The following is a 72,089-nucleotide window of genomic DNA, read 5'->3' as shown; positions in this document are numbered from 1 at the left end:
TAACAGTCCCACAAATAATACAGTTACTTTCGTAAGTAAACATCTCTTCCATTACAGACGGAAGAAAAGTTGGTTTGATGTGCTTGTTATAAAAACATATGGAATACTCATATAAATTTAGGTTAATGCATACTGTTTTGTTATGCGTATTATATTACTGTTAAAATGTTATAGTATTGCATTATATATGATAAGCAAAGTATCATAAAAAACAAAACAAATCAATAAATGAAAGAAGAGTAAAAATACCTTATAATTTTTATATGTTTCGAGTAAATTTATTGTTATCTTCCATGGAGTCATATCCGCAACAAAATGGTTTCAACGATTTGGTTTTTTTGGTTAAATCTAATTATTATCATAAATTTAATTTAATGTTTTATTATAAGAATAATTATGTTAGTTATGTTTTATTAAATTTTAATGGTATAAAACTAAAAGCTAAAGTTCACAATTTAGCTATGACATAAATTCTTACAAGAATTTCCTTAACTTTGTATTGGTGATATCAGGTTATAAGCAATGTTATAGTTTGTATTGAATTAAAACATAACAATAAATAAATACGTATTGAAAACAGCAATTAGAATGTACAGTTTAAATCCATGTTAAGCCTACTGATAAGATAGTATATTCGACGATTTTACGATTTATGTATTATCTGGATGTGGACTTAATGGTATTAATAATTTTATACGTTAGAATTAGTTTAAAGTATATCGCAGCTGTTATATGTAAGCTATTAAGTGCATAGTAATATTTCAATTTTATTAACACAGCTATAAATACAGGGTGTCAATTAAGTCTGGAAAATCTTTTCTAATTTTTAAACCACAATAGGAAGAAATACCAAAGTTCACACGTGCTTACTGGTGATAGTACCGCACACATCTGCCCAATTACCGACCGGATAATCCCTTTGGGGGACGGTCCACCAGGAGTCAGACAAAATTCTTAAATAGCAGCATAGGTCAAGTTTGGTATTAAATTAAAGGTCTTACTTAGCAGAGTACAATGCCGCAAACCGGACTTCAAAAGGTGGATTCATTCAGTAGTTATAGCTATTTGAACTTTAAAACAATTGAACAATGTAAATTATCAAGTATTACAAGTAAACACCAATTTTTAAGTACCTGTGATCAAAGTAAGTGTTCAAAATGTTCCCCTCCCATCAACGGGCTTAGTTGGCAATCATGCAGAGTATTAAGTCTATTGTTCTCTTCATTAGGCCGCATGTGTTTCTATGTAACTTATTAAAATGTCAGGCGATGTTAATCCCTATATAAAACTTTTATAAACAATTCCCTCGTTATTATCACAATTACCCATTATATCAATGTAATAATATTCTCTAACGCTTAGGAAAATCTCTGGATGGTGCATTTAAGATTGGTCAAATGGAAGTCTACAGATAAATTCGTTTTAGACGTTTCTTGCCACAGGCAGTAATATATTAGTGAAACATTCCAATACATGTGATTCAAACATTTAATTTGCTTATAATCCATCTTTGGAGCAAATTATATTTGTTATCAACACACCGTGTTTCAATATAAATACCATACCAATTCTCAAAATTCTATACCAGATTTCCGAATTCATAAAGTAAATATTTGAATATAGCATTATCAAAAATATATAACAACAGTTGCATATGATGGTATAGAGAAAAAAGTATTTCAAGTTTAGATTTCATTTTTAGTAACTAATTTTAAAAAAAGATGTAAATAGCTGTATTAACAATAAGAGCTGAATATAAGTAAGACTATCGGGCCATTGTCATGTTATGTACGTTGATAAATGAAGCAGAGTAGAGATTTCCATCACATTAATGTTTCACAACCCTACATCTATGTCCAGGTTGTATGATCATACGGTTAATATATACAAAATCTATGTAAAAGACTGTTATACATAATTGTGCCCATAAAGTATGTTAAATGTCTAACTATTTTAGTAGCTATGTTATATTTTATACAAATTTTCGTTCTCGGTGCGAATTAAATAACATTATCCGTGACATTGCAAATTCTGACATTATTTATACTTTAGACATGTGCTAAATACAAATCTCCGTTCTTATATATAAATTGTAAGGGCTATCGAATAATCATACATTATTATAGTCATTTAGAGATTTGGTTGGTGGTTATGGTTGATAAAATCTCATTTCTGTCTATCTAATTGTATAGAAGATATTTGAAATAAACTGGAATCTAGTTTTGAAATTGTGCATGATTCTTCATTTCTATGATAAATCTGTTTTCAATTATGGTGTATATTCATAATGGCATAAAAGAAAAAAGCAAAATAGTTACTTTTTAAGCCAATTTAATGCGCCCATAAATGATTTGTACACTGACATTTATTGCCTAATTATCCCAACACATACAATATCATTTAATAGTAGTTTAGTGCGTAGATTATTATTAATGAAACACTTAGATGAAAAAATAATAATAAAAATTAAATTTACTTCAGTAAAAAAGCGTTTACTTCCGGTCTAAGATATTCAGTCTCTTGTAGAATATATTAAACAGAAGCCTACTTCTGTCAAATGTGTCTACTTACGTCCACTGCAATCTTCATTGGGACTAAGATATATGCAGTGGCATAGTTAAGTTCGCCTTGTCGACAAGATAAAGAAAGAAAATACTTACATAGTTAGGCCTGAGAAACCCACTATTGTTATTAGAAGTATATCCTTAGAAAGTTTATGCAAGATTTCAGGAATTATTTCTTTATGGTGTTGTTTTTGGGACTGTAGAAAATGTCAAGAAAGTCAGCTTTAAGCATCTAGACGATTGTTCAATGTAGATTTTATGTAGATCATTTTTTGCAAAGACATTATGTCAAATACTGTCTGTTACACGATACCTCACTTGGAAAATGTTCTATAGACTTCAAATATTTAGGAGACGTTTTAACTCTAGAGATTTGGCTGAATATCCTTATATTTATCTAATGGGAAAACACAATAGAAGCTGTAATATCGAACAGTAAACCATTTTTAAATATAATGAGTATAATTACATAAAAGCTAATACGTGACTAAATCAACATGTGTAATCTAATAAAATAAACAATATATTTTATAGTTCGCAACTTCATGCAACCCTCTCATGGAAAACGTTCTATGGTGTATCTATGCCCAATTTTTTTATAAATTATTTTGTTTAAAAGAAAAATTTAATCCATATTCAAAACAAAGGCATTTAATTTTTTGCAACATATACATATTATTTGTTTAGTTCATATAGGAATACATTTTTAAAGTTAAGCACATTTTTAAGTTTATGAAAAATAATACACACAACTATATTAAACGAATCAAAATACTGAAAATCTTAAATATAAATGTTTTGTTGAGTTTATTTTTAAGGCATAACTAAATAGAATGTTACTGAACAAAGAAATATATCTCGTAAGAGATGGAGTTTTTAAATAGCAGTTTTAAATTATTTAATAAGACTTAATGAATTACATATATTAATAATATTATTGTTATGCTTTTTGAATATATTATAATGTTCTAGGTACAAGAGACATACTAAAAATATATTAAAATATAACTTGAGCACTATTACAGTTCCCAATCTCCAAAACGATCAAGAAAAGATTATTAAATCTAATTTTCTCCCCTAAAATGCATTATCATGCTGTTTTGTGCTGTCAATTAATTAAACTAAGGTGTAATATAGTGCTGAATATTACCCACCCATTGTACTATCTATCAGGGTCATCCTTTGACAATACTAGTTAATAGATAATATGTTGCATAATAATACTTGAAATTCATTATTATATGGCACAATATTTATCTATTATGTTAAAAATGCGATTTTTTTAATTACATTTAAAATATTCTAAAATACCAATATCATTCCTTTATTTTCTATCAGCTTAGATGTTGTATTGAAGAGACTGATTTTTTACCTCATGACTGAACAATATTTTCCTTTTTCTTTAACTCTATATTTATAATTTGCACCAAACATTTAAATAAATGTGTATGCCACTCAAATGAGCATAATCCATAAAATTTCTATTAATAACTTGTTTTTCTATTTTTAATTTCCTTACAAGATTTTATAATCGGGACTTTCACAGTTATATGTCAATTCTAGTGTCCATCTCAAGCTAATCTGATAAGATCCATAAATTTATTCCAACAATTTAATTGATTTTCATATGCTCAATTGCATATTTTTCATCTGAAGCATACATTGACAAAAACCCCCAATAAACTATTTAACAAAAAACTTGCTGAAGTATGCACAAATCGGCTGCATTTATAGGATGATTCGTCTTTGATATGACAAAATTGAGTAACTTTCCTTGACAAAAACACGCCTAAAGCAGCGGTAACAGCGTCCCGTCTCCTTACACGCATTATTGCTTCACAACAATAACTCCCCGTGCAACTTCACCCTCACTAACAACGGAAGTGAAGGAAACATATTTTGAAACACTTTCAGTTGAATATTTTACGAAATATTGAAAATCCGTATTGTAATTGTGCCAGATTAGAGTATTAATTTAGGTTTCTAATAACATTGCAGATTAGAAGAGAGGTACAATAAAACTTTAAGTTGTTATGGAAATTGCACAGATAAGGTCAAGGAGTTTGAGTGTTCAGTGATGGCTTTAAATGCTGCACTCAAATAGCAAGGCATTCGTGTATTCAGGTTTGAAGATCAAAGTAGGGTATTCAGCTGCTTGGAGTAGGATTTCAGTCTATTACCTCTCTTGTAACAAGCTAAGTCTGCTCTCGTTACGATGTACATTTTACTCCAGTAATTTCTGGGTATTTATCTTTGACATAATAATTATGTCACATAACGTGAATATAATAACTTACACAATTTAGACAAAATGATCGTAGCTTTGCTTACCATAGATGGCTTTTTATTATCGTTGCTATAGTACTTCTTATAGCGTTAAGTTCAACCTCTTCGACTACATACAATACTAAATCATTTATTTTAATGCAATTATTTAAAACAATAGCAAACAATGTAGCCAGATAATTATAAGATGCAATGAATTCTATAACTCTATACATACATTTCAGTATGTGGCCTAATTTATATAATTATACTGTAGTTAATTTATATAATTATACTGTAGTTAATTTTATGGTAGTACATTTTAAAAATTTGACACAGAGTTAAGATAACTTTAAAATAAAAATGCATATTAGAAGCAAATTATTCTTAAACAAAGATTTATTCTAGATACATTTGTTTTCCTTTAGTGTCCTTTAAACCTACTACATAACAGCCCAGTTATCTCACATTACAAATTAATGTTTATTGTCTCATATATAAACAGTTTATGTGTTAAATTTTGACACTTGATTATTATGTTGTTGATAAAGTTTGGTGGATTACTCGAGTAAAACTTACTTCATAACGAGAGCAGACAAGCTTTAATAAGCTCACTGTAATAACCGGCAACGTAATGGACCTAACTCATACTCCAAGCAGGTGAATAACTACTTTGGTCTTAAGACTTGAATACACTGAACGTCTTGCTATTTAAGTATGAAATTCAAAACAATTACAAATTGCTCAACCACTTGATCTCATCTATGCAATTGTCATTAGAACTCAATTTTTCATTGTAAGTATGTTCTAATCAACGCTGTTAGGATAAAATTAAATAATTTAATCTAGTTTATTATACTTTATTTATTTTAAACTGTCAATATTTATTTGGTTATACCAATAGTTTACCAATAAGAAAAGTGTCCTTTAATATTTTGAATAATAATAAATATATCATTAGGCAATTTGACTGACAAAAAAATCATTTGAATCATAATTGAAAAATTCACTTTTAAATTACGAGCAACCATTATTTTTTTCCATTTATAAAAATAGCAAGAGTGATTTTTTTTTAGAAAAATGGGACTTTAAAATTTTAAACAAAATCTTGTCTGTGTATGAATTTCCCAAACATGCATAGAGAAATTCTACTTCAACTCATGCCAAAACTAAAATCAGATATAAGTTAACACCAGTGTACTAACTCTATAATTCTCAAAATGGATATTTTATATATCGGTCGGTTCAAATTATATTGTTTGCAGGATATAATCTAAATATAAATAATTTTGCTCACGTTGTTATATGGATTTCTTCAGACTTAAATGACAGTTCTGTTCGTAATGAATATTTAAGACTTGCTTCAACATAATAATTTCGTACAGTAATATTAGTAAATCTTGACATGCCTATATTTAGAAGCGATGCTCATTTTTAAATGATATACTAATGAAGTTGGGATATTCTACACATAACTCAGAAAGAGAGCATTTTCGAAATTGCAATATTTACGAGACATCCACCAAATATTGCATTCACGTTCATCGCTCAACACATACCAGATTACTGTAAATAATTGTGTTATTGATTATTGTAAAAAAATTAAGAAGTTATAATTTATTTAACGCAAGTTTCTGTAACATGTTATTTTGTATTAGTCTGTAAATAATGGTTTTAAAATAATGACAGACGGTTAATATTTACTATTCCGATCCTCTTTTGATAATCATTTTTACTCGATGGAATCTATGATTCGACTTGCTTGCATGAAGGGTGCTGTAAATGTTTTTAATTCCTTTCTAACAAGACTATTTATATCGAGCGTCTTTAAAAGCTTTTTTAGTGTTTATTTTTATTGTACTTTTCAGTAGCTTCTTATATTATGGACGATATATATATATTGGTCCGTCATTAAACATTGAGCATCTACTAAATGACGAAGGCCGCTACGATGGTGAAGTATTGTGAGTCTAATTATGTTGCCTCAGTTTCTGTGTGAATAGAAAAATGTGTTGTTTAAGAATCCAACCTGAGCAAAACATTAGTTAAAAATGTTGGCTCAACCAGTCAAATAGGCCTTCCGTTAAATTTACAGTAGTTTGTCTGATATGCTGTTTATAAGTGAATGATAAGTTTAGCTCCAGTTCACCTTCCTCTAAGGGCATCGTCTGAAATCAGACGCCAACACAGACTAGATTCCTATATCTGGACTTACATTCGTCTGAAGAGAACAAAAGAAATCAGTGAAAAGAAACACAAAATAAACTATTTACATGGTTTCTAAATCAGAGAAATTCAGCCTATATAATACAGTGTAATATAGCTGAATATGTTCTCATTGCCTCATCAGTTGCACATTGATTTGACTTGTGAGGCACCCTCACTAGAGATATACTGTAAACTAGCTGAAGTAATCTCATTGTTTTAATGCTTCCCACTAGGTACCTTAATTAATTTATAACAATAAATAACATGTGTATACTATTTTTTTTATAAATAAAGAACATACCTTTTAATTTGTGCTGCCGTAATAAGAGAATGCCGTTCCGCTATTTGATTGTACTTAGGCTAGATATACTTCAAAGTTTTATCCACAGAGTAAAAAACCATCGCAATTCTGAAAGTACCACTATTCTTTGTTTGAAGGTTATTTTGTAGGTCGTAGGTGGTTAGTAGACGAGTGAAGACGTATTGTGACCTGTAGTCCATAGTTAAGTTTTAATGATTAGTGTTTTGTATAGTTGTTTATTAAGTGCATGTTTATAGAGTTAGTGAAGTTGACAAAAAACATGTAGGTTGTGATTCCTGACTTAGGCGTGCCACAACGCTTTGGTAAGATTTGTTTATTTTAACCTAGTTTGTAATTATTTATTAGGTTAGTTCTTTACCTGTAGAAGAGATCAGATTGCAGATCTCGAAACTTAGTGTTACTGATTTCTTGTTTCAATGAACGATGGAAAATGTCCGGAAAAATCCTGTTTCCTTCACAGTACCACTATGATTTGGTTTTTTTTAGATTTAATGAAGCCAGGGAATGGAAAAGTTTGTTTTATATATGTATTTTAACAGTCTCTCTGGCAGATTTTCCTCGTGATATCTCGAAACCGAAGTGAGGTATAGGCTTGAAATATTTAATTAAGCTTTATTTAGATATTAGCAACACTAAGTTCGATGATGGTTTATGTCACTACAGGGAATTTGGTTGAGCGTGATAAAATATATTTATATAGGGGTGATTGGAAACCATCGTTGTAACGAGAAAAAATCTAATTAAATAGTTTAGTAAACATGCTTAGTACCAACGCATGCGGTTTTAAAACGTGACTTTTATACATAAAACAAAAAAATTATAATAACATTCAATGTTACACGTTGGACACCAAGCCTGATTTCAGCGCACTCTTGCGTAAAATTATTAGTTTTGACTAATATAAAATTTTATTATTTGGAAACCGCTACTACACGTAATGAAAAATAATGTGAATGTATCATGTAGCAGTATAACCAAAGAAAGATTTTATACATATACTTAAAATGTACGTGAAATGTAATTTCTACACAGTCAAAACCTGTTATATGATAGTGCACAACCATTCTTGGAATTTAGTTGATGATTATTTTTGTTCCAATATCTTTTCTGTATGAGTTTATGTCTTGCTATCCTCACGCTAGATACATTGATAATGAATTTATTGATTTAACATTTTACCCGTAACTCCATTTGTCAGTGACGCTTCACTCTCTGTTACGCGACGCATGATGTGACCTACTCCTATGCTGCAATATAAAGTACTCGTATTATACGAGTTAAACTATGTTAATTTTCACTTATGTAGCCCACCAGAAATCAGGAGTAAGAACATTGTGTGATGTAGAATATAGTGAAGAATAAATCCAGACAAAGTACGTTCGGTCAGACTCCAGACTCGGTAAGAACTTAAGATCTATTGATTTGTAGAAAAGACAAGAGGTTTACCTCAATTGGCTTCTATATTTCTCTTAAGTGTAATTTCTTTAACTCAAACTTAACTTGCTTACAAATCAGCATATAAGGGCATTAAATACATAATATAACTACACAATACAGTCAATTAGTTTGTTGTGTAACTCAATCTTTTCTGTAATTTTTCAACCAATAACAGGCATTCTCAAATAAATGTATAAACAATTTTTATTTTAATCGTATCCTTACCTCAGTTCTAACACTGTATAACATTATAAGTTTGGAAATATATAACTTATATCTGACTAAACATAATCTTGAAAATTAAGATCGACGTATGAGTAGTATACATTTACATATATAATATATTTTTAAGAAGAAGTGCTGAAACCATGTGAAAGGTTTTCTGTACAATATTTCTGTTAAATGCAGCATTACTAAGTCGTATTAAAAATATCATTCAATCATACTAAGTTTGTTTACAAATGTATGCATTATGCAATTTTATCACTGCCACCATAAGAGCAATGTAAAGTTATTCGGTTACATTTAGACCAGATATTATAAAGTTGCAAACACCATCATGGAACTCTGTCACTAAATTATATATAAAATTTATGCTACTATTTGTATTATGAGAAAATAACTATAAGCACTTACAATGAAATCCCAGCGAAACCCGTCATCTGAATAGTTGTGTGGGATAATCCAATTATATCGAAGACGAGGATTCATATTGTTTTGAAAATCAAATTTAAATAATTATTACTATTAGTATCTGAAAAATCAGTTATAAGGCTCTAGTTATACACAATCTGTGAACGTACTTATAACGAAAGGTATTTTCTTAATAATTTTCTAACTTAAAGAATGCATTTGTACCTCCTCAAAAATACACAAATAAAGTTATATATAGTACCAAAAGTTTTTTTGTACTTATAAAATTACTTATAAAAAAATAATTATTCATTTGTCATATGTATTCTTAGTAACTTCTATGTTTATAAGTTGTAAATGAAAAATATATAAGTAATATAATAGTAATTATGAGTCAACTTAGCATACATTTTTTAAATTAGATCATAATTAGGGTCTTTCCAAGAAAATAGTTCATAAGCTAATGTTATATCGTAATACAAAAGTTATAGAGACCTGCATGGTAATAGAGTTTCTTAAAAGTATATTTCTTGTCTATCGCCTGGAATTTTAATTGCTGTTTTAGCCTTACTCAGTCTGCATCTACATCTATCAAGTGAAATTGAAATATTTCCAAAAGCCACTTTAAATTAGTTACTATACTATATTTGTATTCTTTATAAGTATTATTGGTCATTATCATATTTTTAAAAGGTTAACTATTTGTATTGTATGATATAATTTCTACTATTGATAATATTTAACAAATAAAAAGGTTATTGGTATATAATAAAGTACGGTACCTGTAATAGAATGCGATCAAGTCCATATTGCTGCACCAACGTATTTGTTTAAAAAGCCATACGCCGCTTGTATTTATATGATTTTGTAGCAAATCCGTAACTCACAAACACCGCAAAATCATTTCGTTTAGGGTTAATTTGTTTACTTCAAAAAGCAATATTGAATTTTACTTTTAAAAACTAATGTTGTCATTTTTAACATATTAATCAGAAAAGTTTTGTAAATAATATGTATATGTTATGTATGATACATTTTTTTATTGATAAAGTAATTGATCTTATCAGCTGTTTATGTAACCTTCGAACAATGATGTAGTAATGATAAATTCGTAACAAAGAATGTGCACTAATAATTAATGGAGTGCTAATAACTTCACAGTTGTGTGAAACAAATGTACCCGTTGTATTATTCCTTACTCATGCTATAAGTGTGCGAAATAATAATTATTATTATATAATTATAAAACCTATATATCTAATTGTGTGTGAGCTAATAACGTAAGATATTCTATTTACACTCACAGTTACGTAAAAGACAGGAAAATCTCACTTATGAGACATTATCCACCTGCTAAAGACATTTAGCCCGTAATGGCTTTTAAATTATTTGTCTAGTCTGACACTTGGCGAAAGTGTCTAGTAAGTCTCACGATAGCGAAATACTTGGAATTTGGAATCGCCACTGTTTGAGCTGGTCGCTTTTATAACACTTTTAATACGATCAGGAGCAATCTACATATCTGGAATCTTGCAAGCCACGCCTAGTAGATAAACCTGGAAAATTCACCCAGGAGTCACGATTACCCAGGTACTGATTTGGAACTATCATTATAATCCTGTTCTTTAGATGTTAATTGTGTAATTATTTTGTGTTCAATAAATTATAGAACTTTAAAATATGAAACGTTGCTTATATTCGGATTTTTCCGCAAAAAATGGTTCAGAGATAACCTGACGTAATAGAAACCTGGATAATATATTTGAATTAAGCACTAAAAAGAGCATAGCATACGTCAAAATACACAAACATTGCAATGAGTAATATATTTTAGATTTTTTTTAACAGAAATTAACTAATTACTGTTTATTAAATATTAAATGCAAAAGTGATATTTCCTGCGAAAGAATCAAACTAACGTACAGGAAGTTTATACTTGCAGTTTAAAAGCAATTTGAATTACTTGACTAAAAGCAAAGTGGAGGGATAAAACTAAACCTAGGTTCTACTTAATCTTTTAAGGAAAAGAAAGTGTTTACAAACAGATAAGAAGTAACTTTTATAGTGACAATATCAAACTTTTAAAGATTATATAAAAATATATTCCTCGTTGCACCGTAAAAGACAATAGTGTTTGACTCAATGTAAAATATTCTAGGCTAAATCAATCGAATTGACTGAAAGCTTGTTGCTGCAGCAAACGTCAATTTGCTTTCCTGAACTGAAAGTAAAGTGGAGTGTGGAGCCAACAAAAAGAATACAACTCTTGTTACGACATCAGTGCCGGTCTGCATTCCTCAACATTTTCTTCTCTTTATTCCTCTCAAAGTTATCACTTTATAACCCCTGAATCTTGGAAGATCAGAATTAAATTTAAGTGATCTGAAATCTTTTAATCCTAACTTACACCATAGTAAATTTGCTGTACAGACATTGTGCTAATAATCAATAATAATAATAATAAGTTTAAGAAAAATAGTAATACTACATGTTTAGACTTACAAAAACTAATTTCTTTTAATATTATATGTTAGTAATTTATAGCTAATATATCATGAATGATAATAAAGTATTCCAAATTCTTATATAATTAATGCATATATCAGGTATACGCAAATTAAAAATATTGCTATTTAAATAATGCACTGGGATTTTGAAGCTGTAAATATTTTTCTGTCCGGAAGAACTGCTTAGCATTGTAAATAGAATGTTGAAAAACAGGAACACAAAGTTCTGCAGCTGAGGGAACTAATAATATATATAGTTAGAGAAAAATTACTTAAAACCTCAGGCCGCCCTGTTGTATTTTTCACAAAAATGTTTTCTACAGAGCTAGTAAAGATGCAGATACCTAATTAAACATTAGTTTTAACAAATAAAACATGCACAGTATAATTGCTTGCTTGGTGTTTATTAAGAACGAAGCGCATGTAAAATAATTGTTTAGCAAATGCAACAAGTAGACTACAGTAAAAAATGTACAAGATACCATCTATTTTCAAATTTGATTTATATTCCAATGGTTCTTTTTTTCAACAAATTCCGTCAAATAATAAGCGAATACGAGTACTTAAACTAAATACACGCTCAAGCCGTGAGTTGTTTAACCACAATAATGAAGACTGAAAAAGAACCTGCAACACGTAAAATTGATCTAACAACAAAGGCTGGGAGGGGAAGCTGTGTAGCAATGTAAATTACCTCTCACACTCCTCCTAACACTTATCCCCTAAAGCAGTATTTCCAAGTGGCTAAATAACTATATGGTGTAACATACATTTTATACGTTTTATATATAACTAAAACTTTCAGTAGCAGTATTATGTAAGTACAAATACAAAATAATGCATTTGGTTAGTTTTGTTAACCTTTTCAGATTTATATATAAATTAAATCAAGATAATCCTGGAAGCACTCAACTATTTCCAAATGTTGTTGAATATCGATATTTTCTCGTAAATTGCATTAAAAATACAGTTTATAAACTTCTATTCCCATCATCCCCATTTTATAAGATGACTTTTCTTTGTTATTTATTTATCTCTATTACGTATACTTCTATTATGTATGACTTTTTACGTAACAAAGTTGTCTACCAATGTCGTACCCTGATATCTAAAGCGGTAGGCTACGGATATAAAGTGCCTACATATATTCGCGAATTTGCACTCCCTTAATTCAAATTGCATCTATGAATTTACCTCAACTGGACTAATCTCAACAAGGCCTCCACCCAAGTATATTCAAAAATAACTTTACCAGTAATCATTGGAGTGTTGCAATTTTATCTGTAAACAGTACAGATATAAGAGAGACTCTTTAAATTTTTAAGTTTCATATGAATGCTTTTACAAGTTAAAAGTTTGGAATTGTCCAGGGAACATGAAAAAGGCCAAAAAGAAACATGACTTTAAAACTTTAGAAACTAAGAGGGCTAAACGTAAACACAGCATATATCATAATTATATCAATATTAATACACGATTGAAATTTATAATATAAGAGTTTTGTCATTACACGGTAACTTTATGATGCCAGAATTGACTCCCTAGGTTATAGAGGACCAAAATATGTGGGGTTAAATAGAGTCGATTAAACTCTAAGCTTGTAAGCGCAATTATTTAACGTCGTGGAGATGCCATGCATCTCAACTAACTTAAAATTTGATTCGTTTCCACCAAATATCCTAATATAGGGCACGTAATAGGTTAATAACATGTAAGTTTTCCTTAACTCATAAAAATGAATATGCGGCGTGATTTAAATTAAAAATAGTCCATGCATTGTTTGCATAAAATTATTATTATTACTTTTAAAAAGACCTGAATGTGTAATCACACTGTCAATCTGGTAACATCATTCTGTATTGATTTGGAGATTTGAATGATGATGCAACTGTAATAATACGAGCTATAAGTTAATAATGTATTGAAAGTAATTCTTATACGTTACAATAATCAAATTGTGGTAGGATAAGATTAATATAAAAAATTCAGTTAATTTATTTTGATGCAAGGAACTCAGAAATGTCACTTAGCTCTAAAAAGGCCTTCTTTGAGCCTCATTATGAGTTACATAATATTCTGGGTGGGTAGGTTTGGGGACTTGACCCATTCTGTCAAGAACCATGAAAAGCTCTGTTGAGCATTAATTTTAGTCACGTCTCCTTCGAAGAAGGATTGGTCGGCTCTGTACCAGCATCTTCAGTCAAAGCGAGCGGAGTGGCACGGCGTTGCGTAGGCTAAAAACTGCTTTTAATACTAGGAGAGCCCCGCCAACTCCAAGAGTCATTCCCCGCTTTAGACACGGCCTATCGGGCTACCCGATATCTCGACTCTAGCTGTTAGTGATAGGCCGTCCTGGATATCCATAAGATTTTCCAGATTTATCAAAAAAATATATTTTGCTGTAACAAGTGCAGTTACAACTGGGATGTATTAAATAGCCAAAATTAACCCTCCAAACCATTACCTAGACGAATCTCATACAAGATAATGAATTTCAGTTGTCGCTTATAACCGCGTATCACTGACGTTGTCAAAGGATAATAATCTATATTACCATGATATTACTCCTTTACATAATCAGTGAGCTTTAATTACTTATCTGTGTTAATTTACAAGTTCCTTATCCCGCCCAGTGCAGTGATATTGGGAGTTTAACTTTGAATATAGCTTCTATCTAATAGTGCTCCATGCTAATAAAGTATAAACATTTACTGAGTATCTAATGTCCCACGGTCAAATGTAGGTATGTCAAGTAAATTACATCCATTCCAAATCTGTCTTCTCAATGAAATTATGAAAGTCTACAGGATCTTACGTACAATTTAGAGGTTTAAAGGGCTGAGAATGCATTACAATAATAATTGACGCGTTATAAATAGTAGACTTTACGAATCATCTTAATTAATAGCACAAACTTAAACACACCATTTGGGATACACATGAAAAGGTAATACTTATATCAGTAAAATTTGATTTTCACCTTCCTGAAAGCAAGGTAAATTTACAAGTGTGGCAGCTGTGAGAAACGTCAAACCAAACATGCATAATTTATGAAAAATACATTGAGTAAAATTAATTTTCTTCAAAAATAATGTGTAATAAAAAATTATTGGACGCAAATTAACGTAACTATTCTACATTATACAGTCATTATACTGTATACTATATACAGTCATCGTACTACATATATACGGTTTCCATTTAGAAAGCTTTCGTAGGAGAGGACATTTTTTCAAACTGTTTAGTTGCTTATAAATCCTAAGAATAGTATATGTATTTCACCCAATTGCATAAGAGACGAGGCATTTGATTCCTAAATAAACAATCACCAATCTGGTATGTGAGGCTGGTTATCCGACTTTCAATAAATGAGTAAGTTTTACACTCATACAAAGTTTGGCTAGCATCAGTAATAAAACGTCATAAATTTTTATTTTTACAGCCCGATTGTAATTGCATGCATAAATACCTATCTGTGTTGTGTTTAAATTTGCGAGTAAAAAAATTATATACTGATATTAGAACAATAATTAAAAATATATTTCTACCTGACTGGCTTACACCAGAAGTTTGATAGAAAAGAAAAATCTTTCCCAACATAGGTAATAATAATGCTACATCACTGCGGAATAATAATTTCATGAGATAAAACGTGTAAAATATAATTAGCGTTTTATTAGGGAGAGTTTTTGTGATACTGATATTTAGGGCATCTAGTCAGGGTAACATTCTCAGAACGCAAGATATTTTATTTTAATAATGACACTTTATTACATTATGGTTTTTAAATTTTAGTTCATACCCTAAAAAGCTTAATTATTGTTATATCTCAAATAGTTTTATTTATCGTAAGTAAAAATTGCTTAGTTTTTGCTAAAAAGATAACTAGTGGTTTAAACAATCATGGGATTTTGTACAATATTCTCGATACAATACGAAACAAAACGTATACTCCAACACATCCACCCTTTAAGCAGAAATTAGCTCGAGTCTGTGAAAGCAATTACCACTTCTGTTACTATTCCTCGCTTCCGCATCGCTTTTATGGCCACCTAACCCTTCCCTGATCCTCTACAAATTACCCTTACCAAGTTTATGTAGTGTCCTATCATTAGAGCTTTTTAACTTCATGCAGATTTGATGGGTTAACCAACATAAGAAGAAGTTAAGTGCTAAGATATTGTATATTATATGGTGGTTAAGAAATTTAAACGTCGTTTATAATAATAAATTCTGCCAAAAGAAAAAAAAAATTTTCATATTGTTTATTATACCCATTATTTAACGTAAGGCATTTGTGCGTCCTCAAAAACTGCTAACTAACTATGTAAAATACTTATACTAATAATATTAAGAAGCCGTCAGAAATACAACCACCCATTTTAATCACTGATGAGCTCACAGTGAAGATTATGCACATTAGAGCATCAAAAGCACAATGACGTGCAGTAAACGTCCGCTATGCCTGCATCCACTTACTGTGTTGGACGTATCATCATAACACATCCGGACGCAATGCTTTGCTTGCTGACTAGTTTTCTATTTATGATTAGTTAGTGCAAGCAATGTACGTGTGGTGTTGTATTACAGCTTGTATTATATTAAATTTATAAACTTTTGTGGTTTGGTTAAATTATGGAGAGTGATATACGTTCTTCTGAGTTCATTATTAGATAGGTAGTAAGGCTAATGGAGGTAATTATGACATAACTATTTGTAATGTATTTTTCAAAACACCGTATAATACTTTTAATGGTTTTGAAACGTGTCCATCACGCCTTTGATGAGGAATGGCTTAGTGGTGAGAATTATAATTTATACCTGCTAATGCCATAAACATTATATATATATATATATCATTAAGGGATTCATGTTGGGTTTTGGAAGATCTGGAAAAAGGTTTTGCAGGTAAAATTAACGGTAACTAGTAATTGAAAAGGTTAAACTTTTGCTTTCAGTGTAGTCTAGTCAACAACCTTATATCAATTAGTGTAAAAGTGTAAATTATATTAGGTGACTTGGGTTTTGGAAGATCTGGAAAAAAGTTTTGCAGGTAAAATTAAATTAGTAATTTAAAAGGTTAAACTTTTGCTTTCAGTGTAGTCTAGTCAACAACCTTATATCAATTAGTGTACAAGTGTAAATTATATTGGGTGACTTGGGTTTTGGAAGATCTGGAAAAAAGTTTTGCAGGTAAAATTTAATTAGTAATTTAAAAGGTTTAAACTTTTGCTTTCAGTGTAGTGTAGTCAACAACCTTATATCAATTAGTGTACAAGTGTAAATTATATTGGGTGACTTGGGTTTTGGAAGATCTGGAAAAAAGTTTTGCAGGTAAAATTAACGGTAACTAGTAATTTAAAAGGTTAAACTTTTGCTTTCAGTGTAGTGTAGTCAACAACCATATATTAATTAGTGTACTAGTGTAAATTATATTGGGTGACTTGGGTTTTGGAAGATCTGGAAAAAAGTTTTGCAGGTAAAATTAACGGTAACTAGTAATTTAAAAGGTTAAACTTTTGCTTTCAGTGTAGTCTAGTCAACAACCTTATATCAATTAGTGTACAAATGTTAATTATACTGGGTGACTTAAAATATTATTTTGTGGTATTCTGATTGCCATCGTTTCTTTGATCAGCGATCAAGTAATTTTCAATCATACTAAGCCAAGTCCAATGACTAAAATACTCAACAATTAAAATCAATGTTCCCTATATAGAAGTAAAGTTTTATGTACAATTTGTTTACAAACAGACGGAATATTTTTAATCCACTAAAATGATTTCCTTGGTTATTGTTCAGTCAGAACAGAGTGTTAAAATTGTGAATTGAAATATTTGATAAATAATTGGATAATATGAGTAAAATACGTCTATCTTGTGGTGGTTAAAGTACATTGTTTTATTTCTAGATGTAAATTGTAAGCTTTCATATAAATATAAAAGTCAATTTATTTATTTCAAAACATTTTGTACCATTTATTATTTTCCTAAATATTACTGAGCTAATTTAAACAAAAATAGCTTAAATTATAAACTTTATAAAGTAAATTAAAAGTACCGAATCAACGAATTGGGGTCACGTTCATCCATATAGTCATATTAACTGTATGATTTTATATATTTAATTTGGGTTTATATCTAGACAGTATTTAAATTTAAAATTTTAATGGTATCAAAAGTGGACTATCAGTGCCATTATATTATGATCTTAGATAGATATGTGAACCTCTCTGATTACATACTTATTTTTACCGCTGTTAGTTCGCATGTTTGAGTAATTTAAAACGATTTTCCAGTGAGCTATTTTTAGTTGCAATGGTCACAGGGTCCGGCAGCAACCGATTCGTATATTAAAGTAGGCAAAACATGCTCAACATCAACTTTGTCTTTAATATTTAATATTGCATGTTGAACCTAAAAATCTCGATCTTTATTGCGAATCAAGAATATTTGTGTAAATTTTCTTGATTAAAGGCCTTACAGTTTTTAAGAAAATGTCATCGGTCAGTCCATTGTGTTTGGCTTTGATTAGTAACTGACCAAAAACGTAATAATTTTTAAGTCACCCAGAGATAACTGTTTTATTTAACACTGCCTAGGCTGAAAGTAGAGGTTTATCAGTGCAAATGTTAGTGTTGTAAATAAATGCGCAACAATGATAAACAAACTGGGAGCCCAAGGTATGAAGTATCGCTGTCAGAGCGGGTAACCCACGGTCGTTGTGGAGATCATGTATTCCACATCAGAGTCACCTCAAATATATGGCAGTGGTATATACTATATTTGTTCAAAAAATCAAAAAATCTTCTCTTCTCTCCTATAGACTTATGTGACTTCCTTTTTTATTTATAAACTGTTTTAGTAAATCTTGTTAAAAATTAATGCCATCTTTATTTTATTACTGTGTAACTATTAAAATGCTTACCAGGGTTTAATGAGATAATAAGTACAACTTCAATTCTATAGCACATTTAATTTTCAATGAGTCCTGTGGATAATATAGAGATGGAATTTGTACAGATCCCCCTCTCCCTAGAAAAAACAGAAACTTTGTCAGGTAACTGAGTTATGCCCAGCAAATCTCGTAGTTATACAGTATCTATCATATAGCTCATTCTTGTCTGTTTATGAACAATGATGCACGCAAAAGTTAAAACCTATAGATAAAATGAAGAGATATCTAGCCACATGGTTCATTCAAAAGGGTGAGTCTAAAAGGATTTTACAACTTTGAAATTATGTAGATATTTATTGACTTTACTTACAGACTTGATATATGTGTCATTTTGTAGCAAATTACTTCAAGTTTGACTCCCATAGTGCTGTAGTACCAAGTTCCGCCACTGCGAGCGCCAGCTTTGTCCGTACTAAAATGGCTACTTTCACTGGTGCGGAGCGTGCTTGCTGTGTGTTATTTTTTCATGAAACAAACTCTGCTACAAGTGTTCAGCGTAGATTTCGCACAGAATACGGAAGAGTCCTTCCAAGCAGGCCTTCTATTTACAGTTGGCACAAGAATTTTGTCGAGACAGGTTGTTGTGTTCGTCATGAGAAATCGCCATGTCGCCCACAGGTTATTGATGCTACTGTCGAACAGGTCAGGGAAACCTTTGCCCGTAGTCCTAAAAAATCAACGCGGCTTGCAGCTTTGGAGACTGGAATTCCACAAAAGACAGTTTGGCGAGTGCTACGGAGACGTTTGCAGTTTAAAACCATACAGACTTACAATTGTACAACATATCAGTGATTTAGATAAAGCTGCTCGTGGTGAATTCTGTGCTGTAATGTTGTATCGAATTGGGGAAGATGAGACATTCCTAAACTCAATAATCTTCAGTGATGAGAGTACCTTTCATATCAGTGGTAAAGTGAACACCCATAACTGCAGAATCTGAGGGAAACGAAAACCCAAGAGAACCCCTTGAACGAGTTCGGGACAGTCCAAAAGTGAAAGTGTTTTGTGCGATGAGTAAATGAAAAGTGTACGGAATATTTTTCTTCATAGAGAGAACTGTTACTGGTATCATTTACCTTGATATGTTGCAGAATTTTTTGATTCCTCAAATTGATGAAGATGAACAACAGGATGCTCCTTTCTGCTACCAGCAAGACGGAGCACCACCTCACTACCTAACAGATGTTAGGGATTTCCTAAACGGTCGTTTTCCAGGTAGCTGGATGGGCGTTCAGGACCAATTGCATGGCCACCTCGTTCCCCCGATTTGACTCCTATAGATTTTTTTCTACGGGGTTTCATTAAAGATAAAGTGTATGTTCCACCTCTACCCGCACATCTAAGAAGAATCACAGCTGCGGTTGGTGAAGTTAGACCAGATTTGCTAGAACGGGTGTAGCGAGAAACTGATTAGCGGTGGGATGTTTGCCGTATCACTAATGGAAGTCACATCGAACCGAAATAAGAATATGACGGTAAACTTGAATTAATTTGCTACAAAATGACACATATATCAAGTCTGTAAGTAAAGTCAATAAATATCTATATAATTTCAAAGTTGTAAAGTCCTTTTAGACTCACCCTGTTTACATTAAGTTATGTTTAACAGCTTGTTTTCAATAATAAAAGTTACTATGTTCCAGGAAGGTCACTAAAACGCGAGAATTCACTGTATAATTTACTGAAATTGTGGTAATAGTTTAATCTATAAAGTAATATGTTTAGAATAATTAACCAAATTAAAACTCTGTTTCATGTGACCGTCCCAGCTTGGTGAGCTATTTCCTACTTTCCTATTTCGTTGTTGGGTAAGCCAAGTAAGATTTTTTAACTAACCGTTGTCTTCAATTTTAGATCCCTTTGTTATAAATCCTTTTGAATGTTTCATTTGAAGGTATCCTGGCAAATTTGTATTTTATCAGAATCGTAGCACTGATGTGTGCTATAGCAGTAACAGTGAACTAATATTCCACGCCCATAAGAATTCCATTTTCTAATGTGGTTATTGATCTTAATAATTTAAACTAGTGTTATTTATGGATAATGGTAGTACATATCATTTATAGAATGATATAGATTACAGTCCATTGTTTTTTTTCAAGGTGTATATTGTAAACTTTCAAATAAAAAATAAAAATTAACTTATTAATTTTCAAATCTTTTATTATTTTCCTCAAATTTACTGAGGCGATTTAAATATATATAGATTAATTTTTAAAGGTTATAAAGTACATTCAAAGTACCGTACCGATCTAATGGTGTTTTCTAACATATACTAATTATACAGTAATTTAAGTTATCTAAAAATATTATTCCTATATAGCTCAAATACTTGGTGTAAAATCGAAGGTTCTTACACCCAAGATGTGCTTTTTTAGTTTTAAATACAATAGGGATAAGCCTCAATTACTCATATATTCGCTAATGTTATCTAACTGGGTTATTTTTGCCATTTTAAAAGAGCTGATCAACAAAATTTAGGCTACATGTGCTGTCTTTAATTTTATTGTCAACACACTGCCCAATATCAACTGTTTATTTATAACTATAATATTATTTGAAAATGCTACAACTTCGATTTTCTGTCATCCTTGATGGTTGGTGTACTAATAACATTGGGTTTTACCACAGTATTTAAATGTGACGTAAGCTAAAATAAAAACTCTGATTAATACGTTAGAGTTATTGTGATTGTCTTTATTACGTTAAAAAGTCTTATATAATCTTAAATAAATAATTAATATTTACATGATAGATAAATCATAGTCTAGTAAGATTTTGAAACAACGATTTTTATTAAACCTATTTAGAATGGATTAGCATAAAATTTCAAAGCATATTATAAAAAATTTATATTGCATAAAAAATGAATAAGCTTCAGTAAATTTCGGAAGCCATCCAGACAAAGTTAACGGTTATTGTTTAATATACACAGGAATAAACATCATTATGTAATATATAATACCCATGAGAAAGGAAAAGAAATACCTGCTCTGGGTATAGAATAGTATTAGATAAACCCTGATTTAGCTTTCCGTGCAAATTTGTTATATTTTTATTACTTATACACGTATTATCATGATACCACTGATACCAAGCTGTGTTGTAATTTTATGCTGACCTATTACAATCATAGTTTTATATATATATATATATATATATATATATTATTTAGGATATAGATGATGTTTACAACACGTGAGACGTAATGGTGTGGACACAGATGTTTGTGTTGTGAGGACATTAATGTTGATCTGTTCTTGTCTGTGTTGACAACAGTACAGTTACCCGAAGGCCTAGCTTAAATCCATCTGTGGCAGTCAGTGGAACTGTGTGATTGAGTTCAAAACTAATCTCCGATAACGATATAGTTTTTATTTGCATATTGTTTTTTAAATATATAAAATACATTTTGATGTGTTAATGTTGACATATATATTCTATAACAGTCATGATATTTGTATACAACTAATAAGAACACGTCATAGAATAATTTCACAATCAAGTAAAAAATAAATGTTTAAAGAAGTAGTTTTTTAGTTATATGATTTAATTATAATGTAGTACCCAGATTAATTATATGTCAAGAACTATATTTAATGTGTTCTAGGTACAAAAAGAATGTAATAAATAAATTCTCAAATAAGTTGGTTACTATTTCAGAACAAGTATGTACATCAGGAACACTAAATGATTATGTAAAACTTTTTCCAATCCAAAGCACGTGAATAATTGTCCATATACATTATGCTCACTGTCATAATTTATTATAAAATTTTATTTGAATTAAACACACATAAAATAAAATTTGTTAAAGTTTTATTACATAAAGTTAAGTTTAATTACATTATTCCAAGGACATTTAGCATTACATGAATAATTAGAATATTTTACAAGTAACGCAATAACACTGCATAATTATTTTGTATATAATTGTATATAATATTTTGTCTGAAGAATGTTCAACAGTAAAATGTATTCCATAACGAGAGCAGACTAAGCTTGTAAGGGAGAGGTAATGGACTGAAATCCCACTCCAAGCAGTTGTATAACCTACTTATGTTTTTAAACCTGAATACACAGAATGCCCTATTTGGAGTTTAGAATTTCAAACCATTACTAAACACTTAAAATCAATTGAGGCCGTAAAATTGCCATTAGAACTGAAAATTCTCTTTATGTCTATCATATTTTGCGATTTTTAGAGAAAACAAAAATTGGTCTTATCGTCTTATCTACTACGTAACATTGAATGAGTATACCACATCAGGTGTCTTGTTAAAAATCACATCAGGTGGTGTGCTAAAATATTTTCGCATAATTTCAGTTCTATAACATAGTTCAATGTAGAAAATCATAGAAATGAGAAATGTCTAAGACAGACAAAATGGAGCTGTGTGGCCTACTTAGTGATGGGTTTTATTACCGCTGAACAACGTTCTTTAAGTTAGATACATAAGCACCATCACAGAAATGAAGTTTAATGCAAAGTTTAAAGTCTATAGAGTAATGGTTTTCTATATTAATTTACACGTTTGTTCTTTGCATTATGTTTTATATCCAATTATTTTAATTTTGACTGTTAAGGTGACCTAGGGAGGGTACTAACACTTAACAGTGCTCCAAAATCAAATTATGTCCTTGAATTTTAAATTTCACTTTCAATTATTCGTATTATTTATTCCATTTTTCTCCTGAATAAGTTTAATATGTCCAAATTTCATTTCATTAAAATGTAATATTATTTGTTATGTTATTTGATCATTGCAATCGTGGTTACCTATAAGACTAATTAGAAATTATTTCGTAAAGTTTAGCGAAATCTTATGCACCGACGTGCACCATTATTGAATTTAGTTTCGACTATAACGAAAAGCTACATACAAACTTTCAATGTCACCTATAAAAGATCACTTCATTTCTGAAATATCCTACGGAGAGACACCCATAGAAAAATGGAATTTGTCTAACTCCTCTAGTGATAAGCTGAGCGTTAGCAATATTCATGTGTCCTTTTATATTTAAAAAAATTATAAACCTCTCTTCCTTTTCGTTTTCACAATGTCTTGGACAAATTGTCAAAGAAATTCTCTCTCCTCCACGAAATAAATAGAAAAATATTATTCAAATTAAGTACTATATTGCTAGTTTGACTGACATCAATGAAAAATCAAGTATAGTCTATCACAATGTCTACAAAAAGAAAAGTTTCCAAAGTATTTTTAGTTCTAAACTATTAAACATATGTAATTTTTCAGGAAGAAATGCAAGGTGCGGTTGTTTCTTTGTATCGGATTTCTTATAAAACCTTGTTTGAGACATTTTAGATTTCTAATGAATATCTAGGATAATAATAAATATTACCTTTGTACAGCAATTTTGATGACGATGAGCGAAATAGTTTACTTACGTGAAAATAAGTAAAAGTGAAATCTTCGTACAGGACTAAAACTTTTTAATCAAACAATGCTCACATGCAACGTTAGTTTGTTCTTAATATACACTCTAAAATATAATACACTAGGTTTTATCCGTGATATTGCATGCGATGCATAGAATCAAAATATGTAGTCTACTTATATATAATGTAATATTTTTCAGTGATATATTTCAAACGTAAGTAGTGACATAGAGATCCTGGCGCTATATCAAGACATTATCTTCAATTGGTAAAGTTTCGACATAGTTTTATGTTAGGTTAGTTATAATATAGGTAATCTTTTATGTTATCTCATGTGACGACAATGTTAAAATCATACCAAACTATACCGACCATGATCCATGATAAACGTATATATGGCGTGTAGCCTATAATTATTTATATCGAGTGTGTCCATATGTAAGTTTTAAAAATAGAAACAAGGAATTGTTTAAGAAACGTAATGTTCTTTGAACGTTAATCACATTTATGTTTATGTTCCCTATGTTTTAAATATTTTTACTCAACTAACATAAACACCTCAGAAGAATATTTTACATGATATGAAAACATCAATCTGCAAAAGTTTAATTTTCAATTTATATTTACATTTTACTGAATTACTATATAGTTCCATTTCAAAAGTATTAAAAGAAACAACTAACACCTGAAATCGATATAGATAAAAATAAATGGTTAGAAAATGCATTAAATACAATTATTACGATGTAATGCTTGATACTAAAACGTCTTCTTCAATTCGGTTGTGAAGTCATTGTGGCACGCGGGGTGCACATATAAAAACAAATTGCAAATATACTTTAAAATATAAAGTTAACAAACACTAATGAGTATCTGGTTGAATAAAATATAAGTGAAATTCGTTATAAAACAATAATATGGGTAGTATATACTGGAAAACATTTTTTGATTATAATAGCAAGAATAATAATATTCAAATTAAAGTAAAATAAAACCCTGTCTTCTCAATAAAACATCTCTAGAAATATAAAAGAATTTAAAATTAAAATTAAACTTAAAATAAAACAAGCAATAAAATTCAGATTATATTAATTGTTAAAGTTCTATTTTGCACCTCGTGCTTAAACTGACACTATGGGGTATTGTCCAGTTCCCGTGATGTTTCAGTAAACATTTTATTTCATTCATATGCAACTTGCTACAAAGGGAAATATTATCAACGACTCCAAATGTTCACAATTAGAAATCAAAATTTCTAATCTTTACAATCATAAAGATTAAAATTAGTTATTAGTCCAAACAGGAAAACACAGGTGTTCCTCATGAAAATGATCTTTCTTCTTACGGCTTTCGTTTTATTTGTTTAATTTTAATAAAAGTATATCTAATCTAATATACTGTGTGAAATTACAAAGGAAAACATTTCGCTTTCTTTACCTACCGTCCGATAATCTACTTAATACTAATACAACTTTTTTATTTTATTATCAAATTAAATCCACAATATTTTAAAACTAAAACCAAATGTAGCCTAAAAAAACTACTACACTGAAGAAGAGTTTGTGTATTTATGTCATTATTTACATTTATCTTAATTATTTTCTAAACTAAATTATATTTTAGTGACATCCACATAAGTATACAAATTAACATATCAAGAATTATATAACAAAATTTATATTTTTAACCAATTGTTTTGGCTTGATTTATAGAAATAAATTGTAGTACTGAATAAGATTTTTTAAGGTATTGAACCTGTGCGTTGTTTTTATGTGGCAACTATGCATAGACATTTTTAAAAGAGAAAATAATAAGATATTACCAATAAAGTCTTGTATAAATATTAATTACAACGCCATCGAAAAGTTACAATACACACCTGTAGAGGGAAGGGCGACTTAACCTTATCTTCTTTATTAATCACTTTAGCTCTTAATTGCTGTGCTTTCCTTTCTCAGACCGAGTTTCCTTCTCAAGATAAACTAAACATTTTCCCGCAGCGAGCGTAGATTTTTTTGTGCTAACTAAAGAAGAGAACACTTTTAGACTTTATAGTTACAAAGACACGCACAGTATTTTCAAGTACACTTTATTATGCATTAAAAAATATATAGAAATAAATTACGACACTTGTATCAACTAGACATTAAAATTAAATTTGAACCTGATAGATTGGAATAGGTGAACCACCTATATAAAGTAATAATATTTTATATAAATTACTACTATAAATTAAGTTATAATTTTAATATCTAGGGTGGAATATATTTTCTTTTAGTTGGATTTCAAAAGTAATTTTTATGGTTTTTTAATTCAACTTAAACCTTATATAACGTTTCTAACTCATTTATACTCTTTGTTACAATAAATTGTTTTCTGAAGGCTGGATTGACCCGGTAAAAGGATAATATTAGTAATGTAATTGTTACGTTAATATTAGAAGTATTGAATTATATTACTTAAAATGTTGTGCAAAGAGTCAACTAGTATTAAAAATTACATTTAAACCTATATTATGACTTTCTATGTAAAGTAGTATTTAAATATTATTGTAGTTTAATATTTAAATTGAGTACCTAGGATTCAGAAATTTTATTTGTTGTGCCAGAAAGAAAGGTTTTAGTCGAAATTCAACTTTTATATGTTTGATTTGTAAAATTAACTTCAAACCATAATATGTATTATGTAGTAATCTATTCCTAAAATGAGTATTTGTGAAACGTTAAAGAATTGTTCACTATAAATACAAGGAAAGATATTATATCAAAAGTAATGTCATATAAACAAAACTGTTCTCAACGCCAAAAAATTACTATATTTATAAAATTGTGTTATGGGGTGTACATACAAGTTTTATATATATATATATATATATATATATATATATATATATATATATATATATATATACAAGTGAGAGATCCAGGTTCGACTCCCGGCGGAGCAAGTACTTTTTGTGATTCAATATTTATTGAAATTATATATAACGTGTGTCTAAACGTGTTTCGAATGGCTATACATTCAGAGTTTAACATAATTTCAACTTTATTTTAACATTTCATAATAACTCTACAAGTATACCGGCAATTATATCACTTTAGAATTGTGTTGACATGTTTAAAAAGGTAACAGGTTTTAAATTGAGCTTTTCCCACTAAAGGTTTTCAAAGATAGTGTAGGTTCACATTCCATTATTTTGCTTAGCAAACAAGTAATTTACTTAATTATTTGAAACGTCTAATATTCTAACCATCATTATTGTGTATTTTTATAATTAGTTTATAAAACCACTGTGTAATCGATATTTGTAAGGGCTTCAGACTGTAAGTTTAAGGCTAAAGAGAAAGGCTTCCGTTTAAAATATTTGTTAGTTTTGAATAAATTGTATTTTTTATAACTTTAGTATTGTATTGAGTTTTAGTAATCAAGCTTGACACCTAAAGACATATAAATACAATGAAATAAGCAGCTTTGGATTATAAACATAGAAACAATAATTTTCTATAATTGTGCTTCTGTGATTTTTAATGAGTTTCATAAGTTTTCTGCGCGTCGGGTGTAAAGTTGTAGAGGAATTCATTGTTATGAAGCGCTAACGCGTGAAGGAGACGGGACGTTGTTACCGCTGCTTTATGCCTGTGGTTTTTAAGACAACTTTACTCCATTGATCCTTTGCACTTGTGAATGATCAAATATTTGTAGCCTAATTATTCATATATAGGCAAGTTTTTTTTTGTTTTTAATCATGTACAGTATTTAATAATCTATTCAATATTTACGCTGCACTTGAAACAACTTTAATTGAGCATTTGGTAGTTAATGAAATTATTATTTTAAATTAAAGTATTTCTACTAAGTAGCTTTGTATGGGTACTAGAATTTACAAAATAATAAGAACTTACAATAATTAAAAATGGAAAGAGAGTAATAATATGAAAATTAAGTTATTCGAGTATATTATATATGGTATTTTACTTGCAAGCTAAAAAGTTTACAGGAACCTTTTCTTGCAATTATTATTTTTAGTGATGAATAAAAGATAAACCATTGCTTTCGCCGGGTAGTAAAGACAATTTCATCTGATCTGGCAATGAAAAAGGAAAAGGAAATGTTAAATTAAAATGTCAGAAACAAACTGAAAAACTTTAAACGTTACTAAACCAATAACTAGACAAATACTGTACGAGATAATAATTAGTTTCAAGTTTCCGTTGCAGCTCATAAAACCTTTGACTAATGTTTAAATGACGACCCTGACAGACAGCACAAAGAGAGGTTAGTAAATGTATATTGGCAAGATATTACAACTAAGTGTAATTAAAGCTGTAATTAACTATCGTCTCTAATTATCTTGGATCCCATCTCTGATAGAACACTTATCGAAAGCTCATTGTGAACAGACCTTGCTTCCAATACAATCGGTCTATTAAAGCAACAGTTTCACTACAACTTATGATATAATGGCCTAATTTAACTATAAAAAGTTAACTAAATCCAATATGAATTGTCTCCTTAAGGGAATCGTTGAACTCAAAAAGAATTTTCTGTTCTAGGAGGTAAAAATATGTAGAGAAAGGATTCCTTTAATATTGGTATGGTTAGTCTGTGGTAGGCATTAAAATAACTGTAGTATTAGCTTTAAAGAATTCGAATTTACTGATATATTTCCAGAATGGTAATATTTCAGACAGTAAAACATCATTCCCTTTCTCACTCAAAATAAACATAGAGAACATCTGTGGCTGTTAAGTTAAATATCAAATTAAAGATTCATTAATAAAAAGTAAAAAAAAAAAGTAAAGTAAAGAATGTCTTATTTTACCAGGCGAAGTTAGGGCTAAGAAGCCCTCTCTAACACTTAACCTGGAACCTCTTCATTATACAACGAACTCCAGACTCTTTAAAGTTGTTTTGTTATTGTACTACTATGAAATATGTGGAGGCCTCTCCTCTTTGACCGTTACAAGATATTTAAATTGTTATAAGAAATTATACCGAGCCTTTAAATGTTGTTTCCATTATTAATTAATTTTTAAAGCAGTCAATAACAAGATAAAGATGAGTTTATAATGTAAGACCAATACAAAAAAACTATTTATTAATTATGATTAACGGTGTATGGAATATAAATTTATTTAGTTTCTTAAATAAGATTAACTGAAAATAATGAACCTTAGTAATAACAACAATCTTACAATATTTTCATAATTTGTTCAACGCACTAAAAAACTGTTGATTATTGAATTATACTGTACAATAGATGAGACACACTTTTTGTAACAAATTAAGAATACACTGTTCTTTTTCGTGAAGAGACGAATCAATCCATGTTTACGAAACATGAGTAAGTCTTACTAAAATTGGTTTAAGGTATTTATCCTTTATGTCCGTTAATTATGTATCAGGCTTAGTTTCATTTCATTAGATCATAAATAAAATATAAATATATTGGTGTTTTGTTTAAGATCAATGAGTTAAAAAGTAAAATATGTATATTTCCATTAGCCAGACGCAACCCTAATGTTGCATTTTTAAACTTTTTTACTTTTTTTATTTTAGTACAAAAGTGATGTAGTTTTGATTGTACTTTTTTGAAAATCTAGTAATAACATTGTTTGTTTTATCAAAAATTCAATTTCCAATATTGATATAGGTACTATATTTGAATCAATTCTAAAAGTCCAAGTAATTCAAATTAGGTATATAACTCTATACTGAACAATTAATGTTTGAACCAGCTTCCACAAAAAATATTTTTTTATTTATTTATAACATCATATTATTTTTTTATCTTGAAAACATTAAATCCAAAACATATTTTATTGAGACTGAGAAAAATTTAAAATGAGAAAAGGATTAAAGCAGCTCATTACCTCAAGGTATCCCGATCGTATGAAACACCATCGTTACAGTTATATTGAGCAGCTATACGTCATCAAGGCAAACAGTATCCACCAACACCCATGGTGGTGAAATGCCAAGAGTACAAACTCGTGAAAGTTTACCTCACGTCACGTCTTTTAATTCTACATACTTATCTGCAGACTTTTTACACTTTACTCAAAATTAGACTAATCTTATAGTACATCTTTTAACTATCATATCGTAATAATTATATTTAAAAAGCTGCTATATGGAAAAAACTAATCTATTAGTTGTAACAGATATAATGATTTTTGAGGAACTATTGAGATTTTTATTGTAAGAACACGTAAATTAGGAAGTAGAGATTAACCGGTGTTACATTCAATATAATGTACAGTTATGTATTTAACTGTTCCTTGCACGTTAAAAAAAAAAATAATTTTCTAAAATGAAAATATAAACTATTCGTAACGTCTCCTGTGACATAAATAAAGAATGATCATTTAAAAGCTTCATGTGTTCCAGTTGTTGGACGCTGACGCTCTGCCCTATGTGTACTCAAATACATATTCATCTTTTCTTTATTGTGGTCTTTATGGTTCATATTCGACCAAGATAAGGCATACATACATTGTATTACTATGTATAAATATGTAATGCAAAATAATGCTCTCGACTTTATGAATTGTTCATTGAATGTTTATTTGAAGAAAGATATAGTTATGCAGGAGAAACCTTTTCAATGGAGTGACCTAAGAGCCCATTCATCTAAATATACTGAAATGTCACAGCACACAGTGCTGAAACTAGTTTTTAAATGAAACATAGAAATTATATGACCAAGTAAATAGAAAAAAATATTATTAAAGGCATTTTTGTGACTGATTAATACAGTAGCATATACGATTCAAATTGTATCATATACTATATTTTGGTGTACCCTTGCCTTGTAATAGTTTATATACTGTCTTAAATGTGACCGTTATCGTTAGGTTTATGAAGTATAAAAAGTGTGTTTAGAATAATATGGACGATGTTTTAAATAAAAACACATTTATAAGTAATATGTTTTGCTTTTCAGCAGAAATATTTAATGATGGTGTACACCTTACAATAAAAATCCAATGTTTCACTAAATCTAGTGAAAAATACGTGTGTTCTTATTCGGAGGAGTGACATTCACTCTTAGAAACTAGAGGCAAGGAGAGTTACCGTGCAGAACAGCATAGGACGGTGGCTTTCGAACGCTTGCCGTCACAGGCTGGAGTCAAATTTCTCAATCGGCTCCCTGAGGGTCTTATACAATCGAATAATTTAAACCAGTTTAAAGCTCTTCTGAAGCGCCTACTAGTGTCGAATGCGTATTATTCTGTCAAAGGCTGGCTATTCATGGCTGGCTGCTGGGAGAATTAAAATCAAAATTCACATAAAAATGTATTAGTAGAGCCCCGAGTCTCATGTTGAATGAATGTTGGCGTGAATAGACAAGAGATGTATGTTTGAATGAGTATTGTAAGTATGAATGTGTATAGTAGGGATTTTTTACAAATAACTTAAACCTGACTTTTGCAATGCAATGTCTTATTGGCAAAATGCAATAAAAGAATTATTATTATTATTATCAAGTAATGATTCGTATTTACATACTTATTATCGGGTATATGTCGTTGCTAAAAGTTTTAACTTCAAAATGCAGCTATTCGCTTTACTGTCAAAACATCAATAGTTTGGCGCAATGGAATTTAACCTGGTAGTGAATCCCTGAGATGGAAGGAACTCCACATATTGAAACTTTCTAGAGATTATGGATACAAATATGGTGTAGGGAAAATTGATTTGATTTATATATATATATATATATATATATATATATATATATATATATATATATATATATAATGTTGTAGAAGCTAACAAAACATTCAAACACTTAAATGTCTATAAAGTAGCAATAATAAAAGTGATATTATTTTTTTAATGGTACAAGACTTCTGACATGTTTGTAGAATATCAAGGTAGTAATAATCTTAAGCTTGAAACGTCTTAACTTTACTTGGCCCGTTATACCACATAGTCCAGGTAACCAAATTCCTCTGTAGAAACACTCAAAGTTTTTTTTTTTATAATTGATAGATAAAACTTTTCTTAAAAAAGAAATCGGTCATCAATTATGCTAATTTTGTTGAGGATTGATACGTGTGGCTTTAAAAATGTGAGTAATCAATTATTCAGATATTAATATTTATATCCTCACACACTTAAAATTTACCATCGGACACGACACGTAAATAAATGGTAAATCAGCATTAGCTAACCATTCATAACCTCTAAAAGTGGAGACTTTTACTGTTTTGCCTGCTTTTCAAACTGTGAAAGTCGCTTTCACTGTAACAGGCAGTGAAAAAATAATCAAAGAAAATACGTCGATGTTTTAACGCATTCTGTACACTCTCGTTATAGAGTCTAACCATATAAAAGCCGTTTACAATAGTTTACCTTCGTAAGAAACATTATGTTATAAAACTGAAGAAATTAATGTTAATTACTTAAACAGTGGAAATATGTTCTATATTTCTAACCATCAGCCTCACCAAGAATACTGGCCGCCTTTGTCAGTTTTGAATTTTGAACATCTTTCTCGCCCGCTATGTTGAAGTGACGAGTCTCTAGGACTATATATTCTCTTCATAAGGCCACTATTATTTGCCTGATAATATTTTAAGCTCCTATAGTAACAGTATAAAATGACAAATAATATACTATTGTTTAAAGCTTCTTAAATCTTTAAACACCTTTTATATAAAAGCAATTGTAAAACGAAAATGTTTGACAACGTGTATAGAAAATTTATTTATATATATAGTTAACCAATACTGTGCATTAACAGGAATATTAATCTGTATTTCCTGTCTAGGAAAAAGCATTATTTATTTCACAACAGTGTTTAATTTTTATTCTTTTTCTGTAATAATATAAATATGGAGATAAAACAACACGCACAAATTTTAAAATCTATAAAATTGTTTATATGACTAAGCTTTGATACGTAAAAATATTACTTTAAACAGCATATTGTGGATATTAAATTGTTTAATCAAAATAAAGCCTATTAAGAGTTATTTTAGATAAATTATGATTCAATTGTACCTTAATGTTTTCAGACAAAATATTTATCTAAGAAAACTATCCCCTTAAGTACGATCGTTTGAAGCAATAAACCACGGGCTAATGAACCTCAAAACTGTAGTAGTTTCAAACTAATTAAAACCAAAGTTGGTGTGGAAACAGAACTTACACAATCCTGGGGTAAATGCATTAGTCAGCCTTAATCAATATCTCTGATGGTGGCCTTTTACTTTATCCATAAATGTTTGGTTTCCATATTCTGCAATATTGAGTAGTAAAGAACATTTATATAACTTACTTTATTTTTGCAGTATAGTTTATTGTCTGGACATAGCGGCCGTATAAAGGTTTAGAAATGTATTAAATACTAGCAATTTTATTGAATAATGTGACAATAGTAGCATAATGTGTAATGGGCTCTAACCTAATGCCTCTTAGTAACCTATTTACACAATTATACAAATATGCTAACTTGCCTCAATTGAGAAGAGTAAAAGAACTTGTAATGAATAAGCCCCTATACAGTAATTTGTAAGCCATGCCACTAAATTGTTGTATACATTTTAGTGCGGCGATACGTTTTATTACTTTGTGAAACTTTTTTCCAGATATTTTAAATTCTAGGCTACTTGTCAAGGGTATAAAAAAAATATTCAAAAAGTTGTATCTATAATTAATCCTCTATAAGAACAATATATTTCATACTTACTAAATATTAGAAACTGGCATTAATGTAATAAAATGTTTAATTAATTTTATTTATTTAAAGTTTTTGAACAAATTCGAAAAATTCTCTTTTGCTTACGATATTATGAGTCTTAATGAATAGTCATCATGAGTGCAGGGTTTTCTTACTTAACATAAAAAATTTTTATGATCTAAAACGCTTTACCATCTTCTTAAATTGTATATATTATAGATCATTGTTGAAATTCACTTTTTGTTCAAAACCATGTTTGCATCGTCTCGACACTAGAAACGCATTGGCTAAAAATATGTAATTTAGGTGAACAGGTCTAATAATTGGCTCATCAGGTGCATAATTTAAACTTCGGGCGCGGCATTGAGAGGAAAGTGACCTGGAGGAAAACTCATGATTAACAATAAATCAACCCTTCCTACTGTAATTAAGTTATAAAAGAAAACTGTGTTACTCCATTGTGCTTATAACACTGCGCTCTCAGATACAGTTATATAGACGTCTGTATGAATATAATCATTTTATTACTGAAATTTCTTTACAAACGTTTTAAAGACACATCCCTCTAAATAGTTGACAGGATTTCTAATTTACGAATAACTTGTCTGTAGGGATGTGCCTGAATTATTTATTGCACAAATGTACGGGAAATTTCATACACTGATGTTCGAGACCAGTACTAAAATACACTCATTGGAGAGGCCCATTTCATTATAGTGATGTACTCATGCCTCTTCATTCAATGTCTTATAATTTTTTCTCTCTTTCAGTTACTTTTTGTTTATTTGTAGATACGTGAGTACATACAGACCTATTTTCCTTGATAATTTGATGTTTTTTTAATGACAACTGCGAGATTTACATGAACGATCGTTATTTAATAATGATCCTTAGTAAATTGACACTTATTGATAATCAATAAGTGTAAATAGATGTTACATGGGGATTTAATACATTATTTATTCCATTGCTCAGACACAAACTGAAAAAAAATCCTCTAATATATGAAACAAAATCTGTTGAAGTTATTTGTATGTCAAGTGTAATGTTAAGCAAAGCTCATATACAGGTATATTATGTGAGAAGTATATTTTTATAACCATAATTTGTTGGGTTTTATGTAAGTGTACGTAAAGAAAAATTATATTAAAAAATATTATCGTTTTAATTTTTTAATTCTCTCGGTGCCCAATCATATCTTCTTCTATCAAAAACTATTTCTGACGAACAAATTTAAGATTGCCATTCTTCATTATATTATCATGGATTTATAATGCACCTGAGAAAACCAGTGTCGGTAAGAGGAACCTGAGTGTTAGCAGGTAAGGAGGAAAGATATAAAATTATACCACTTTATAAACACTCAAACCTGATATATTTTTTAACAACCAGTCTATTTTTCAGTTAATATATTAATAGATTTTTCAAGTTGCATGTAAAACTCCATCTAAATATATTATATTTACCAAACAAATATACATCTTACGTATCAATATAATACATCTATATTGATATTAGATGTGTCAAACATTTATGTAAAACAAATTAGTCTATGAAACTGAAGGTTCCTCTCTACTGCAAAAAGCAATGTTTATTTTGTTCAACTGAATATACAGTAGGATGATAAAACAACAGTGTGGATACAACTCTTCTATTAGCCTTCATCTCTCGACCATTTATAGTAACCCAATGGAAAACCATTTCACACATTTTATTACTAGATCCTTCAATAAATATGTCAAGATTAGTTTATTGCCTAAATAATTTTTTAGTTTTTGCTATTTAAAATTGAGTGTTAGACCAGCATATGACTTATGATTTTAATGGATATTCCACTTTTTAAATTCATTTATAACGGAAAATTTTACCACTAAATTGATGAAAGTGAAATTACAAATAATATTACAAATTTAGTATAATATATTTCCGAATTAAAATAATTTTGAATTGCTAAAATTAATTCGACCAGCAATATTTTTATCTAACCTGACATGAAACCACTATCCATGCGAAGGCAGGATTGCATTGTCACGTTGACATCTCAAATTTGGGAACGCAAACGAACTTAAAGTCAACAACAATAGACTAAGATAGAACTCAAAACGTGTAGTTACCAAACAACAACGATAACGGCTGTCAGCGGTACCTCTAATAACGTAACCTACCACTCTCGTTCTCCTTACACCTTTAGCCTGAAGCTGTTTATGTCTAACACATGATTTTAGCACATTAGTAGACCAATTAAAAATTAGTACAAAATGTGTGTTTAAATATTTTACATAATTATTTATTGTCTTACACAATTCCAAAAAAAGCGTAGAACTCTGGATTTAATTATTAAAATAGTTAATAATATTTATAATTATATTTTAGCTTAATTTTTGTAGTAACACATTTATAAAACATTATTACTGAGATTTAATAAAATATTTTAATATTGTGAAGATATATAGTAATTATAATTTATCTTATGCATGAATTACATTAAATTAAATTTAAATTTAAAGAACCGCACTGATTACTAAACATAAAACCTGTATGGTCGGATATGCTTTGTAAACTCCACAAAGGACAGAAGTGTCGCTAGGGACAATTTGAATAACAATGTTATTGTGCCTCGAATACTAAGACCCACGATAAGTAGAGATTTGTTTATTTCCTAACCCCTGTGGACCCTTGTTCTATTTAAATACCACCTAATGAGTCAAACGTATTTTAACTGCAATTAAATATATATATTTGTGATTGTATTTGTAGAAGTTTAAAATGCAATTATTAAATATTACAGTTTTTGGTTATTCGAAGCAGCAAGTAAATTCATTAACTAATAACTATGATTAATTTTGAGAATAAACGCAATCAATCAATTATATGACACGAGCAGTTATTTTAGGCTTCGCACACAATTTTTTTTTAAAAACTAGGATACCACGGGTTTATTCTTTTTTTACGATATTCTAAACCATCCCAAGAAAAGTCATAGTAACTGAAGTATATTTCAATAAACTCAGCCATATTAGATTCAAGTTTAAGTCCGTTTTTGTAACAAAACTTGAAATAATTAAATGTTTTGTTTCTAAAACTCTGTCATATTTTTGTAAAGTCGAAAAGTTCCTAATAAAAACTAAAAATTTCAGCTAGTATAAAGGATGATTGTAATTACAAGGAATCTTTTTGCCGGTCCAAGTGTGGTATAAAATACTCTGCAGATATTTTATAAAAATGTTTCATATCTACAGCTCTTTTCATTAGGTTACATAAAAAGTAGTATCATATCATGCACGTTAAAATATCATATAACTTTATTTAGTTTGTTACAAAATTTGTTAATTATTACGTGTTTTTCTTATCTAAAATACAAATGTACAGATGCAACACAAATCATATAAATCGACATTTATAATTGTCGAAATAGATATTGGTATGTAGAAATGATGATTAATACAACACGTATTATAACTTAACATAAGTTATTTCCTACTCAAGATATGTGCAAACAGACAAACTGATGGAAAGGCAGAAATAAAAATATTCTAGCTTATGATGTGAAGGACTTTGCTAATGCATGGCAAATAAAATTGACAGGATAAATTTAAAGCGTAAAACATATTTCGTTGAAGTGAAGCCGGCCATTATCTAAGCGCCCAGAACTTACCGCTATTGATTAATGTCTCGGAGAAGCCTTACATCTTAATTAACTTTAGCTTCGATAACTTTCACTCAGAAACAATAGAATAGCACGTCAGTATCTAGGTCCACTCGGTCCATAGAAAAATATATTAAAGTTTGTGAAGTAATTTTTATTAGACCTTCTACAATAAATTTAATCCATGCGTAAACGTGATATTGCTTAAGGATTAGAAAAGAATATATCAAAAGTTATTAATATTACTAATCAAGAAAACCAAGTATGGTTAACATCTTTAAAATTTATACACTTTATTACATCAGAGATATAAACCAATAGTTATATATTTATGAATACTTACTTCAAAAATAACAGTATAAATAAAGTAATAAAGCAGTAATAGTAATAAAGCAAATAAGAACCTCCACAAAACATTAAGCACTATCGATTTATGTCAAGGTAAACAGTACGTATTAAATAAGCTTGATTTCGACAGATTTCCACTAAACTGTTAACAGTAACAAGTATAATATTATTCACTTTAACTGAATAGAAAATATATTTTACTTAGTTTAAAACATTATGCAAGTATAGTTTCTCAAGTATATGAAATAAAAGGTTTTAAATTACATGTAAAATTATATATAACATAATATGTTTATGAGAACCAACATGTTATGTAAGTAGTGAATTTCTAATTAAAACATTTTTAGTGTCATATTAAAGAAAATTCAGTCGTTATGAATTATGGAATTATTATCGTAATGAATTATATTGAGACATTATTTTGGCCAGGGTATCTATCTTGTCATTATGAAATATAAACTTCTAGTATACTCATTATTAACATTAGGAAATTTTAGTTCATTTACCGTAAAAAGTCAGAGATTGATTATATCAATTTATTTAAAATACTTGTTTGTTAAAATATTTCTTGTGGCAACAGTGTGTCGGTTAAACCCAGAATAAGTTTGAGTCTTCTTCCAGAAACAGTGATTAAGCCTAGATGCAATTCTTAGATTTACTGTAGTTACACTGATTTTCGCAACCTATTATTACCTTAATTTTATCATATTTTCACACTATTTGTTTGATTCAGTATACAAAATACACTGAAGTTAATATTTAATTAGAAGTAATTTGTATACAGTTAAATAAAATATGTATTAGATGTATGATTTTGTGTACACTTTTTAAAAACGTGGTGCTATTCGAATACAAGACTTTAGTCATTTGCTAATGCCTTTATCCACGGACAGAGAGTGTGGCGTCTCAAACTGGTAGCGCATATCGTTTGCCAGCGAGTTCGATCATTTCTGACTATCGATTTTAACCTTCAACATTTAAATATCCTAACTTATTGCATTATAACGCCATTTAGGTTTAAAATATTTTACATCTCCAGTTTTCCTAAAATCTTTCTCAATCATCATATTTTTAATCCATAACCTCTTAAACAGTATATTTAGTAACTTAAGTCTTGTGGGTTCATGTAAAACAATAAATATTAAACTATAAATAACATATCAGAGATGTAGCCTCGAAAAGTGTTGTATAAATATGAGTTTAGTTATAAACCTTTTAAACTTTTTATTTTCATACTATGTACATTTCGAATTCTGGGTATTCATCTTTAGGTACCTAATGTTTATAATTATATACTTATATAAATAACATTTGTATTAACATTTTATTACAAAATTTATTTATCTACGACAAATAATAAACAAATAATAAAGGTTTTATTTAGAACCCCCTCACTTAAAATATACTAAATAAGTTTTTCAGATTTTTTTAATGGATACATAATACTTAGGTGGTTGTTGTATTTAAAAATTACTAGCTTATTGTTATAATTTTTACACCCATTTAAAAAAAAGGTTGGTGTAGTATGTGTGGTTTAGTGAATTGATCTTAAAAATTGGTTTATGTACAGTAGTTAAGTGATTATGGACACCCTGTATAATACCAAGAAAAGAGTTCAAAATAAAATATTCTCAAATTATAATCATAAAATACATACATTATTAAATAAGGTACTTATATGTCAGTAATATTTTTTAATTTATATAAAATACTTCCAATATCAAAATCGTGTTTGATTTAGGTGTTGCCTAGAAGTGCTCCTAAATAAACATCGCCTTTCAGGTTTCATCACAAAACCCATGTGGGAAAAGCACATGAAAAGCATGAAAGAACGTTATTGGCCGAATTGCTTTATAAATGCTACAAAGGACAGAAATGTCGCGAGGGACAATTTGAATAACAATAGTATTGTGGTTTGAATACTGAATCGCAGCTTTGTTAAAGTTTTGTTTATTTCCCAACCCCCTGTGGATTACTGTTCTATTCAAATACCACCTAGTGAGTTGGAGATTATTCAAACTCCGCCAGGATTTATTCCTGGTAAAATTTTTTTACATTGAAATATAAGTATCTACATAACTATAATATATAATATTATATTACCTACATAACATGTAGAAAAGTGAGTGTATCTTGAGTTCGCAAACACATGAAAGTTATTAATACTAAATTACGAATATCTCTTCTTATTACTAAAAGACTTAACAAATTTATATATATATATATATATATATATATATATATATATATATATATCTGTCTGGGTGTGTCAAAATTAAAAAAAAAACTCTGGTGTAAACTTTTTGAAGTTTGAGTTAATTGAGATGTCCGGCTTATTCCAAGACATAAATCAATAACGCTTAACGTTTCAGACGCATTAGAGTATGGCTGGTACCACTTTAAGGGTTTAAATTTTGTATCTGAACTCGAGTAACTTTTTTATCCAGACATCATATAGTTTTTAATATTTTTATTTATTTTATTTTGTAAACGATATCGTTACACAGGTTGCTTTCCATAAACTGAAAATAAAGAAAGATTGAAAACGGCAAAACGGATGCTATTGCTGTTTGAAGACAACGGTAAGATTGTATCCCTCAAACCTTTCTGCAGTACACGTCTCGAAAAATTTCAATAGTACAGTATCTGTCGTAATCTTTTATAAAACATTTATAAGAATTCAGGGTTGAAATAGCTTAACATAAATACACAAATGACAATACATCCTATACAAAAGTTTTTAGATTGTGTAGTCAAATAAACGATAGTTACCATCATAATCTGAAAGTTATATTAAAAAAAAATAGATATAAACGAACTTAAGCAGAAGTGTAGTATTTACCAGAAGTAGCTTGCATAAATCCCATAACCGCTCCTACGAAATGCAAAAAAACGTATATCGTATGTCGAACAACTGTTGGTACATATAATAATTATTCTTATATGTGGCTTCCCACACACATCGCCTATTATTTTTGGATATGTTTGACAATAAAGAGAAACTAATGTGAAAAATCCATGCGATTTCAAGAAATCAATATCACATTACGTTTTATTATGTTATTTTGCATGTTAATAAAAATTATTTAAGCATTAACTAAATTAATTACGTAAAAAATCATGTGTTCAATAATGAATACTAAAAGGATGTAATATTGACAGACCATAATTTAGATTTTAATGATAACAATGAAACCAAAAATCATAGCTATATAAATATAAAAGTTAAAAGAATATTTTTATGTTAGCAAGAAGTTAATTTTGCTATTTATTAAATTTGTTGTTGGTACGTATTAAAATTATTCACTGGAACCAAATTTACCCCATACTAATATCTAAATGTCTCTAGTCACTAGCATATACATATTTTTAAGTAATTTACTACCATCGTTCTCACATTGTTACTAAAATAGAGCACGTATTACCAACATAAGGTGAAGTCTGTATACTTGAGCTACTACTTTATTATTGTAAAAAGTAAATTAAAACTCTTGAAAGAAATGTATTGAACACGTCATTCAGTATTATTTCATTGCGGATTTGGACCTGAAAGTTAACAATAATCAAGACTATGAAACGACTAAAAGATAAAATTTTCAATCTTAAGAATCTTACTGAAAATAAATGTACCCTTTATCATACAAGTTGTCAAAAGTGTATGTATTTTTAAGGTAAGATGAATCTTTATTTTTTTTAAATTATATTTTCTGTAAACAAATTTAGAGTGGTTTAATAAACATTTCAATTTAGATAAAGAGAAAGACGCTGTCTGTGAAAGGCAAGAACAGCAATTAAGAGATTGTGATTAATAAAGAAGATAAGGTTAAGAAACCCCTTGCTCCACAGGTTTGCGATTACATTTTGTACTCACTGTAATTTTCCTAACTATATACGTTTGCTTTATACTGTCATATACATGTAATCATTTTGAATAGAACTTGGTTTTGAAATAAACACCTTATTGATTTAAGCTCCATACCAATTTCGACTTTGTACAGCGTCTGAAATATTATGCTGGTAGATAGGTTGTCTCATGACATCTGGAGTCTACGTCTGTCTAAAGAAATCCACAAAAATTCGACGTTCAAGACGAACTCGTTGCTTCGTTTCAACACTAGAGGAAACATAGACTGCAAAGGAGCTCAGTTAAAATTCTGCTATCCAGTGCAGTTTAGATGAAGATACACTCTTGATGTCTCATTAAGTGCACAATTAATGATACTGCCATGTTTTATAAGAGACACAATACCAAAGCACTACGGAGGAAGAGAGTTTCCTCACATGACGTAACTAAAGTAGAAGTAGTTGATGCAATGCAAATATTGAGTTAAGCTGCATGTCACCTTCCGCTTAATGCAGCGTCGAAGGTGGAAGTAATTGATTCAGTGCAAATATAGAGTTAAGCTGCAATTTTAATATTGCTCGAACAGATTTATTCCTGGAATCTGAAGTACACGTCCTTATAATAAGATACAAAACATTGAAGAGGAAAACGTTCTAAACGAACTTCTTGCACCATTTTACTCATGTGCGCAACTGTTGTTACAATGAGAAAACCTCTTCATCTGAACTACTTGCATATATTCGAATATTGAATAACTCATCCCACCACAGTTATTTCATATGTAGGAAACACACTTACATGTACAGTACATGAAATATACGTATGTAATTAGGTATTCCTATAAGGTTTAACTTGCTTCTTTTACGCTCAGCAAATTGAAAAACATGTTCATCATCATTAAACTTGGTATTTGTTATATACAAGTGTATCAACATGCAAAGTTGTACGGTAATTACTGATTAATTTTTTTGGAATAGTATGTTGAAGACAAGCAGACAGACACTTTTACGAAGAATAGTGCCAGCCCATTTAACGATATAAAAATTCAAAATAATTCTAAAATGTAAGTTAATAAGCTTTACGCGTTTCGTGTCCAAGGTTAGGGAAGGCTTCTCAATCCTAACCTAATCTTTTAAAATAAGACATTCCTTACTTTACCTTTTTTTTAATTCCTCCGAAAAGTCAGCCCAAGACCGAATGGCATTGATAATCATCGAACTCATTGTTGCCTATATAGAAGAATGATAGTCAGTTTTGGTTAATTTAATCTCGAGATATCGTGCTGACATACAGATGTATAATTTTGCAAGCCTTCTCGGTTATTAACCTTTGCTTACACTCAGCCATATAAGCGTGCAGTGTAATATAACATAATACCTTTAAGAATACAGCATTACACGATATAGTGTGAAAAACCTCTGTGTAAAGTTATAACAGTGTTCAAGGTATATACACATTTAATAAGTTAGATTAAAATAAAATTATATGTTCCTAAGTAAAATTATCCAAGAAAAGTTTTTAAAAGAATTCATTGATATATTCAATTTAAATTAATAATGCATAGCACTGTTACCGCCTATGGAAAATATTTTCTAACGCTTTGTTACTATTTTTAATGATCCACAGTTTAGTTAATCCTATACATTTAAATAATCGAATTTCATCATCCAAGTTAGTGAAGTCATTAACGGAGGGATCTCCTCCATTGTTCCAGGGGTGAGGAGCTTCATTAGTTTATCCAGTTCAGTACTTTAGATAACTTACTAACAAGTGATTATTTAGGGATAAATGTTCAAATTCCTGTATATTATTATTCATTAAAAGGTAAGATTTAGATTTTATACTAAAAAGTACAGATATTTGGATCCAGAATAATTATTGAAGTATATAGATGTGGAGGGGAGACTTTATATGACTTTTTATTTTCCGTAAATAAGGTAGGCAATAGAAGGGGATTGGTCTATAATATGAGAATTTGATAACTTTTAATATTATCCAGGCTGAATTTGAGTACAAAATGCAAAAACGATATACAGGTATATGATTATAAAAGGTACAACAAATTAAATGATAACATATATTAAAGTAGCAATTAGCTCATGGTTAATTAAATGATAACCTATATTAAAGTACCAATAAGCTCATGGTTATCTGTTGAACTTTAAATCAATATATTTGGTAATAATATTAACCTTATTTTGCTAGTAACATAAAAAGCGTTTATCAAGTTTACCTAAAATCAAATTTTATAGCGAAATGATTAATATTAAAGGAGCTATCCGTAGTTAGGTATTATAATTAAATATCTCTTTTACAAATTGAAAGCCACAATCTAGTTATAAAAAAGTAGATTAAATAATAATAAATTCAATGATAAACTATATTAAATTTTCAATAAGCTCTAGGTTATCTGGAAAACTGTAAATCTATATAATTGTTACTTACATTACTCTTATTTTGCTGGTAACATAAAAAGCATTTACCAAGTTTTCTACAAAATTAAATTTATAGTAAAATTGTTAATATTAAAGTAGTTATCCGTACTTACGTATTAATAATAGAATATGTCTATTACAAAATAGAAAGCCATAATGCAGTTACAAATATATATATATATATATATATATATGTGTGTGTATATGTATATATATAAATATATATATATATATATATATATATTAACACTTTAGACTAAAAAACAAATGAAAAAAATTTAACATGCGTTCTTCGTTTTTGTATTTTTATCAGACTATGAAATAAAAAAATATTTGGATTAACAAAAAGTCTAGCTAAAAATAAATTTTTAAACCCTTACAGATGTTTCAGACAATGACAAAACTACATTTATGATACTGCCATGTATTCACGCCACTTCATTCTATCCCTTCATGTGTAGGTTTCCCTCTTGTAACTGTCATATTGGTAATACGCGTCACTCCATGATGCTTTTATATGAAACGGTAACAAAAGTTATTGAGATACTAAGCTTTATGTATATAAAAACGTCAGAATATTCCCTAGAAACTATTTAAATAATAGTAATATTGTGCTTTGAATTCTGGGACCTAGGCTTTTAACTGTTTATTTTTTTTACCAACCCCCAGTGTATTCTTGCAATATTGAAATATGTCATAGTGATTATTAAATGGTCGAGATAACCCCTAATTGTTTGCAATATATAACTTCGGTAGTGAAACCAATCAATCCTTAACATTTAGCCTAATTCAATTATACGTTGAGTAGTGACACTTCCCAATAGAGTATTTTCCGACTTACTTACATTTGGAATATCAACTAGTATTTAATTTTGTATCTGATTATCAGGGGTATTGCAACACTATTTCCCTTATTCACAGTTAATATTTACTTTTGATTATTTAAAAGACACATTATTTTACCATGGTTACATGTTACTGAAATACATTTTTTCGATTTTGTTTACAGGAATCCACATCTTTTGTTATGTTTTACATACTCCTAAAAAATGTAAAATTCAGCATTGAAATAAACTAAGGAGTAATCGTCCAGTATTTAATTTATTAAATGTCTCGTTTATTAGGTAGTAAGAAGTAATTTTTTTAGGTGTTTATAGTTCGAGTGACAATATAAACTAGTACAAGTATTTTCATATAAATTATGGAGCATTTTAATAATATAAGGGGCACAATTGTTAAAGCTCCAAGAAATTACTAGATTATTATTAGGTTGAAAAACTGCGAACGTTTTGAAAACTTCTAAGTAATGTTCCGCACTAATACTTAGAACTTTCTACGATCACCTTTATATTGCGTAAAAAACCGATTTACTGTTCATTTGCAATCGTTTAGTGATACAAGAAATCAGTAACTCCACAATTCGAGATCTGCAATCTGATATCGATTACATTTTGTTAACTAAACTATCACGAAGTGCAAGCTAGTTAATTTTTTGTAAGGCGCTTATAGTTATGGCAAGTATTAGTCAGGGACAACAACAAAAGAGTAGTATTTTTATTATTGTTCGGGCAGAAAATACCTGTTATAAACTGTATTTTAGTTCGGTTACAGTAATTGTCAATAACAGAAAATATGTTTATTGTGTTTTCTGCAGTTTATTACGTTAATGATCCTAAGGAAGAAACAAGATGGCAGATATTTAAACGTAGTGTTACTAAAGTCTTTCTTTACTGAAGAATGTGAAATGTCCAGGACATGTAGTTCAATTCATAATAGTTTCGTCGTTAAACCAAACTACATATGTCTTTGACCTTTCCGCTTGTTGGGTTTTACAATGCTCAAGTATCGCATAGTCGTATGTTTCGATTTAATCCTTTAATTGTCTAGTTTTAAACGGTATTTTTAAGGCTACTACTGGGTGTATTTCTCGTTCGAAAAGCTGCTGCACGGTTTAAATAAAGTATAATTTCTCACCACGACTACTGAATGCCTAATTTACAACAACACACTTGGTAAATATAAAATTGATAAAACTTCCTCACAACTATTAAAAATAATTCATTGCATACCGACTAAACCAAAAAAGTAGAAAATAAACACAATTGAACTATTAATTTCGTTTTCGGTAGAAAAAAAGTACAAAACCATAATATCCTGATTTTAACGTCCAGTTACAAATACACCACATATTTGTGTGATAGTTCTGTAAGTGACCAGCAGAGTGTAGTAACTATTAAACAGCACTACTATGGAATAGTAGTAGTTCAGATAAATACAATGAGGTTAATGTGTATGTTGCAGCTGTCAGGCGTGCAGAGATGCAGCAGTTCTGAACGTGAAAACACGTACGTATCACTCAGGGGCAGGTGTCAAGGAATTCAAGTCTATAATTCAGGGATCACGGAATAGGAATACCGGTTTCTACTTTAATGAGACCTACTTTCTTATTTCTTTATATGTAAATATTTATCCACTAAATCCTCCAGCTTCTAAGATCTCAACGTAAGCAATAGTATGTAAATATTGCCTATTTAATAACTAAGTTTGTAAGTGAAATTTTAAAAATTGTATGTATTTGCATAAATAAATCATATTGACGGACATAATTCTCAACTCCTCTTAAGTGCAGAAATCTTTTTTAAATATAAATATTTATCTGTATTTTAAACACTTTATATAAATTACTTTGATTATTTGTTGAGAAAAAAATATATATATGTATAACTTATATATATATATATATATATATATATATATATATATATAATATTTTGTACAATTATTTATACAAATTTACAATTATTTATATATATGTATATATATATATATATATATATATATATATATATATATATATACATATATTTGGCAATGTTATAGAAATACAAGGCTAGGGTATGAAACTTTCTAGTGCGGATCATTTGAATAAATAAGAGTCACTTTCTTTAAGTATATATTCCTTATAATTTTAAATATACTTTTTGTTTTAACAAGAATAATCAATATTTACTAAATAAAACATAGAAAATATTGTTTATATATGAATAATATTATAAATGGCATTAAAGTTGAAGCCAGAAGCCGATGTTTATTGTATAAGCACAAAACTTTGGTATTTATGGAACTTGATGCAGGAATTTCGTATAGTAAAGAATGTATTTTTAGTAACGCTGGTTTTAGTCAAGGTCACAATAAGTATAAAGTAGGCTAAACACCATTATCTCAGATCACATTTTTTCTTAGTCCGAAACATAAATTAATGTAAATCAGCTCCAGACAGCCAGCCATACAAGTACCGATTATTTGTATAAAAAAGGGTGACATTTAATCTATTTTTCCAGTTCAACTAGTTTGATATAAAAAAAATTATGGTTGCCTGTAAAGTCGGTTTTACGGGCGAAGATTTTACGTGACAACGTCCCTTTTTCTCGGTAGAATATTTATTGATATGAATATTATTAAATTGCACAATAGGAAACAAGGAATTGAATGAAAATAAGAATTGCACAAATTTTAACTATAGAAATATATTTTGTTTACTAAAACATTGTACATAAATTTGAAATTAATTCAAATTTGTTATTGTAAATGGTAAAGTTGAATAAAACATTTACTAAAATTGGAATTTGAAATTCTTGCTAAACACAGTTAAATTCTAACTCCGCGCGGGGTGATTGGTCGGTTTAGTTCGTTTGTTTGGTCGCACTGTTGTGACAGGTTAGAGAGGTTATAATTTGTTATTTTTAAATGTTTGACTAGCAATACGCGCTGTTTCTTCTCAATCGACTGAATTACGATTGATTGCAGAGTGATTTAAACTAATAATTTACTTAACACTAATCAACATTTGTCAATAGTATGACATAACCTACTATAAACTCAGTTTCTCAACTTTTGTGTCAATCTAACAATTAATCAATCAATCATAGTTTACGATAATGAAATATCAGTGTACAATTATTTACCTTTATTGTTTGTAGTTGTTGTAAAATGGACGAATAAACATAGTTATCTGCTTTATCCCGTGCGGCGAACCCACAGTTATCTGCTTTATCCCGTGCGGATCCCGTGCGGCGGACCCACTGGACGGGCATCGTAACGTTAACCGGGCGTTACACTTTTTCATGAGTGACTCCGAGCCCGCAACCTAATTTAAGACGTTGTCACGTCAATAATATTTTTTTATTTATCGGTCTGTTTTATGTGTTTTAGCCATTACAAATTAATTTACAAATAAAATTCGCTGCAATTTCAACTTACTCGAAAATTCGCATTGCTATCTATTAATTTATTTCTTAGAATAAATTCCAGGATTGGTTTCAAGAAATATGAGAGATAATTTACATCACAACACATACTCCCTGCTAATGGTTGTCAATTTCGTTAGGTCGCTGTTTACACGTTTCAGGTTCTATCTGAGTCTTAATTACGTTTGACGTTAATATCGTTAGCGTTCCATACTAGAGGCTACTCGGATATATAAAACCGTTTGATATAAAAATTACCTAACTATGTTTTTCAACTCTTCATATGTTCATATGCTAATATGTTTAGTTAATTAATAATTGATGTTGAAATTATATTTGTGTAGTGTGCATACATAAGTTGTACAATATTAGGGTTTTATTTACATTTTAGAATATTTGGTATAGATGTATACAATGAAATAGGTGCATAAATTGCAAATTTCTAATACAAATGTTTTTTAGTGTTTTTGATTTTTTTTCAGAAATGTTTATCATATATAGTTTTTACTGTTGTTGTCCTTAAGAAGCTATTGTTTTATTTTTCGCCATTATACCTAATATGCGAAAAATGATCTCTTACTGTTTTATTCACTGAACATAAGAGAAATCATTTATTCACGCAGCTAAATAAATGCATTACAATACAGAATTGTCTATCTGCCAATCTGCAGGTTACGTCGATAAAAAAGTAAAATATTGCAATGTAATATTTGCACAAAGTTTTGTTTGTTTATAAGCAACATAGAGTATCATATTGATGTGTGTCTCCCCTTATTATTTGATTAATTGTGAGGGAACAATTTGAATTTGAAAAATATCGTAGAATAAATAAAAAAATGGAAAAAAACAAAACCAAACTTAGTACAATCATATGATATTTAAACTTGGGACATATATTACATGAAGCTTGATTGAAATTAACTATAGACTTATAATTTTTGTTTGCGACTTCAGCAAAACGATTTACGTAACACGTGGTGAGGCGTTCTTCTATCTTATTATTATATTATAAGAAGCGTTCTCATAACATTTAGGAGTCTCATAATAAAACGACTTCTTATGTTACGTTGTGCAAAAATATATAATCGTCACGCAATAACATTGATAAATGTATAAAACATAATTTGCGTTCAAGTTTGTGTTCTTACAATCTGGTTTCTTATATCAATCAAGAGCCATAATATTGCAATAGTTGAAGGATTTATACGGAGGATTAAAATATTTTTCATTTTAAAAGAACACTAAATGTTTTGGGATTTTCTTATTATAAAATTCATTTAGGAGTACTTTTTATAAGGAAATAAAATGTTTAGATTTTTAGTGTCATCACATTCTTTTAAAATGCAATTACTGGCAGTAGAAACTTGCAATCTTATGTGCGTAACTTCCTACAGTTTTTAGGTTTAATTTCGCTCCAGTTCACCTTAATTTTAATGCAGCGTCTGGTTTTTGACCCTGCCGAAATCTGGAGTCATGTTCGTCTGAAGAGATCCAAAGAACTTTGGCGACAAAGAATCTCAAAGCTAACTTTCACATGGTTACATCCTTATTAGGTGTAACTATAATAGCAACGTTAAATTGAACTAATTTTTCATTACACTACCTGAAAAACATGTATATAACTTGAAGTTCCATTAAATTCTACAATAAAAATTTGAATGAATAAAAATAAGGAAACACCTACTAGCCTATACAATTGATTAAATCTCAATAAAATTCCACTGGTTAATAAATAGTCTAAATTTAGTGACGTATTTAAAGTGAATTTTGTATCGCTAAAATTGTTTTATTATTAATATCTTTTAAAATATACCAGTTTATGAGGAAAGACTGATGTAAACATTGGGTATATAACTGGTAACTGTTTTTACTGTCACGCATGAAACATATAGAATCAAAGAAGCTTACAAACGGAACAGAAAAGGAAAAGCGTTGATGCTTAGAGAATATAAAATGCACTTACTAAATTAATCACGCAAACTGAAGTTAAATGTTTATAATGAACGATAAATAATATCACGCTTACACGAAACTGCACAGTAACAAAGTGGGAATTAAAAACAAAATATTCAATTTTATATCTGAAAATTAAAAGAAGTAGAAGAGATATTCTTGATTAATTAACAATAATACCTGGAACTGTGGTTATTCAGCAATGGGTTTTAACGCTCTACAGCAAAATGTATAATAATATAAGCAAACATTTGAAGTTAAATCAACAAGTTGTACCGTTGTTATTTTCCAGTCGGTTACAATTGGTCTTACACAGACAAAGCTATCGGTTTAGAGTTGTTAACGTTGTTATGTGTTGTTAACGCAGATAAGACAGGCGGAGTAGAGATCAACATTGATTCCCTCTTAACAACAGCTGTGTCCAAATGTTACATTATCTATCTTTTAAACATCATCTTAACACCATCTCTTCTATAAAATTTATATAAAAAAATATCAGTTAAAACTGCACAATGATTTCAGCAAATCCATTTTGTTCAATAAGTATACATAATATGAAAAGTATATTGCATCCTATATCGCAAACTATATGTGGAATTATTACCTGCAAATCTGTTGTAATCAATGTCATTATAGTTATTTTTACTTATATTATAGAATTGTATTCTAATGATTAGTTTTGATCTATGTAAAGTTTGTAATACATTTTGGGGAATTCAATGGTTAAACTGAGGAAATAGATTAGTCTTGAGCACGACTGCCGTACTGGACAAAATGTATGTACCGAAGTATTGTATACTATTTATTTTAATTACTAATTAATTTATTATATTTAGGCATTAAGTATTATGCCGATTTAAACTAATAAGTTATGTTTTTTGTTATTTACTTTCACTTTTACAATAAGAATCCTGATATTAAATATTCTTTTGTTCATCCCTATTGAAATAATCGTATAGGGTTTCACCACCAATATTTTACTTTACAATATATAATATTTAAATCTATTTAAGTTACTAAGCCTTAAACTATTAAACGTAACGTACACATAGCAAAGCAACACGTGTTTCAAGTTGCAACCTCATGATCAAGTTTTTATTTCTAGAACACTAAAGATATTTTATATGCAAGATGTAGGCAACAGAACACATTTTTACCTATATTTATGCACAAATAATAATTTCTAGGCCTATAAGACTTACTTAATGAAATGGCCGAATGTTTAATTCTCGGAATGATTGTCTTTTTTATTAACTGCGTTGCAAATATTTACGCCGCATATTAAACTCGCAAGCTCTACACAGATTAATTTATTCTGAAAATTTATCGATACAACAATTATAATGGATTCCCGTATTGCAAAACAATATTCGCTAAAGCTCAGGAGTACCCCATGGAGTGTCACGTATCATAATCAATCAACATGTTCCATGTCTAAAAATGTAAAGTCTAAAGGGCAATTCATTTTTTAGAATATCGCTCTCGGAACAAAACAGATTAATATCAAGCACGCGATAGATATTACTTGTATACAGCCGACGAATAAGTCTCAGTAAACGTAACATGCCATTACTTGCATTTTTTAAAAAGGTAATAGAAATATATTTCAATTATGGTAACGTTATTTCAAATATTCGTATGGAAATAAATATAGACATATTAACACAAATAATAATACGTACCCACTTTTTAAAATATAGAGGGAAATTGGATTTAAAACTGTTTTTGTACGGCTAATGACATCGCGGTTTTAGCATCTGTCTATGACATGAATCCATTAGTCACTGGTAATCGGTGAAGCGAGAGAGAAACTTGTCTGCACGGCTCATTGGGTAGCGAGCCTCCACTGTTTGTCGCCAGTATCAGATGCTGGTAAGTATAGATAAAATGCTACCTACATGCCTCATTGGGTGATAAACCTCTACTGCTTGTCGAAAACCTCAGTTTCTACTAAGTTAGACATAGAAATTCACCTACATAGCGCGTTGGTTAGAGAATCTTTATTAGTTATCGTAAAAACCAGTTTCTAGTAAGTACAAATAAAATTCTACCTACATGCCTCATTGGGTAATAAACCTTTACTGTCATCAACATCAGCTGCTTGTAAGTACAAATAAAATGTATTCTCTCTTTCCTTCATATTCCTATAAACAATTCTAGACTAAAAATTAGCGAAGCCTATCTTTAAACGTTTTTCGATTTTCTCAATAATATCTGCTTGCCCGCAAGACACCCTAAACATTAAATTTTCCCTCTCACAATCATCAAGAAGAGATAATTAGGCGCCATTTGAAAGAGTTAATTTCGTTCTTTTATAAACAGGAAGAGGAATGTCATTCAGCATAAGATGTTTTTAATGGGCTAATTTACAACATTTACTCATTTCCCTCTAAGTGAATTTAATCCTCTGCGTGTAACAGTATTATGGCACTAATTTACTACAAACTTAAAGCAGATACAAATCACCTTTTACATCAACGTTGATATAATATTACTAAAATAAAAAATGAACAGTAAATGTAATGAAACACTGGGAAATAGAGGAATAAATAAAAAAAAAACATAAAAATCTAAAATAAAAAATAAAATTTAATTTGCTTACTTAGCCAGGGAGTGACAGTAAAATATTATTGATAAAGTTTTGCATTCATTTACATTACATTGAAGCATTAGCAAGAATGATGTCGGACCTTAGATTTGTGATAGATATGGCGTGGATTCTAATCCCGTCTGTTACCGTAGCACCATCTACCTTGTACACATTTGTGGATTAAGGATTTTTTATCCTTTTAATCCATTTGTGGATTACCGCTTCATCATTATGAAGTCGTATGTGGACTAGCAGATAAAAGCTTACATGAGGATCCGGCCTATTATTAACAAGTAAAATATATGTGTTATTATAAATGAGTGTACATTTTTAATTACGTGTTATTATTACAGTGGCAAAATATCTACAGCAACTACTTAGTGTGCAAACATATCAAAGCTAAATTATCTAGAGGAGTCTAGTGGAGGTATAAGTGTCGCAAGGGAACATTTGAATAACAGTAGTATTGTGTTTGGAATACAGAGCCCTAAGAATATCCTCGTCGTGTTTATTTTCCAACCAAACCCTTCAGTAACATTAAGATTTACCTGATATTATATTTTTCTTAGGAAATGTATTTTGTTATAATATAACCAAAAATAGATTAATGTTGTAATGATTTAATTGCGGGGAAATTTATACATTTACTAAGATTAGATAATAATTATTCAACAGAAATAAATGTCATTTAAGATGATACTTATTACTAAAAACTAAATATTTTTGTGATATGAAAAATCTATATTTTGACAATACATATACAGTGTGTAAAATTTCCTGCAGAGTCTTGGCAATTCCCGAACGATTGCAGTAAAAAATAAATAGTAAAAATAAAATTTGGTAAAGTAATAACATTTGGTACATCACTACTGCACCTGTGCCGTTTACCTGCTTTATTTATATAGAGTCCTTTTTTTAGTCTTACATTTTCTTTACAATTTCACCAACATCATATCATATATTTAAAATCGATATTCACAGGCCTGGTCTAACTAATGCTTTCCAATTATCATTCTATCTATCGCCATAACTAAAGACATAGTTTCCTACAAACCTACCAGAAGCGCTTCAATGGCTTATTAAGTCAAATCGGCGATTCCCGTTCCGATAAACATTACATTATCACTTATATACTTACTAAGGTTTCAGTAGTATTTTTATCTCTGTATATTGAAATTTTTAAAATATTAACTATACCGCGAGAGTTTTTAGTCATCGCCACATCAACCTGCTTTACAGGGAGAGGGTGCGCCCTCCGCCACTTCCAGTCTCAACGAAGGTTAGTGATACGCAAAATTTACGTTTAAAATTATTTTTACATTTATTATATACTGTCCACTATTCTTAAAGACGTCAAAGAACCTATAAATCTAATTTTTGAAGTAACTAATATTTTTTGCAGTGTCAGGGGGTTGGCCTGCAAGAAAGAAGAGGGAGATCGTTAATTACAACATAGGTTGAGTAGTACGTGACATATTGTTCTTTATTATTAGATACCGCAATACCGCAAATATGACCTGAAAAAGTTCTCTTTAAAAAATTACGCTGGTTTGAAATTTAAAAAAAAATTTACAATATAAGTTCTAGATTGTTTAATATTCTTGTCTTGGCTCCAGTTTTGAAACCTAAATTTAGTAAACAAAAAGTAGAACATATTTATGAACAATTGTTTATGCCTAATCTTATGGACTTCTTTTGTCACCCTGTTCTGTCAGTCCTCATGAATCTTTGGCCTTATGAAACAGAAGAAAAGAGAGTAGTCAGTACAGTTGACAAGATTACTGCACTCATAAATAAAAAAGTATAACAGCCACAGACAGGATTCAAACCTGCGCTTTCTATAACTCAGACGCCCTAGACAGCTTGCGCATTGGGTTTCACGAATTGATTGTTATAAGATCATTATCAATGAATGTTATAACAATAATTTCAACTTTATTACACACGATTTTGTATGAAAAACTACGAAAGTTTGTTGCTAAGGATAAAAAATTTATTTTAAACTAACTAAAAATTAAAAGATAACATTGAATCAGCCATGTGAGTCACTCTGAACTGGTTAATGTTTGGACCAGCGCTGCCAAATATTAATTGCGAGTAGCACGAGCGGTGCGGTGGCATATTCCCCTTCGGAGAGTGATGAATGTTATGGTTCTGACATGTAATTAAAATTAACTCCTTTACAGCAATAAACTGTTTCATGTACAGTTGAGAGTGTAAAACGTTCAATTTCTTTACTACTTCCATTTCCTTCACTGTAAATACGTATTTATATTTTAAAATATATATCGAACCTTGCAAACGTGAGTTATATGTCCATTGCAATACAACATAACATCATTCATATACAAACACAATTATGTTCATAGTTCTTGTATTTAAGTACAGGAAAACAATCAATCAATAGTATGTTATCCCGTTCATTCTGTAAGATTCGCATGCACATAAAAATGTATGACTTGCAAAACAGCTTCTCAGTATTCTTTTAAGTCTTCATATTTCTCGGTAATTTTTTTAATGGTTAATATTTCAACATTTTAACTATTTCGTCATAGTTAAGGAGCCGGGAGCGAAATTAATCTTTCTAGTAAAATAATTTAATGTAAACGTAGCGCAAAATATACATAATTATAAGGGTGTTGTGTAGCTGAGATGTATGATAAAAGAAAAGAAGTGTAAGTTTAGGCTTTAAGCTGTATTTTGAATTACATTCTCATTACTTTAAAACGATGAAACTTTGCCGAACTCTTTATAGGAATTACTCCAATGGAGGTGGATTGTCAATAAATGCTTTAAAACTATTTATTAAGTCGTGTATGTAATTACTTAGTTTAACTTTCGCAACACCATGTAACAAAGGGGACCTAGATTTTTAATGTTTCAAACTTTTTCAGGAGTGAACCTTTCGAGGTTATTGAATTGTATTTTACCAATACAGACCTTTCTTTTGATGTACGGCTATACCTATGCTCTCATTTAATATGTACTTTTTATTCCTCCGAAACATCTCCCTGACAAGACAAAAAAAGTTGTTTCTTGAACAAGTACTTTTCAAGGTGCAGTTATGATCTACCGAGTTTTATGTCTTTACCACTAAACGTTCTAGAATTATCAAACCCGTGTGAAGCTTTATAAAACACCGGTATAACAATACTTACCATCAACCATAAGTATCACACTATATTATAGTTTTACTAAAAAATATTTATTAAAATATAACCAGTATTACAAAGGAATTAGATAAGTAATAAATGTAAAAAGACACTTTCCTATAATAATGGTGAAAGTCATATTTCATAAAATTTAACTTGAAAAGGACAGTGAAACCAAACCTAACCCAACACAACCCAACCCATTCCAACCCATGCCAACACATCCCAGCCCAACACAACCCCAACCCATCCTAACCTATCCTAACCTAACCTAAGCTAACAGAACCTAAACTAACCGAACCGAACCTAACCTAACATAACATAATCTAACATAAACTAATGTATCCTAACCTATCCTAGCCTAGCCTAGCCTATGCTAGTATAGCATAGCATAAACTAACCTGACATAACCAACCCTAACCTACCCTAACCTCACGTAACCTAACATAACCTAACCTAACCTAACTTCATATAACCTAACCTAACGTCACCTAACCCAACCCAAACCAACCCAACCCAACCTAACCTAACCTAACCCAACCTAACCTCACTGTATGGTCACTACTGCATTCTCTTGAAAACTGCCACTTTTAAATCCAATAGTTTCTGTACACTTATCTATAATATATGAAATTATTATACTTAATATGATTCCCTAGTATAAATGATACACAGAAATTAGTACCGTAAAATCATCAGACTAATTTAAACAGACATTATTTTCTTTTAAATGTGTAATATTTATTTTTTCCCAACACTGGGATCCAGTTTAACATATCAGATTCCAATAAACAGATCTTAACCTAGTGATAAAGGGACACTCTGCAGCACGCTTTGCGTAACAGACTTCGCTTGGGGTTTTAACAAACCTCAAGTCAGTAACTAATCGTTAGGATACCTTTTTATTACTACATTACATGATAACATATCTCAGTTGTTTACAAATTTCTTTCAGTCGAAGAATTTATCGTTGTCTTCATAATTACTTTTAGGAATAACGTAACATTATGTGCCAATATTCACCAAAATGCAAATAATATTTATTTACCTTCATCGAAATATATAATGGGAATATGAATAAATTTTCCTGCAAATTTTAAGTTTTATCGGTGAGCGTATTAAGAGACATAAAGCGGACAGGCAGAGCCTAGATTTACTGATGCTGTTAATGGTCAGCTATTAAAGCTATTACTAATGCTAATGATAAACAGTCACAGTGTAACATCATCTATTTAACTCAATCTTACGTTATTTGTGTTCAATCTACACATATAAAATAATTATAGTTATAAAATATCTTTTCTTATCATATTATACTTAATGTAGAGGATACATATTATATAATGCGCAGAGAATAAGTTCAGTGGTTTTTTCTAATCATCTGTTTTAAGTTTAAATAGATCATTTAGCTAGCTGGTTAGTAACACAAATAAATATAGTTTTTGAACTTATCTGAGTATCATTATAACTGAGATTTATTGCAGTAAACTAAGTTAAGAAAATATGGTTCTTTGTAGAACAGGTTACTAGGATACCTTTACAAGATGTGCACTAATCCAACATATGTTTTACACTAGTGAACGTTGTATAATCAAGGAATAAAAGTCAGTAGCGATGGATAACAGCGTTGTGACACTCACGCACATTAGTTGACTACGCTGGAGCTACTTTGATTATTCAAGTAATATGGCATTCTAGCCTATTCATGGCATTACTTCACCCTTCAAGGAACTGCTTCAGGTATCGTGTCTTGGTGGAGTGCTTAATACCAGTAATACAAGATATCGTCTCAAATATTTCTATGGCTTGACTTTCTGTGTCTAATGTGTTTAACTTACTAGATTTTAATATATCTAACAATTCGTCTTATAATGTGGACTGAGCCACAAAATCATGTAATTTCAAAGATTTTAGGATACACATGGGAATCGAGTCTTTCACTGTTATCAAGCTTCAATCTTTGTGCTGTTTTGAATCAATGTAGTATTTAACTACTTAATATTCTTAACATTCGGTTTTCCGTTGATTGTAAGAAACCATATAGATGTAGTTTTCATTTGAAACTTTCCACGAGTGCTAGTTTAATACGAATATCTTGTGCAGATGCTTAAGATTAGTCTATGACGAACTTATAAATAGCATTGCTTTTAATAAGGGAACTTAACAAAAAAGAATAATGTTTGGTTTCTATATTGTTATTAAATAAAATTTCAACAAGTAAAGTTTATAAATACGTATACGTTCTGATGGGTATATGGGTCCAGGATCTTAATGTATTAATAAATACATGTTTTCAAGTCGCGTTTTAAATAATTTGCGGCACTTTTTTTCAGATAGATTAAAAATTTATATCGAACAGACTAAATTTAATCAACTTGATCTATATACGCATTACGTCAAAATTAATTACATTTAACATAAAATAACGTAGCCTAAAACCAAAAACATTATCGGCGATAAAAAACGTCAGTTTTCGTTTTTTTTTTTAAAAAAAGGTATTGTACAGTTTTAAATATTGTAGAGTTAATAAGAGATTGAATTATGCTTTCAGACAGATTTATTAAATTTTGGTTAAAAGTACAAATTATCTTTAATGGATGATAAAATATAGATTTTTTTGACATTCCACATTAGTACTATTTGTATTTTACTCAATTTAAAAATCAATTAATCGTTTCAATGTTCCTCACAAGATTACTAAATAGCCAATCTAAAAATAAGGATTTAAGTTGGTGGATTTTTCACTATTTGCAAATGCTTGTAAATAAAATTTAATCACTAATAAACACTGAAATGTATCATTCAATACAGAATAGAGCATGAAAATAAATGTAGTAGCTTTGGGATTGAATTTTTTTATCAGAAAAGACAATTATAGTTAGACTAATAACTCAAAAATGTTAAGTTCCCATAGTAAAGATAGTAAAATATATTTCTACAACACCCGGTTCACAATTTTACCAAGGCTTACATCAGAAAAGCCAAGTTTTACAGAAACAAAATTATATTCTGAACTAGAAAGAGTGTATATAAGGTGACAAATGCGGTATGCAAAAGTTGGCTCTGCTTCTTGGCTATTAATGAGTAAAACATGCCGGGAAACTTGAGGTCTCGCGAGCTGAACTTGGCTTCACATTGGCTTTACCTTATTTTATAACAACCGTTTCATGCATTATATTTTGCCACCTGGTTCAGCGAAATGGTTTTTTTTATGAAAAGCTCTAATCCAGCGGTTCCCAAACTGGGGGGCGCGCCCCCCTGGGGGGCGTGGAGAAAGTCCAGGGGGGGGCGTGACACCCAAATGAAATAAATAAAAAAAAATTACAAAAATAATTTCCTCATAGTAATACTCCCCTCCCGCCATCCATGACCCCCACCACCCGTTACCTCCATTTGGCCTTGGCGTGAGTTCGAGTGTCCCTCCACCCCTACCACGCCCCCCTACCACTACCCCCACCGCATCTTCAATCCAATGTCAATAACCTTGCACTTTGTTCAGTGCTTGCGTTGTAATTAGTCCGTTCGCCAGTCCGTTGTGCCAACAGTGCTTAACCTGAATTATCGTCAGCGTATTTGTTGTATTGTGGGTGTTCTGTAATTGCTGCGACGTTTGAATTGGAGTAATTGTTTTTGTGTTGTGTAAGTTCTGTGTGAAGCTGAATCAGAGAAGATGAACACGGCAAAGAAACGCAAGTATATTGACGATTATATTCAATATGGGTTTGTTTTCCTTGCTTAAAGATAATGTTGATCACCCTCAGTGCGTTATTTGCTATGAGGTATTAAGCAATGACGCGATGAGGCCTAATCGTCTTCTGAGACATTTGTCAACCAAACATGCCTCTTAAAGAACAAACCTAAAGAGTTTTTCGCTGCAAAATCTAAGGATTTAAAGCGCTTGAAGTTAGATAGCACTGGATCTGCTGCTCAGTCATCTCTAAAAGTGCTTGAAGCTTCATATGAATTATCTCTTATTATTGCTAAGGAAAAGAAAAGTTACACTATTGGTGAAACGCTTGTTAAACCTTGCATTTTAAAAGCAGCCGATGTTGTCCTTGGAACTGATAGTAGGCAAAAGCTATCACAAATACCACTTTCAGACAACATCGTAAAACGCCGCATTGATGATATGGCCAAGGACATTAAAAACCAGGTGGTTGATGCAATAAAAAAATCACCGTTTTTTGCTATCCGGCTTGACGAGAGTACAGACATAGCACAATGCTCTCATTTGCTTGTATACGTTCGTTACATTGAAAATGAAAGAATGAAGGATGAACTGATGTTTTCTACTGAGCTGTTGACCACTACTAAAGCTGTAGATGTGATGGAAGCAGTATCAGACTTTTTTAAAAAACACGAACTTTCTTGGCAAAAACTTATTGGTGTATGCACAGATGGTGCTCCTTCAATGCTGGGTTCTCGTTCAGGCTTTGTGCAGTTGGTCAAAGAGAAGAATGCTGATGTGGTTGGGATTCATTGTTTTATTCACCGCCAAGCCTTGGCAGCAAAAAACTCTTCCTAATGAACCCAATGCTGTTTTAAAGCTTTGTATTAAAGTAGTCAATTACGTTAAGAACAGTGCATTAAATACTCGACTGTTTAAAATTCTGTGTGAAGATTTAGGAAGTGATCACAAAACGCTGCTTTTTCATACAGAAGTACGATGGCTATCAAAAGGCAATATGTTGGGAAGACTATTTGAACTCCGTGATGAAGTGATAACGTTTTTGGCACAGTAGAAACAAAACGAGCTTAGTGCAGAGTTTCAAAAACCCTGGAACCAAGTGATTTTGGCCTATTTATCAGACTTTTTTGACACGTTAAATGACCTAAACTTGAGACTGCAAGGTGCAGACTCAAATATAGTAAAACATCGGGATGCCATCAAGATGTACGTTGAGAAACTAAAACTTTGGATACTTAAAGTGTCAATGAACCCCAGCAACTATTCAAGTTTCAGCAAAGTAGTGTCAGTCTCAGAAGAAGTATGTTTTGAGGACGTTTTTGAAGGACCGCTTTTGAAAAACTTGATAATTGACCATTTGAAGAACCTCAAGGAGGAGTTCAGCAGGTACTTTCCTAACTTGTCAGAGGAGTTGTACAAACTATCAACTGACCCGTTCAACATGGACATACAGTTGCTGCCAGAAGAGTTGCAAGAGGAGGGAATAGAAATAAAAAATGACTCTGTTGCAAGATACGATTTTGACAAAATGGACAAGCCCTCATTTTGGTTAAAGTACTTAAAAGTTTTACCCCAGTGTTTCAGGGAAAGCTGTTCGGATGTACTTGTCATTTTCAACACAACATACATGTGCGAAAAAGCGTTTTCAACTCTTGTGGCGATCAAAACCAAGTACCGCAACAAACTTGATGTCGAAAGTGACCTACGCTGTGCTTTGTCTGAAACTCAACCCAGGATCTGTCAGCTTATCCAGAACATGCAAGCGCACCCCATCTCACTAAATTAGATTTTATGTTTTGTTTTTGTAAGTAGGTAGGCCTATTGTTTCACCTTCCTTAAATTGAAAATGTATCTGTGTTACAATGTTAAATTTTGTATCAGTTATTATATTCGTTTTCATGTAATACTTGTTTAAATTTTCACCATACGTACAATTATTGATATGTGTAGGGGGGCGTGGGGGGGTCTCCAAATAACCAGAGGGGGCGTGGTACAAAAAAGTTTGGGAACCCCTGCTCTAATCAGAACATGGAAGATGGAAGATAAAGTTCTTATAGTACCTTACTATAAGTTATTTATAAAGTATAGCTTTGTTTTATTTGAGTTTCTTAAAGATATCTATCCCATATGTATAGTGTGTGTATATATAGTTGGTAGTTACAGCTGGAAATCCGCTAATTGACTAAGCCAATCTCTACAGTAAAGCCGAAATACTCGTAGGCTACAGTACTTTTAAAATTCTAATCTTACAATCCAAATTTAACAAAATGCTTAAAAATTATATGACGGTTACTCTTGTGACATGGTCTGGTACGTTATTATATAGTAAAAAGTATACACTATTACTTTGAACAGCTAACAAATTTTAATACCATCTTATGTTTATAAAATTTTATTATTTTAAAATTTACTAACAATAATTAGAAAATAAATAAAATGTAAACATTTTTTAAAGTCATAATTTATTTTGAGCTGAGGCACTGATTTATGTATATAATTTTTGATTAATATTCCAACTGTCACCATTCAGCATCATTCGTTAACGAGTTAAGAATATAATAAGACTAGATAAAGATCCTAATTAACTGCAAATTATACTTTTCTTCAATAATATACATTTTTAATTTATACCAGTATTTGTGAGCAACTATTTAATTCACACATGAGAAAATACATTATGTATAGGACTTTATTGTATTTCACAATTTTATGTTGAACATAATCAAATTCGTATTCATTAGTGTTACAACTGCAATTGTCTAGCTTGTAAATTAAACTGAATCTTAAACATTATGTATATAAAACGAAATTATTCTATTTATCATCCTTCCACGCCTTAAGTGATGAGCTATGGTAAACGCTCTGCTTTTTAAACTGGAACAAATGATAGTACTAAAAACGGAATTCTAGAAATACAGCATCTCTCTCTTTCAATGATATATTATTTTACGTTCATTACGGATTAATATATTCTACTTTATCTCCAACAAAGTTTTTAATTTACCCCGGTAACTAAACTAACACAGCCCTCAATTCACGTTTTAAAACGGCTCTGTTTTACTGCACATCCAGTCCGATATTAAATTGTAAAGTGACCTAAAGACTGTAATTGACCTAAATTGTTAAGGAAACAGGATCTTTCTGCACATTTTCCATCGATTCGTGAAACAGAAAATAAGAAACCTAAATTGTTGCCACCACAAATTAAGGAAATGTGCACTTCTTACATAGGTACCAGGACACTATAATATGTTCTCAAATTAGGCCCTTAGTGCTTTCTTATTATTGGTTTTCCAACATTTAAAGGTCGGGACTTTGAAGTGCCTTAGTGACACATATGTTGTTTATCGCTATTTGTGATTAAGTAGGTTGGTATACTTAAAAAAAAGGATAAGTGAGAAAAACTTTAAAGTCAGCTAATATTGGTAACGAAAATTCAAACTATATTTAACGTCTTGCACATTTATAAATGGTTTGCTAAAATTTAACTCTTTAGGAATGATATACTGGAAAATTGAATCAAAATAAATTTATAAATTAATACGAAATATTAGGTAATTTTGAATATTAACCAGCAAAACAAATTTTAAACTAATGAACATGAACATTTTCAAAATACCATATGTTATTAAAACGACAGACAGACATAAAAACAATATAAGAATCCGTATACAATTTCATGTTAGTGTTCCATATTTATGTTTCTTTAAATATATATATATATATATATATATATATATATATATATATATATATATATATACAAAATGCGATTGTCTTGTTTGTATGTTTCAGCTGTATGGTCTTTTGCAGTCATGTAAAGAGATTTATCAACTTCATTGTAGTAAAGTTAATCCATCAATCTCATTAATCTCAATTTATAGTCTAAAGTTTGAGGCAAATGTAAGTAAATGTGTAAAGTTTTAAATCTATAATTGATATAATTTAACTTATATATATATATATATATATATATATATATATATATATATATAAATGATATATAAATGTTTTATGACTAAAGGTCAACGTTATAATTTAATTGAATATACACACTATCTAGTATATGTAGAACCGTAGAGAAAACCCATTTGAAAGTTTAATGTAATCAACATAAATGTAGAAATGTATATCAAAGTTTATTGTAATACGTGTGAAAATGGCAATGTGTTTTTTTATCACGTTTAAGGTAAACGTATAAAAATGTGTTTTTTAGTTAATAATTTTCAGGGAATTCAATTGTTCCATTTTCTTTAGAATACAAACATTTTATTGAATAATAATTTGGACTTAACGGAAAAAACATGGTTTAAATACATATTTAAGTAATATTGATTTAAAAAATATAGTTTATAAAAATTCATTTTTTTACTATCTACCTATAATAAATGAAACTTGAAATGTTCTGAGTTAGGATTTTGGTGGACTCTTAGAATTATATTCTGTGCTTTACGTTGAGGTATAGGACCGGAGCCTGATCGTTATAGCAAGTAACGGGTGTGAAAAGCCAGCATTACACTTATACTGTGCCGTTATCCAAGTCTTCAAAGCTAACGAAGTATACCGACACTCAAGGTGGGGTTGATGTCTAACGGGCCGCGGTAACAAAGGCACGTCACGCTCCAGTGATCGAGTCACGGCATTGAAACCCTGCAAAACCTTTTGGGGGGTATTTGTATCCTTAAACCACGTTAAGAATATAATTATCTAATTTAGAGAGAACCCGTAAAAATAATGATATTTAGCCAATAAAAATAACTTCAATTCTAGTTTTCAGGTAATAAGTCAAATCTATTACAAAAGTACAAGTTAAACAAAGTGTATGAAAACTAATAATGTTAAAAAATCATTTATGAGTAAAAAAATACATTTTGTATGCAAGATAAACAACATTTAAATTTACAATAGAAATAGTTTTACTTGATTATTGCAATAACTGCAGTTTTAAACGCAATAAATAAATAACCAAATATCTTTTAGTATGTTTAAAAACTAGTAGATGTTCGAAATAGTATAACTTTTAAAATAGTTTTAAGAAATAAATATCATTTACTGAATTAAAAAAAAAAACAGGTAACGAAATATGGTGATTTTTTTAGAAACAATTAGCATAATACGGTGAAATTACAAATTGTAGAAATTGTTACCCATAATTAATTATAGTAAGTATGCCTATAGAACTGAAAATCATTTTTCTTTTCCATTGTTTATTTTAGCTACGTATAAATGCATATGGTTTTAGGTTCCTAATAAGGTATTAATAGAGTTTGTTTTAAACGTCTTGCCTTGTGTACCCATTTTATAATTTAATGAAATTATTTTATGGTTGGGGTTTAGCTTTAAAGTTATACATACTTAGTATTATACCTAAGTAATACTAAGTACATACTTAGTATTACTTACTTTTCAAATATTGTTATTGGTAATGTATACCCAAGATCATGATCCCTACTACGGATATTTTTAATAGTATTTAAAATATATCGCAATTAAATTAAAATTAGTGTTATCTCTTCAATTTACACACACTTGAAGTCTGTTATGTGAAGTCCTAAATCTCACAATCGTCTTACTGCTATTTTGGTTAATGAAAAAAACTAATAAACGTGATAAGTTACCGTATGTTTGATGTGGTACTAACGGTTTAAAAATCCTTCCAATTTATTTCTACACCAAAGAAACATCTCTAGTCTATACATGAACTAGTACTTCTCATCAATTACTCAACCTCAACACATGAAAACTCGTCAACGACTATGGAAGGGATGACTACTTCTTTGGAAACATTTCCATTATTATAGAAACTGAATCCTTTTCTACCACAACGCTCAGAAATGCTTATTACATTATTTTACTTCCTTATTAAGAGCTTAATAAGAAACATTTAATAAAGGTGACCATTGATTTATAATAATTTCCCCTCTTTAAGTGCATATTCTTGTAATTAGAAGCTAGCGTATTAATTATTTAAACGTTTCCATAGTAATCTATTAGTCAACTGCTTACATTCTCAATTACCTTTTAAACAACACAAACAGTATAATCAATGAGACGTTTATGAGATGACAAATATGCTAAAAATTTAATAATTCCTATATTGCTTGTAAAGTTTGTGAGTAAATCTTATTTTTCTTTAGTAAAAATTTCAAAATCCGAAAAATCGACCTTCTTTTTTTAAATTTGATTATTTACGATATAACGCTTCACAGTATAAGAGGTTTCAGACTTTTTCCTTCGTTACCTTTTGTAACATATAACGATGAAATTGTCCTAAATACTGTTATTTGAACATTAAGTATTATCTGTAAACACTCTGTAGTCCAAAATCATAAAAACCGGTAATTATAAACTTGTTTATATTGTCTATGTTGTAAATTTTCCTGTTGTATTATATCATCATAAATTTTATTTCAAGTATCTTTTTCCTTTTTAAAAGTTTAGTTGGTTTTAACTTTTAAACTAATGTGTTCAAAAGAATATTTGAAAGCATAAAAGTATTATAAAATGTTATTGTGTATCTGAAATCGGATTATATTCCCAAATTTCAAAATTATGAATTGACATTAACGATTGTGGCTGACAAGTAGCTAATGTTAGTGAATGTATATTGCTTCCTGTATATTTGGTCGTGTTTGAGATAGTAATTGTGGCAAATATAAACTCGATACTGCACATAATACAAAATGTAATTGCTTAGTAGTATTTGTATCTTAACCCTAGATTACATAACCTGTTTTGGAGTCACATGTTCACAAAACCTTCGTAAAATTTACGACTAGCTTTGTTATTATTTTTCTCATACTGTTACACTAATTAAGTAGTTTTAAAGGTACGTATTACATTCTCTGTGTATTATATGAGACGAATTGATTAATATTTGTGCTTAATAAATCTTATATAGTATTCCTATTCACATATTTTGAATATGTGTTAAATTTGAACAAGAAAAATGAGGGTTTTTGAAAAAAAAAATAAAAAAATGTGAGATAACTATTTTATTTGTTCAAAAAATTATGTAAATACAAAAGTTTACTATAAATACTTATAAAAAAAGATAATACAATCAATATTGGGTAAAAAATCATCATTAGGTAGAACCACAAAGTTACTGTACTTTACGAGGCCGTACAATAGTTCATTGTCCTTCATCACATGAAATACAAGTTGTAGCTTTGTGTTGGGCACAGATAGGGTGGCGGCAATGCTTACAATACGTTGTTGTCATTCGCCTTAGGTTAGAAGGACAATAGAAACACACTTTCCTTGTGCCTGGAGGTGGGGCAGCGCCGGGATTGTCAGGGTTTCCTAGAACGCCACAAATCATCGTGCGCAGTCCTCGTCTAAGGCTCGGTATCTGGAGGCGGTTCTGCATGTGAGGTCTACTAAGGTCCATAAATAGTTCTTTCATGAAGGTTCTTCTATTGGCAGGTTGATTTCCTTTTTCAAGATTGTTTGTGCAATATATCACATATGAATTTACAAAGCTAATGTTCATAATGCCAAAGAACACAGCTAATGGCCAGCGTTGGGTCTTCCTACTGCATGACATGTTGTTACACAATTGGTCCATGGCATCGACTCCTCCTTTCGTTTCATTGTAAGTATGAATTATATCTGGCTTATGTGTATCGTCGTTGATATGGTTACCTTCATGCATGGTTGAGAGGAGGAGAAACGATTTTGTTCTTTTTTTTTGTACGACACAAGTGTTTTTTTCCCTATCAAACAAAAATAGCGAAGTGTTCACAGGTCTTTCCTTTTTGTTCATCAGTTCGGAAGGGACACCTTTTCTGTTTGCACGTATGGTACCGACTAAGGTCAAGTTGTATGGGTCTCTTAGCAAATCTTCGGCCAGGCTGACACTAGTGAACCAATTGTCCATAGTGACACTTCTGTTTGTACCATGAATTGGTCTCGTAATTTCTTTTACAAAGAATTCTGCAAGTGTTTGCCCTCCGGTTTGAGTTTTTTTACCAACATAGGGAATTCCATTGATCATGTATTTAGTGGTTTTATCACACGCCATAACTATTTTTATTCCATACTTGGAAGGTTTGTTTGGGATGTACATTCTAAAGGGACATTTCCCCCTGAATCCCAATAACTGTTCGTCAACAGTTACGTACGAGCCTGGTCTATATTTCGTCTTACAGTTTAGAACAAAATCATCCCATAACTCTCGTATGGGCGCAAACGGATCACCTCGTTGACGCTCCAAACGCGTTTCTCTATCGTCGAAACGAAGGCAGTTCAAAATGAACTCAAAACGTCCACTGTTCATCACACACTTGTATCGACAACCACTCCATTCATTATCAAAGAGTTCTCTTGTTGTTAAGTGGTTATCTTTGCATGCTGCAGAGTTTACTAAAATTCCTAAAAACGCCCACAATTCATCAATTGTCAAGAGAGAATGTGTAGCGGTCAGATTTGCATAATTTAACTCTTACACGAGTTATTTGGTTATTTGAGTGAAGAATAATCTTATTTAGAATAGCTTCATTTATAATAAGTTCGAAACATTCACGAGCAGTGATAGCATCCCGTGCTGTACCAACTACTCCTCTCCTGGAAAGAACAATATTTCTTGCTGGATTTCGAATACTACCCTGTCTTGGTTTAGTACTCCAAACATGGCCATTTTTTGCTCGAACTACATTAGTTCTAAGTTTGTAAAGGTAAGTGTCAGGTTCATCTGTACCTCTAGCCGGTGGTGTGGCTGCTGGTGGCGTGACAGCTTGTGATGTAGTGTCCTGTGGTGTAACAGCTCGTGGTGTGGTGCCTTGTGGTGTAACAGCTCGTGGTGTGGCGGCTGGTGGCGTGAAAGCTTGTGGTGTGGCGGCTGGTGCTGAGGCAGGTCGTGGTGTGGAGGCTAGTTGTGTGACAGTTCGTGGTGTTGATGTACATGGTAGTATATTGTAGTCAAATATTGTAGCCTTTTTCGTTGCCTCCTATGAGAAAAGTCATCATCTTCATCATCATCCGAAACATCACTCTGCTCGTCTACTTCAAAATTTGGGTCAGCATCTGTATCGTCTGTATCCTCAAATACATCTATTTCTAACTGGTCCTCTTCATCCTCACTATTTTCGTGAACTATATCATCCTCTGACAAAGTCTCGTCCAGTAATTGTCTAATCCTGGCTCCCTCGTCGTCATTCATTCTCACAAAATTATAATTGCTAAAATTTACACTTTCACACACACACTAAGTATCAGATATAACTATTATATACACTTCCGGTAATAATTCACTGGTATATGAGCTCCTATAGTAAAATATTCACATAAAAACTAAAAGTTGCCTCAGCAAAAAAAAGTCACACATTCACAAAACCTTCGTAAAAATGACGACGCAATGCTAGAAACGCATAGAACAACGTGCCGCAGGCGACTGACAGACAGACACTGACCTTGACTGGCATCTTTAGGAAGGTAGAGGGAGGGGGGTGGCGCTCCGAAGCCACACTACCCAAATTCTATTGTTTTCGATAGGCCGTGTCGTAAATTTTACTAAGGATTTGTAATCTAGGGACTTGATTACTGTAAGTAATTATTACAAATATATTAGTTACTTAATATTCACATTTATCTATATAAATATACACGATATATAATATCAAATTTGTATACGTAAGGAAACTGAAAGAAATGACACTGTTATTCCAGACAATAACTAAAACACATCCCCGAGAGTGCGCTGTGCAATTTACAGTTGTTTATTCACGCCACAACATTCCGTCCCTTCCTGTGTTGATTTCTCCCTTGCACTGTCATTTTTGTGTCATGAAGTGACACGCTTTGATACTGTTGTTTGTAATGTGTAAGTACATTATTTTAAAGGTGGATTCACTGGAGTTTTTTATCAAAACTATAACACATAACATCACATTATATTCACATGTGAATTATATTTTAGGTAAGTTTTTTTTCTAAATTATATAATATTTTAATTATTACTCTTATAGTCATAAAAATATATAATTATATTTATTATTTCTAGCAAATATGTAAACCGTGCAATCCTTTATAAAAATGTTAATATAAAAGTTCATTTAATTAGTTTACGTAAATTTTAAAAAAAGTATATATTTGTAGTTAAATCAAATCTAATTGAAACAATAAATTCCAACATATTATTATTATGGCATCGTAATTATCTGATTGCTTAAAGGACAAATGCATTTCTATTTATTTAATTAATTATATTATTAATATTTAAAAAAATGTACAAACTTAAAGTAAATACTAAAAACACATTTTAGACTAAATAAAATTGCCCTTAGTGTAATAAATTAGGTGAAAAAATATATAACTCAATCATAGATACGTATTATTAAAATCTATTTTTATTATACAATAATACACTTAAAATATCATCAAATACTTTTTCTATTTAACGTAAAGGTGATTGAAATAATTCATGTATATATCAACTAATACATGATTAAACGTTATAAAATAGAAAGCGTTTTACTTCAAAAATTTCATCAGAAATATAGTGAGAATAACTAAATAAAAGATAGTTACAATACATTGAAATCATTTTATAAAACAATGTTGCTATAAATATTTTAAAATTAGTAGTAGTGTATTCCACTGTATATTAGCTATACGATATTACTTAATCTTCAAGATGAACGGAATTCTAAAATGATGAAGTCTCACTAGTCACTCCATTAAATTCTCATTAATATATATAATTAATTTTGCACATTCATCCCAATCCTCAATCATTCCGTAATTTTACAAATTCATGGCCCATTTTCACTCATGTCATGTTAAATGGCTTGGGCGTTGCAGAATGTCTTATACAGTTAGGCAGTTAGTTTGAAAAAATGAACTCATGTATGACAAGGAAAGATTCATAGACTACCATTCTGTGTTTTCCCAGTTTGGTAGTTATTCCTGTTTCTCTAGATTTATAAAATTGTATATGATTGCATTTTGTCCTGCAAAATTATGTGCTGCCCTGCACTATTATCTTGTATAGTATTATAGGTATTTATATTAGGCGCCCAGAGAGTGGCATTCTGGCTGTTTTTTATTAAATTGTTTTATTGTGAGCTGAACTCACAACAAGTTGTATTATTACTTTGAATTTAATTTACATGCAGCTAACCACATTACTGGCAGCGTGGTTAGCTTATTCTTAAGAAACTTATGTATATTTTTGTATTTTGAAATTTTTATGTAAGAATAAATCATTATTTCATTATTTCATTATTTCATTATTTCATCATTATTTCATTATTTCATTATTTCATTATTATCTAAATTGCAAATTTTTCTTTAATCCTGATAGCTTATTTTTGAAGAATAAACACATTTTAAAACAAATTTATGTTTGCAAACCCTCCCCAGAAAACCTTCTAAATAGGTTAGTTGTAAGTATATAAGTCCATAATACGTCGTTAATAGCAACAAGTAGGACCGAATTCGGAGAATTGTCCTCATGTTATAATAAGCGCCAAAGGACACTTCTTGAGTTGACTTCTTCTATTTCAGTTTTGTTCAAAGTGGCCTGAAGGGTTAGACATTGTTTTCCGTCCGTCACAGAAAGGGTGTAGTAAAAATTTGTTTTTTGTTGGATTTGTTTTGAGATTGAACCCATAGAAATACTGACATGTATTTTTTGAGCTCAGTATATGACATCAAATAAAGTACTGGGTTATTTCTTTCTTTTTCTTACTTTAGGGTGAAACAGGCAGTTGCGTAGCTCGCACGATTGCACTTGATGGAGCGATGGGATGAATTTGCTGACGTACAATAAAAAATGGGCTCGTAGTGGCCCCTTAGAAACACAATATTGAGAGTTGAAAAACACCAAGAGCATTACTAAAACAAAATACTTGTAATAAAATTGAGAATTCGTAATACGATTTTTAGGTAAAAATATTAACACATATAAATTATTTAATTATAAATACACCGCTTAAATCAATCGTTGCTTACAACGTAGGCCACTATTAAATTTATTTCAATATTCCAAAATTAACCAACACGTTTTGTACAGTTACATAAAGCTGCAAAGGCCAAAACAGATCATAAAATTCCATTATAGAAATAAATAATAGCCTACTTATAGCCTTACTGTAACTGGCATTCAGCTAGTAGTATTTCGTGATAACTAATTATTAAAAATTCAATTTACTAATCGCGCAAATCTCTTTGCAACGAAGAGAATAAAATGCAAGTAAT

At 30.1% G+C, this 72,089-nt stretch overlaps 2 protein-coding genes across 2 annotated transcripts; both read left to right on the top strand.

Annotated features, from left to right (window-relative positions):
• Nucleotides 1-18,593: 18,593 nt before the first annotated feature.
• Nucleotides 18,594-60,942, top strand: LOC124368378 (protein ZBED8-like). The gene is given in 5 exon segments (XM_046825665.1): nucleotides 18,594-18,618; nucleotides 19,231-19,535; nucleotides 19,985-20,108; nucleotides 60,301-60,710; nucleotides 60,712-60,942. Coding segments are annotated over 5 exon segments (1,095 nt in total).
• A 150-nt stretch (nucleotides 60,943-61,092) lies between these two features.
• On the top strand, nucleotides 61,093-61,674 carry LOC124368377 (protein FAM200A-like). The gene has a single exon (XM_046825663.1). The coding sequence runs from the start codon at nucleotides 61,093-61,095 to the stop codon at nucleotides 61,672-61,674; it is 582 nt and encodes a 193-aa protein (XP_046681619.1).
• The last annotated feature ends 10,415 nt before the right edge of the window (nucleotides 61,675-72,089 follow it).

Source organism: Homalodisca vitripennis, chromosome 8 (assembly GCF_021130785.1).
Source record: "Homalodisca vitripennis isolate AUS2020 chromosome 8, UT_GWSS_2.1, whole genome shotgun sequence".
Taxonomy (NCBI): Eukaryota; Metazoa; Arthropoda; class Insecta; order Hemiptera; family Cicadellidae; genus Homalodisca; species Homalodisca vitripennis.
Note: the sequence above shows the minus strand (reverse complement) of the source record. Positions and strands in the feature narration are given on the sequence as shown.

Excerpts from the sequence above, each read along its gene's own strand:
- LOC124368377 (XM_046825663.1), top strand. The coding sequence starts at position 61,093 with ATGTACGTTGAGAAACTAAAACTTTGGATACTTAAAGTGTCAATGAAC.